Here is a 72,089-nt window from a genome sequence, read left to right as displayed (position 1 = left end):
CGATTCTCCCACCTCAGCCTCCTGAGTAGCTGGGACTACAGTCATATGTTACCACGTCTGGCTAATTTTTGTATTTTTAGTAGAGACAGAATTTTGCCTTGTTGCCCAGGCTGGTCTCGAACTCCTAGCCTCAAGTGATCTGCCTGCCTCGGCCTCCCAAAGTGCTGGGACTATAGGCGTGAGCCACTGTGTCGAGCCCCCAAGTACCACTTCTACCACCAGAGTGGAAGCTCTCTGAAAACAGACCACAGATGATAATTTCAAATTTTCTTCAGTGTCCTTTGTATTTTGCATAGGTGATTTAAACATTTTATTTATTTTGTGTCTCCCTGCAGTTTGCAAGTTGTTTTCCTCTTTAATCAGACAAAGGATATTAAAAACTATAAGCTTTCTATAAAGTTTTGTTCACAGTTCATATCTCTAGCGCATATTAGGTATTCAATGAATATTTGTTGAATGAATGACTAGAATAAATAATGTTATGCTTCTTTTTTTTTTGAGGCAGGGTCTCACTCTGTTGCCCAGGCTGGAGTACAGTGGTGCAATCACAGCTTACTGCAAGCTTGAACTCCTGGGCTCAAGTGATCCTCCCTCCTCAGCCTCCTGAGGAGCTGGGGCTACAGGTGCATTCCAGCATGCTGGTGTTATGCTTCCTTTATTCTCCATGTTTAATTCATCTTTTATTCCTCAACAGTATTCAGCAACTTCTTTTTAGAAACTATTGATTTTTGGCCAGGTGCAGTGGCTCACATCTGTAATCCCAGCACTTTGGGAGGCTGAGGCAGGAGGATCACTTAAGCCCAGGAGTTCAAGAGTTCAAGACCAGCCTGGGCAACATAGTGAGGCCTTATCTCTATAAATTTTGTTTTAAAAAAGAAATTATTGCCAGTCTCAGCCACACTGAAGAAAACCTAGGAAAAGGATTTGACCCTACTTGAGCCACAATTTAGAAGGGCATGTCCACACCACAATTCTCTGAGGTTCCCAATGGCTGGATTCTAATACTTCCCTAGGCTTTTGGTGTAATACTAAGTTTGCTCTACTCTACTAGATATTTTCTTGTCATACGCTCAACTTCAGGTCTCCTTTGGAGGGAGGCTTTAGGGAACATTGGCAGATTCCAATGTATTTAAATAATTAACATGACATTCCTAGCTATTGTTTTATTCATTGATGAATTTTGGAATGTCATTAAAAATTGTAAATTTGGACCTAGATGCTGATTGCTTATTTTCAGAAAACCTACAGAATAACCTCAGTAATAAAAACAAAGTGGGCCGGGCATGGTGGCTCACGCCTGTTATCTCAGCACTTTGGGAGGCTGAGGCGGGTGGATCACGAGGTCAGGAGATCGAGACCATCCTGGCTAACACATTGATACCCCGCCTCTAGTAAAAAAATACAAAAAATTAGCCAGGCGTGGTGGCACATGCCTGTAGTCCCAGCTACTCGGGAGGCTGAGACAGGAGAATCGTTTGAACCTGGGAGGCAGAGGTTGCAGTGAGCCAAGATTGCACCACTGCACTCTAGCTCTGGGTGACAGAGCAAGACTCCATCTCAAAAACAAACAAAAAAACAACAAAGAAATGGGCCCTGCATAGTGGCTCGCGCCTGTATCCCAGCACTTTGAGAGGTCAAGGTAGGTGGGTCACCTGAGGTCAGGAGTTCAAAACCAGCCTGACCAACGTGGTGAAACCCCAACTCAACTAAAAATACAAAAATTAGCTGGACATAGTGGCAGGCGCCTGTAATCCCAGCTACTCAGGAGGCTGAGGCAGGAGAATCACTTGAACCCAGGAGATGAAGGCTGCAGTGAGCTGAGATTGCGCCACTGCACTCCAGCCTGGGCAACAGAGCGAGACTGTCTCAAACAAACAAACAAACAAGCAAAAAAAAAAAAAAAAAAAAAACAAAGAAACCTAAAACTCAGGGTAAGTGTAGAGCTTGGGACTCTGCTAAGACTCAACGGTGCCCTAGAGGATAGCCATTCAGTATTATCATAAATCCTGAAGTCTTCCATTTTGCCATCCTTAAAAAAACTGTTTCTGAGCACAAGGACACTGGCACATGAATGAACAAACGACTTCAGTTTGTCCTCAACTGGACAGACTGTCTTGCCAATCAGGCCAACCCTAAAGCTACAGAAGGAGCTTGTCCTGAATTTCCCTGAGAGCCAACAGCACTAACAACTGTTAAACCAGAAGAATAAACCCCAAGTATTGGCACACACTCCACAAACACATTGCCCAGCAGTTGAAAGCCAAGGACAGGAACAGGCAATGCCTGCCAGCTGTTCCAGGGGAAAGGGTCCAAACTGATCTTAGACTCAGCTTTGCTTGAGTTCAGCCCGTATTGCTGGAGAAGATCCACCAACCTTCCAGTGGCCTAAGATGGATCCAAAACTGGCAGTCACTGTTCCACAAAGGTGATACTATTATTTCAGCTCTCAAAAGACAGTCAAGAAAATCCATGTAACTGGAAGATGAAGGACAAAGATCAGGATAACACAAAATTCTGATTGTCTTGTCTAATGTACAGGATTTGAAATCAGGCTTCTATATGTGGAAACCATGTGTGTTTAGAGCCTTAAGTTTCATGCAAATTCCTGTAAAATGATCACTGATCAGATCATCTGTAAAAATGTGGAATCTGGGTTAGATGGTCTCTCAGGCCACTTCCAGCTCGAAACTCTGACTTGCTGTCTCTGTATTCTCATAGGGTTTTCTTGCTCACTAAGTTTTTAGGAAAATAATAACTGAGAAAATAAAAATTGAATACAGTCATACAGTCATCTCAGGATACATTCTGAGAAAATCATTGAGTGTACTTACACGAATCTATATAGTATAGCCTACTATACACCTAGGCTATCAGGTAAGGCCTTGATATGGTTTGGCTGTGTCCCCACCCAACACTCATCTTGAACTGTAGCTCCCATAATCCCCACGTGTCATGGGAGGGACCTGGGGGAGGTAATTGAATGATAGGGGCGAGTTTTCCCATACTTTTCTCATGACAGTGAATAAGTCTGCACATGCTTTCTTGCCTGCCACCATGCAGATGTGCCTTTGCTCTTCCTTCACCTTCCACCACAATTGTGAGGCCTCCCCAGCCATGAGAAACTGTGGATCCATTAAACCTCTTTTTCTTTATAAATTACCCAGTCTTGGGTATTTCTTCATAGCAGTATGAAAATAGACCAATACAGGCCTATTGCTGCTAGGCTACAAACCTGTACAGCATGTTACTGTACTGAATACTGTACTGAATAACACAATGGTAAGTATTTGTGATAGAAATTTTTCAGCTCCATTATAATCTTAGGGGATCACTGTCATATATTAGGTCCATCATTGACTGAAACGCTGTTATGTGGTGCTTAACTGTATTATGTGACAAAATGTGTATAAGTAATTTCATTTAATTAAGAGTAGAAGCTCTCCTGCAGTGTTCTGATATACTCTAAACTCTAAAATTATCATTCTACTCAGTATTGCTGATCTCTTCATTGAGCTTGTAAACAAGCATCTACACGGAACCAATTAATTTTAATCTAAATCCATTTTCTTTTGTATGAAAGAGGTTTTTTCCCCAAGATTTGTTTCAATCCTTTAGCCTAAAATGATAACCCCCTATATTTACTTAGCGATGTTAACTTTTCAAAGTATGTTCTTTTCTACCATCTCCCTAGAATGTAGGCTCCTAAGAGAACTACTGTCTTCTGGACAGTGTCCAGCACACAGAAGGTGCTCAGTAAGTCCCAGCTGAAGAAAGTGAATATGATGCTCACAAGAACTCCATGGGTAGACAAGGGTCTCACCACTAACCCCTTATTTGACAGATTTAGGTACTGAGGCACAGGAGCCAGATGAGGAAATTAACCAAAGATATCCACATGCCAGATATTAACTTTGATTGGATCTTTTTTCTTAGACAGAGTCTTGCTCTGTAACCCAGGCTAGAGTGTAGTGGTGTGATCTCAGCTCACTGCAACCTCCACCTCCTGGGTTCAAGCAATTCTCTGCCTCAGCCTCCCAAGTAGCTGAGATTACAGGCTCCGGCTACCAGTCTCAGCTAATTTTTTTTGTATTTTTAGTGGAGATGGGGTTTCACCAAGTTGGCCAGGCTGGTCTTGAAATCCTGACCTCGTGATCCACCAGCCTCGGCCTCCCAAAGTGCTGGGATTACAGGCATGAGCGACTGCGCCCGGCCGATTGGATCATTATTTTAAAAAAAAATCTATAAAAGATGGTCATGGGGGCCGGGCGCGGTGGCTCACGCCTGTAATCGCCGCATTTTGGGAGGCTGAGGCAGGCAGATCACTTGAGGTCAGGAGTTTGAGACCAGCCTGGCCAACACGGTAAAACCCCGTCTCTACAAAAAATACAAAAATTAGCCAGGCCTGGTGGCAGTCGTCTATAATCCCAGCTACTTGGGAGGCTGAGGCAGGAGAATCACTTGAACCTGGGAGGCAGAGGTTGCAGTGAGCCGAGATTGTGCCACTGCACTCCAGCCTGGGGGATAGAGTCAGACTCTGCCTCCAAAAATAAAAAAAAGGTCATGGGACAATTGGGGATATTTTAATATTGAATTGCCCATTCTATATTATTAGATATCATGAAACTATTATTGTTATTATTTATTTTTATTTTTGTAGAGATGTGGTCTTGCTGTGTTGCCCAAGCTAGTTTTGAACTCCTGACCTCAAGTGATCCTCCCACCTTGGCCTCCTAAAGTGCTGGGATTACAAGCATGAGCCACTGCGCTGGGCCTATTTCTTTAGATGATAATGTTGTTGTGATTACTCAGTATAATGTCCTTATTCTTAGGAGATGCATGTTGTGATTACGATATTTACAGTTGGTATCATGATATGTGAAATGAACTTTCTATTGGTTCAGTAAGAAAAAAAGAGATAAAGCAAATATTGAATTAATAAAATGTTAATATTATCTGCATCTATATGGAGAATAAATGGTATTCTTTGTACTACTCTTTCAAGTTTTTCATTAAGAATTGGGGAATAGGCCGGGCGCGGTGGTTCACACCTGTAATCCCAGCACTTTGGGAGGCCAAGGCAGGCGGATCAAGAGGTCAGGAGATTGAGACCATCCTGGTTAACATGGTGAAACCCCGTCTCTACTAAAAATACAAAAAAATTAGCCAGGCGTGGTGGCAGGTGCCTGTAGTCCCAGCTACTCGGGAGGCTGAGGCAGGAGAATGGCGTGAACCCGAGAGGCGGAGCTTGCAGTGAGCCGAGATCGCACCACTGCACTCCAGCCTGGGCGACAGAGCGAGACTCTGTCTCAAAAAAAAAAAAAAAAAAAAAAAAAAATTGGGGAACAGGCCAAGCGTGGTGACTCACGCCTGTAATCCCAGCACTTTGGGAGACCGAGGCCAGCGGATCATGAGGTCAAGAGATGGAGACCATCCTGGACAACATGGTGAAACCCCATCTCTACTAAAAAATACAAAAAATTAGCTGGGCATGGTGGCGCGCACCTGTAGTCCCAGCTACTCGGGAAGCTGAGGCAGGAGAATCACTTGAACTCGGGAGGTGGAGGTTGCAGTGAGCTCAGATCAGGCTACTGCACTCCAGTCTGGGCAACACAGCGAGACTCCGTCTAAAAAAAACAAAAAAAAATTGGGGGAACACAGGCAACGAAGAAACTACAGCAGAAAATAGTATATATGACTATAAGAAAACTTTAATCTTCTCTAATTATGGTTAATTTGGGTGATAGGACTATATTGGACTATTCTTTTCATCTTTTTCTAAATTTTCCATGTGAGTAGATATTATATTTATAATAAAATATTTTAAAATTCAAATTATGTAGCAATATGAGATGAACCTTCAACACCTTTCTAGAAACACATTGTGGCAGATTGGTGTTTGTTTTGTTTTGTTTTTTGTTTTTTTTTGAGACAGGGTGTCACTCAGCTTGCCCAGGCTGGAGTGCAGTGGCATGATCTTACCTCACTGCAGCCTCGAGCTCCTGGGCTCAGGTGACTCCCACATTAGCCTCCCCAGTAGCTGGGACTACAGGTGCACACCACCATGCCTGGCTAATTTTTTGTATTTTTAGTGGAGACAGGTTTTGCCATGTTGCCCAGGCTGGTCCCAAACTCCTGGTCCTACAGACACGAGCCACCACACCCAGCCTTGTATTTTCTAAAGATGGTTGCACCTGTATATTTATCGCTATATGCATCCTACATGCCTTTCGTATGATGAGACTGACACTTCTCCCACAGAGACATTGGATCTATGTTTCTTCTCTTTGAATCTAGGCAGGGACTTGTCTTTTTATTATTATTATTTATTATTATTTTTTTTTGAGATGGAGTCTCGCTCTGTCGCCCAGGCTGGAGTGTGGTGGCGTGATCTTGGCTCACTGCAAGCTCCACCTCGCGGGTTCACGCCATTCTCCTGCCTCAGCCTCCCGAGTAGCTGGGACTACAGGTGCTCACCACCACACCCGGCTAATTTTTTGTATTTTTAGTAGAGAGGGGTTTCACCATGTTAGCCAGGATGGTCTTGATCTCCTGACCTCGTGATCCGCCTGTCTCGGCCTCCCAAAGTGCTGGGATTACAGGTGTGAGCCACCGCGCCCAGCCGGGACTTGTCTTATGATTGCCCCAAGTATTGAAGTTTGACAAAAAGTCACAAAATATGTGACTTTGAAGGCTAGGTCATAAAAATGAAGCAACCTCCATTTCTTTTTCCTTCTCTCTTGGGATCCTTACCCTTAGAACTCAGCCATGACATAGTAAGGAGACCCAGGCCACAGATAGGTCTAGCGAGGAATTCTGACTGACATCCTCAGCTAGTCCCCAGCCATGAGCAAGCATCAGCTGCTGTCATGATCCTGAGTGAATGATCCCTCAGAGTCCAGGCGCCAGCCTTTGAGTCTTCCAGCTGATATCCCTGACAATGTGGGTCAGAAACCAGCCATCCATTCTATGCCTGGTCTGAATTTCTAACCATGGAAACAGTGAGAGATAATGCACGATGTAACGCATGATTGTTGTACTTTAAGCCACCCCATTTTCGGGTGATTTGTTATGCAGCCACAGTAACACGTTGGGACAGTGAAATCCTCTAAGGTGAAAAGTATGTTTGCTATTGATTTAAGAAAGCAAGTGCCACTCACGGGGAAGAAGTGTCTTGTAAATTATCACTAATCTCCTCAGATGTCAGTGCATCAGATACTGTGTCTTGGCCAGGTGCGTTGGCTCACACCCGTAATCCCAGCACTTTGGGAGGCCGAGGTGGGATTGCTTGAGGCCAGGAGTTTGAGACAAGCCTGGGCAACATAGCAAGACCCTGTCTCTACAAAAAATTTTAAAAATTAGCCGGGCATGTACCTGTAGTCCCAGCTACTTGGGAGACTGAGACAGGAGGATTGCTTGAGCCCAGGAGTTTGAAACTGCAGTGAGTTATGATCTCACCACAGCACTCACTCCAGCCTGGATGACACAGTGAGACCCTATCTAAAAAAAAATATATATATATATACGTGTATATATATGTATATACGTGTATACATATATACACATATATACGTATATATGTATATATATAAAATCTCTTTTCTGAAAGAAGCATTTAAATGTTGAAAACACATTATCTGCTTATTCTAGAGAAGCCCAAAATGGGCATTTTGTTTGTTTGTTTGTTTTGAGACAGAGTCTCACTCTGTTGCCCAGGCTGGAGTGCAGTGGCACAATCTCGGTTCACTGCAACCTCCACCTCCCGGGTTCACGCAATTCTCCTGCCTCAGCCTCCCGAGTAGCTGGGACTACAGGCGTGCGCCACCATGCCCAGCTAATTTTTGTATTTTTAGTAGAGATGGGGGTTTCACTATGTTGGCCAGGCTGGTCTCGAACTCCTGACCTCATGATCCGCCTGCCTTGGCCTCCCAAAGTGCTGGGATTACAGGTGTGAGCCACCGTGCCCGGCCCAAAATGGGCATATTTTTAGAACCTAGACCATTGAGCTTGTCACTGTTTCTCACAATGTGCCACATCCTGCGCCAATGACGCAGGAAGTTAGCAGCTAGATGTTCTTAGTTCTTCCTCTGCGTGGTGGTGCTGAAGACAGGCGGTGAAAGCGGAGTGTTCCTCAGAAGCAAAAACTCTAGTGTTTCTGATCCATTAGTTCCGTAGCAATGCATGAGTTTTCATAACTATGGTTATATATTTTGGTAGGTTGCTATCTTCATGCAATAGTCAATTTCACTGAACCTCAATTCCTCTAAGTATGTTAGATTACACGTTTCACAATGTATTATTTGAAACAAACCAATCTCATTGAAAAACCCAGTTGAGAAGCTTCATGAATAATTTAATTGCTTGCTTTTCCTGTCAGATTTCACATATTTTGCCATGTCATTATTTAAGGAAACTTTCTCATATTGTAATACTTCCTCTTTTCTATTCAAAGAAATTGTAAACATATCAGCAAAAAGGGAACCATAGTTTTATCTGGAACACTAATATATTGAGAGAGTGAACAACACTGCCACCCTAAGATTTCCCAGTAATCTAGATGCATTTTGCTGTACTCAAGCAGGCTGATATGATTGCAGTTTGGGGAAAAATGTATATTATATATAGTGGGGTTTCTTTTGGAGTAGCTTGCTAATTTCTCCAATGCTGTTTGTCATATATGTAAAAGTAAAAACAGTTGGTATTGTGTAGCAGTATAGAATACTACCCATGTTCTCTCTATATACATACGCCCCAGAGAACCATCTGTTTCCATTCAGAGTGATAAGGTTATACAAGACCTACTCGGCCATGCAAGACAAGTTCTTTTCTTCATTTATGTCTACAAATTCAGATCATTTCTCAATAGTTCAAGATAGCTATCTATCCTTCAAAGAATGGTACAGGCCAGGCATGGTGGCTCACACCTGTAATCCCAGCACTTTGGGAGGCTGAGGCAGGTGGATGCCTTGAGCCCAGGAGTTCGCAACCAGCCTGGGCAACATGGCAAAACTCTACAAAAATATAAAAATTAGCTGGGCATGGTGGTGCTCACCTGTAGTCCCAGCTATTTGGGAGTCTGAGGTGGGAGGATCACCTGAGCCTGGACTGGTTGAGATCACGCCACTGCACTCCAGCCTGGGTGGAGACCCTGTCTCAAACAAACAAACAAAAAACAAAAAACAACACAAAGAATGGTAGAGAGAGCTGTAAAAGTAAAGAATCCATGAAGGTCTTTTGAGCTCAAAAATGTTTTTATTTCAATTATCATTTAAAAGATGTTCATTATGAAGGCGGGCCTCCTGACTTGATTCACTCATTGAAATTCATAGTAGGGTCAGTTGATGACCAAGAAACTTAGCTATTTCAAAATCATGGGGTATAAGTCTTAACATCAAATAATGCATAGGTAATTCAAACTTCTCATCTTTAGCATCATCATTTCAAAAAATATATACGTTACTCCTCCAATTAGGCATAACACTTCATTAGAAGTTATATACACATCAAAGCCACCTGCAGCTGCACCAGCCTATAATGAGCTGTTTATTTGTTCATGTGACAATCTTATATTGCTACCTATTATTTCATGTGCACGTAGATACTCGATAAAGGCTTTTAAAATGAATGAATGCAAATCTTCTGCCTCCCACAGTGCATGTTCTTAAATCCTAAGCCCCATTATTGCTATTACCTGCCACCTCCATTCCATAAACTGCAGGGCCATTGTTCTATAAGCTGCTTGAGTTTAAGTGTGTTGCTTTCACAGCTCTCTTCATACTTACAGGAAGGCTCTGCCTCTTCCCCAGACACTCAAGGAATCTTTCCAGGATGCTTCCCATCCACTCTACTGAATTCACCTACTCCCTCTTGCTACCTCTGCTTATAGTATTTTGCTTCAGACCCAATTGTCACCCACCGGTCCCTCAGATAGGCGAAAGATGCTTTAGACTATTTTCTTGGGTGCTGCCCTCGGGCTCCACATCCTACAGCCTGCCTCACTCCCATCCTGGAAGGGAATTCAGATAGCTTGAACTTAGTAGTAAGGGTGATCTGACTACTGTGATCATTGACTTCAGTGTTCACCAGGCTGGTTAGCAAAGGGCCCTCTTCATCACTCCCTTCATCATTCAATTAAGGGAAAAGATCTCAAGAAAGCAGAGGCATAGAGAGGCACCTCAAGGGCACTGTGCTTTGCAGACATATGAGTTGTCATGGCAGACGATGGTGGTGACGATCACTGCTGCCTGTGTCTTTATAACCTTAGAGAAATCTGAACTCTCTTTAAGGAAATCCATGTGTAATTTCCTTCTCTGGTTGCTTCATAGGGCAGTCAAGGTGGCAGGAAGCCACAAAGCCCTGGCTAACAAATTAAAGCAATGTTCATATGATAGGCTTGGTCTTTCCTAATGGAGGAGAGGCTGCTGACTAATGGGGCTCAGGTCAGACTTCCTGTCACCAGCTGGGCTTGCACACGTGGTGAACACTGACGAATGGCTTGGGCTTTGTGCCCCATCAGCACTGGGCCCTCATGGCCCAGTAACAGGAATATGGCTGGCAAGGCAGCATGACTGCTTTACACCTGAGTTCAGAGAAAGACATCACATCCCTCAAGCCACCCAAGCAAGAAGTCTGGTTGTCATCCTAGCCTCTTGCTCTGCCTCATACCTCACAGCCGATTTGTTTACCAAGTCATAAAGATTTTACTTCTTAAATACCAAACATCCCCTTTCCTCTCAATGGCTCTGGCCACTGACTTAATTCAGGTCCTCATCATTGATCATCAGAGTTACTAAAATTAGAAGCAAATGGCTTCCTTGGGACTTGCCTCTTCACCTCTAAACTGATGTTTTCTGCAAGAGTGATCTTTCTAAATTACTAACATCAGATTTCACCACCTCTCTGACCCACTTCTGCCAGCTTGAAACCTTTCGTTTTTTTTTGAGACGGAGTCTCGCTCTGTCGCCCAGGCTGGAGTGCAGTGGCACGATCTCAACTCACTGCAAGCTCCGCCTCCCAGGTTCACGCCATTCTCCTGCCTCAGCCTCCCAAGTAGTTGGGACTACAGGCACCTGCCACCACGCCCGGCTAATTTTTTTTTGTATTTTTAGTAGAGACGGGGTTTCACCATGTTAACCAGGATGGTCTTCATCTCCTGACCTCGTGATCTGCCCATCTGGGCCTCCCAAAGTGCTGGGATTACAGGCGTGAGCCACCATGCCCGGCCTTGAAACCTTTCAATGATTCCTCATTGCCTTTAGGCTGAAGTCCAAACACCTTAGCAGGCAAACCAGCTCCTGTCTCTTGCCACCTTTCTCCATGCCCCTCATTCCAGCTATATTCATCTAATGTCCATTTCCGATCATGTCACACTCCTTCTGCCTTTGGTGCTTTTCCATGCTATTCCCTCATCTGGAAGTGGCCATCCTTCACTAACTAGCTAACCCCTGCCACTGCTTCTGCATTCATTTATTCATGATACGTTTACTAAAGGTGACAGTGTGACAGCCACTAATCTAGGTGCTGGGCATCAGTGAATCAAACAGACAAAACTGGCCATGTGCAGCGGCTCATGCCTGTAATCCTAGTACTTTGGGAGGCTGAGGCAGGAGGATCGTTTGAGGCTAGGAACTGGAGACCAGCCTAGGTAACAGAGTGAAACTCTGATTTTACAAAACATAATAAAAAGAAAAAATAAAAAACAGGCAAACTTCCTGACTTGTAGAGCTTCCCTTCTAGTGGTGGTGATGGTGGCGGGAGGGGAGGAACAATGAAGCGAACAAACAAGTAAATTCTATGCTAGATGACAAGAGAAGTGCTATGGAGAATAACCCAGCAGGGAAGAAGGCTGGCAGTGCCAGAGCAGGCGCGGGAGTTATTGCAATTTTAAATGGAGTGGTGTATAATAGGAAAAGCCAACTGCTTTGTCTTCTACAGTCATACTTGTCATAGAATACTTCCTCTCCAGTTGCTAAAATGTGTGTGGAGTTTTCCCCACACCGACCAATTCTCCAACACCAGCTGGGTGATCTACAATTTAACTCAATTCTGACACTATGTACCTGGAGTTAGAGTCAGATCGCACAGCTTAAGGACTTAGTCCCACAAGACTGCCCCTACTTTAGATGCCAGTCACAAGCCCCAGGGTGTGACCCGTGTTCCTGACTGACAGGCTGTACACTGGAGTTCCCATGGTGCCCTCCTTGGATTTGATAATTTGCTAGGATGGATCACAGAACTCAGAAAACCACTTTACTTATGTTCACCCGTTTATTAGAAAGGATATTACAAAGGATACAGATGGACAGCCAGATGGGAGAGATGCATCGGGCCAGGTATGGGGGAGGTGGCAGGTGGCTTCCACACCCCCTCCGGGGTGCAAGGCCCTTCCAGCACCTCCATGTGTTCAGCAGCCTGGAAGCTCTCCAAACCCCACAGTTCAGGGATTTTCATGGAGGCCTCAGCACATAGGCATGACCAATTACTAACTCAGGTTTCCGCCTCTCTCCCCTTCGTGGAGGGTGGGGAGCAGAGCTGAAAGTTCCAAGCTTCTAATCATGGCTTGGTCTTTCTGGTGACCAGCCCTATCCAGGAGCCCACCAAGAGGTGCCCCATGAGAACAAAAGACGCTACTATTACCCAGGAAATTCCAAGTGATCAGGATCTCTGTATCAGTAACCAAGATCAAAGACCAAATATCAGAACAAAAGATTCTCCTAATGCTCCTATTACTCAGGAAATTAAAGGGTTTTAGGAACTCTGTGCCAAAGGACTGGAGACAAATATTGCTATGGTGCGAATGTTTGTCCCTTCAGAAACTCATGTTGAAACTTAATCCCTGGCTGGGCCCAGTGGCCCATGCCTATAATCCCAGCGATTTGGGAGGCCAAGGCAGGTGGATCATTTGAGGTCAGGAGCTCTAGACCAGCCTGGCCAGCATGGTGAAACCTTGTCTCTACTGAAAATACAAAAATTATCTGGGCATGGTGGCACATGCCTGTAATCCCAGCTACTCAGGAGGCTGAGGCATGAGAATCACTTGAACCCAGGAGGTGGAGGTTGCAGTGAGCCGAGATCGCGGCACTGTACTCCAGCCTGTGCAACAGAGTGAGTGAGACTCTGTCTCAAAAAAAAATTTAATACAAAATAAATTAGAAAATAAAAACTTAATCCCCAATGTGGCAGTACTGCAAGATAGGGGAGCTTTAAGGGGGAATTGGGTTGTGGGACTCTGCCCTCATGAATGGATTAGTCTACTCATGGATTAATGGGTCAATAGATTAATGATTTATTATGGGAATCAGACTGATGACTCTATAAGAAGAGCAAGACAGGCCAGGCGTGGTGGCTCACGCCTGTAATCCCAGCACTTTGGGAGGCTGAGGCGGGTGGATCACGAGGTTAGGAGGTTGAGACCATCCTGGCTAACACGGTGAAATCTCATCTCTACCAAAAATATAAAAAATTAGCTGGGCATGGTGGCGGGCGCCTGTAGTCACAGCTACTCGGGAGGCTGAGGCAGGAGAATGGCGTGAACCTGGGAGGCGGAGCTTGCAGTGAGCTGAGATTGCCCTGCTGCACTCCAGCCTGGGCGACACAGCGAGACCCCGTCTCAAACAAAAACAAAAAGAAAAAGAAAAACAAAAACAACAACAAAAAAAACAAGAAAAGTGAGACAGACCTGAGCTAGTGCGCTCCGCCCATTTGCCATGTGATTACTGATGACTGTATAAGAAGAGTGAGACAGACCTGAGCCAGCGCGCTCGGCCCATTTGCATGTGATTTCCTGCACTGCTCAAGATTCTGCAGAGTCAGCAGGGCGTGGTGGCTCACGCCTGTAATCCCAGTACTTTGGGAGGCTGAGGCAGGCGGATCACCTGAGGTCAGGAGTTCAAGACCAGCCTGGCCAACATGGCAAAATCCTGTCTCTACTAAAAATACAAAAATTAGCCAGGTGTGGTCGTGCGTGCTTGTAGCCCCAGCTACTCAGGAGGCTGATGCAGGAGAATCGCTTGAACCCAGGAGGTGGAGGTTGCAATGAGCTGAGATCGCTCCACCGTATTCCAGCCTGGGTGACAGTGCAAAAAACGAAGAAAGAAAAAGAAAAAAAAGTTCTGCAGAGTCCCCACAGCAAGAAGGCCCTCACCGGGAGCAGCCTCTCAACCTTGGACTTCTCAGCCTCCATAACTGTAAAAAATAAATTCCTTTTTTTTTTTTACATACCTTGTTTCAGGTATTCTGTTATAAGCAAGAGAAAACTAACCCAGAAAATTAAAAAAATATATATATTTTTATATATATATCTTTTTATAAATCACAATATCACAGGTAGTCAGGGAGGCCTCAGTGAGAGGGGACATTTGAGCAAAGACTTGAAGAAAGTGAAGGAGCAAGTCATGTGAGTATTTGGAGGAAAATATTAAGAGAAAAGTTAAGAATAAGGGCAAAGACCCTGGGGCAGAGGCATACTTCAAATGTGCAAGGAAGTAGAAAAAGGCCAGATGGCCTCAGGACAGTGAACAAGTGAGAGAATAAAACTCAAAGTGAGGTTGGGCGCGGTGGCTCACACCTATAATCTCAGCACTTTGGGAGATCGAGGCAGGCGCATCACTTGAGGTCAGGAGTTTGAGACCAACAAGGCCAACATGTTGAAACCCCATCTCTACTAAATATTAGCTGGACATGGTGGCAGGTACCTGTAATCCCAGCTACTTGGGAGGCTGAGGCAGGAGAATTACCTGAACCTCAGAGGTGGAGGTTGCAGTAGGCCAAGATTGCGCCATTGCACTCTAGGCTGAGCGACAGAGCAAGACTCCATCCCCCCACCAAAAAAAATTAAAAGTGAGACTGGGCACAGTGAGTCACACCTGTAATCCCAGTACTTTGGGAGACTGAGGCAGGAGGATCACTTGTATCCAGGAGTTCAAGACCAGCCTGGGTAACATAGCATGAACCTGTCTCTACAATTCTTTTTTCTAATCAGCTGGGTACGGTGGCACACTCTTGTAGTACTAGCTACCCAAGAGGCTAAGGTGAGAGATCGCTTGACCCTGGGAGTTCAAGTTTACAGTGAGCTATGATCACATCACTGCACTCTAGCCTGGGCAAAGAGCAAGACCCTGTCTTTAAAGGAAAAAAAAAGTCAAAATGAGAAAGTTGGGGGGAGTTCCTGTGAGCCACTGCAAGGTTTTACTCTAAGTGAGATAGTGAGATGAGGAGTTATTGGAGGGTTTGAACAGAGGAGTTACGTATTAAATAAATCATATTAAATGTTACTTTTTTGTTGTTGGTTTTTTTTTTGAGACAGAGTTTCACTCTTGTCACCCAGGCTGGAGTGCAATGGAGCAATCTTGGCTCACCACAACCTCCGCCTCCCAGGTTCAAGGAATTCTCCTGCCTCAGCCTTCCCAGCAGCTGGGATTACAGGCATGCGCCACCATGCCTGGCTAATTTTGTATTTTTAGTAGGGATGGGTTTTCTCCATGTTGGTCAGGCTGGTCTCGAACTCCCGACCTCAGGTGATCTGCCTGCCTTGGCCTCCCAAAGTGCTGGGATTACAGGCATGAGCCACCACACCCAGCCTAAACGTTACATATTAAAAGTATTATATATTAAAAAGCCACTGGATTGAGAATAGATTGTAAGAAGACAAGGGTAGAGGCAAGGACACCTCTTAGAAGACTGTTGCAAAACCCCAAGCTAGAAATGCTGGTGGCCTGGACAAGGGTGGGAGCAGTAGAGGTGGCAAGACATAGTTGAATTCTGGATATAGCTTAAAGGTCAGATAGGATCTCCTAATGGTATGAATGGGGGATAAAAGAGAAAAAGAGGTGACAAGGATGATGTCAAGGTTTTGGGTCTGAGAAACTCTAAGGATGAAGTTGCCATTAGCTGAGATGGGGGAAGACTTGCAGGGGCAGGCTTCAGGGGAAGCTCAGCAGTTCTAACCTGGCCTTGTGTATTAATCCGTTCTTGCATTGCTATAAAGAACCACCTGAGACTGGGTAATTTATAAAGAAAAGAGATTTCATCAACTCACGGTTCTGTGGGCTTTACAGGCTTCTGCTTCTGGGGAGGCCTCAGGAAACTTACAATCATGGCAGAAGGCAAAGGGGAAGCAAGCACATCTTCACATGGCTGGCAGGAGAGAGAGAGCAAAGGGGGAAGTGCTATATACTTTTAAACAATCAAGTATCATGAGAACTCACTCATCATGAGAACAACAAAGGAGAAGTCTGCCCCCATGACCCAATTACCTTCCCACCAGGACCCTCCTCCAACATTGAGGATTACAATTTGACATGAAATTTGGGTGGGGACACAGAGCCAAACCATATCATTCCACTCCTGGCCCATCCCAAAAATCATGTCCTCACATTTCAAAACACAATTATGCTTTCCTAACAGTCTCCCAAAGTCTTAACTCATTTTAGCATTAACTCAAAAGTCCAAGTCCAAAGTTCATCTGAGATAAGGCAGTCCCTTCTGCCTATGAGCCTGTAAAATCAAAAGTAAGTTAGTTACATCTGGGATACAATAAAGATACAGGCATTGGGTAAATGCTCCTGTTCCAAAAGGGAGAAATTGGCCAAAACAAAGGGGTTACAGGCCCCATGCAAGTCCGAAACCCAGCAGGGCAGTCATTAAATCTTAGAGCTCCCAAATAATCTCCTTTGATTCCATGTCTAACATCCAGGCCACACTGATGCAAGGGGTAGGCTCCCAAGGTCTTCGACAGCTCTGCTTCTGGGGGCTCTGCAGGGCTTAGCGCCCCATGGCTGCTCTCACAGGCTGTTGTTGAGTGCCTGTGACTTTTCCAGGCACACAGTGCAAACTGTTGATGGAGCTACCATTCTGGGGTATGGAGGACAGTGGCCCTCTTCTCACAGCTCCACTTGGCAGTGCCCCAGTGGAGACTCTGTGTGGGGACTTCAACCCCATATTTCCCCTCCACAGTACCCTAGTAGAGGTTCTCCACAAGGGCTCCACCCCTGAAGCAAATTTCTGCCTGGATATCCAGTTGTTTCCATACATCCTCAGAAATCTGAAAGAGTGGAGGCTCCCAAGCCTCAACTCTTGCCCTCTGAGCACCTGCAGGCTTAACACCATCTAGAAGCCTCCAAGGCTTGTGTCTTACACCCTCTGGAGCAGCAACCTGAAACATATCTGGAGTCCTTTTAGCCATGGCTGGAGCTGGAGCAGCTAAAGCACAGGGAGCAGGGTCCCAAGGCTGCACAGAATAGCAGGGCCCTAAGCCTGACCCACAAAACTGTTTTTCCCTCCTAGGCCTCCAGGCCTGTGATGAGAGGGCCTGACACGAAAGTCTCTGAAATGCCTTGGGGGCATTTTTCCCATTGTCTTGGCTATTAACATATGGCTCCTCTTTACTTAACACAAATTTTTGCAGCTAGGTTGAATTCCTCCCCAGAAAATGGGTTTTTCTTTTCTAACACATGGCCAGGCTGCACATTTCCAAACTTTAATACTCTGTTTTCCTTTTAAATGTAAGTTCCAGTTTCAGATAATCTCTTTCCTCATAAATATAAGCATACACTGTTAGAAGGAGCCAGGCCATGTCTTGAATGCTTTGCTACTTAGAAATATTTTCTGCCAGATACCCTAAATCATCTCTCTCAAGTTCAAAGTTCAACAGATCCCTACAGCAGGGGCACAATGCCACCAGTCTCTTTGCTAAAGCATAGCAAGTGTGACCTTTACTCTAGTTCCCAATAAGGTCCTCATCTCTATCTGAGAACTCCTCAGCCTAGACTTCATTGTCCATATCACTATCAGCATTTTGGTTACAACCATTCAACAAGTCTTTAGGAAGTTCCAAACTTTTCCTTATCTTCCTGTCTTCTTCTGAGCCCTCCAAACTCTTCCAACTTCTGCCTGCTACCCAGTTCCAAAGTCACTTCCACCTTTTCAGGTATCTTTATAGCAATGTCCCAACTCTCTGGTACCACTTTTCTGTATTAGTTCATTCTCACATTGTTATAAAGAACTACCTGAGTCTGGATAATCTGTAAGGAAAAAAGATTTAAACAGCTCATGGTTCTGTGGGCTGTACAGGCTTCTGCTTCTGGGGAGGCCTCAGGAAACTTACAATCATGGTGGAAAGCAAAGGGGAAGTAAGCACATCTTCACATAGCTGGCAGAAGAGAGAGCAAAGGGGGAAGTGCTACACACTTTTAAACAACCAGATCTTGTGAGAACTTACTATCACGAGAACAGCAAGGGAGAAGTCCACCCCCACGATCCAATCACCTCCCACTAGGCCCCTCCTCCAACACTGGGGATTACAATTCAACATGAGATTTGGGTGGGGACACAGAGCCAAACCACAGGCCTTGTAAAGTTAGAGATACTTAAAGACTCAACTTGCGTATCTTCTCCTAAAAGCCTTTGCAGTATTGCTATCATAGCACTGATTAGAGAGAGCAGCTCTTTTAACACAGGTGTTTTTGAGTTTTAAAGCACACATTAATTCAAAATAAACTAGTGTTAAGAACAAATCAGTAACTTCTGTTCCGACAGTGAAAGAGTGATTGAGACAGATGTTCCCCTTCTGGCATAGACAACCAGAAAACTGACAAAATATATGAAACAACTGTATTCAGATATTAGGACCATAGGTAGTGTAAAGTGTGATCTCAGAGAGGAGGAAAACAGAGAAGGTGAGCCCTACAATCACCCCAGTTCTTTGCCTGAAGGCAATTTTTGAGTTGTTATGTAAGGAATCCAAACAGAGCCCAAGAGATCTCGCTGAGTTGAGGAAAGACTAGAGGTGGGGATGGCTAAGGCAGTTTGCAATTTGTGAGGCAGAGTATTGAAGAGGAAGAAGCTATGTAAAGAGAGCTCCAGAAATCTGCATACGAGTCCCCTTGAGACTTGGCATGAATACTAATCTGGCATGTATAAGGTGAAACTCACCAAGCCTGGCAAGGAACAATTAATTGATGGGAATCTATAAGCTAAACAATTCCCAACGCTGACACAGGGCTGGTAAATGTGAGTTCCTACCATGCAGAGTGGAGAGCCCTTGTTGAAGACTTAGGGTGAGGAGTAAAGACCCTTAGTAGAACAGCTAAAAACAAAGTGTTTTGTTTGTTTGTTTTTGTGTTTTGAGACGAAGTCTCGCTCTGTCACCCAGGCTGGAGTGCAATGGCGCAATCTTGGCTCACTGCAACCTCCGCCTCGCGGATTCAAGCGATTCTCCTGCCTCAGCCTCCCGAGTACCTGGGATTACAGGCGTGCGCTGTAGGGTCCAGCCCTACTGGGTCTTTTCTCCTCATGTGCAGAGATGAGAGACTGTAGAAATAAAGACACAAGACAAAGAGATAGAAGAAAAGACAGCTGGGCCCGGGGGACCACTACCACCTAAACACGGAGACCAGTAGAGGCCCTGAATGCCTGGCTGCGCTGTTATTTATTGGATACAAGACAAACGGGTGGGGTTAGGAGGGTAAGCCATCTCTAATGATAGTAAAGGTCACGCAAGTCACGTGTCCACCGGACAGGGGGCCCTTCCCTGTTTGGTAGCCGAGGCGGAGAGAGACAGAAGGCAGCTTACATCATTATTTCTCTGTGCATTTCAAAGACTTTAGTACTTTCACTAATTCTGCTACTGTTATCTAGAAGGCGGAGCCAGGTGTACAGGGTGGAACATGAAAGCGGACCAGGAGCATGACCGCTGAAGCACAGCATCACAGGGAGATGGTCAGGCCTCCGGATAGCTACGGGCGGGCCTGACTAATGTCAGGCCTTCCACAAGAGGTGGTGGAGCAGAGTCTTCTCTATATTCCCCAGGGAAAGGGAGACTCCCTTTCCCAGTCTGCTACGTAAGGGGTGCCTTCCCCAGGCATTGACGCTACCGCTAGACCAGGGAGCCCTCTAGTGGCCCTGTCCGGGCATGAGAGAGGGCTCACACTCTTGCCTTCTGGTCACTTCTCACCGTGTCCTTTCAGCTCCTATCTCTGTATGGCCTGGTTTTTCCTAGGTTATACTTGTAGAACAAGGATTATTATAATATTGGAATAAAGAGTAATGCTAGAAACTAATGATTAATGATATTCATATATAATCATATCCATAATCATTTCTAGTATAACTATTTCTAGAAAGAGTGATTAATATATACTTTCTTTATTATACTGGAACAGCTTCTGCCCTCGGTCTCTTGCCTTGGCACCTGGGTGGCTTGCCGCCCACAGTGTGCCACCACACCCGGCTAATTTTTTTTTTTTTTTTTTTTTAGACAGAGTCTTGCTCTGTCGCCAGGCGGGAGTGCAGTGGCGCGATCTTGGCTCACTGCAACCTCCACCTCCTGGGTTCAAGCGATTCCCCTGCCTCAGCCTCCCAAGTAGCTGGGACTACAGGCGTGCACCACCACACCCAGCTAGTTTTTTGTATTTTAGTAGAGACGGGGTTTCACTATGTTAGCCAGGATGGTCTCAATCTCCCCACCTCGTGATCCGCCCACCTTGGCCTCCCAAAGTGCTGGGATTACAGGCGTGAGCCACCGTGCCTGGCCCAACACCCGGCTAATTTTTTGTATTTTTAGTAGAGATGGGGTTTCACCACCTTGAACTTCATCAGGAGTTCAAGGCCAGGCTGGTCTTGAACTCCTGATCTCAGGTGATCTGTCCACCCGGGCCTCCCAAAGTGCTGGGATTGCCTCAGCTCCTTCCCTTCCCCTGCTCAGATAACTTGCCCCTGAGGGCAGGGGCCTGCTGGCTTATTGAAAATGGATGGAGCCCAACAAGCGCAGAGAAGCGCAACCACGCAGGGAGAAAGCACTGTACAAGGTCGGTGCTCTGCCTCCTCTTGCCACTGACTGCCGACTGAGGGCCACTGGCCTGTGCCTACTAACCAGGCCTCCTAGGTCACCTGGTTACCAGGAACCAATCACTCCTAGAGTTCCTGTCCCAGGCACTTGGCTCACAATGCCCGGTGGCTGCCCAAACCAGTGGCTGTCCCCTCCCACAGAGACCCCCCAAGTGGTTGCCCTGTCCCACCATAATTCCGGTTTTCCTTCCTTTCTGGCTGCTGGGAGCTTTTAAGTTTCTGCATTGTTATGAAGTCTCTCTGGATCATCACCTTACAATGGATTATGCTTAAATTACTACTGTAATCAAATCTAAGTCTTAGGCACTACCTCCTCTCCCCAGTGGCCTCTGAGTTGTTTTTTTGTTTGTTTGTTTTTTTGAGATGAAGTCTCATTCTGTCGCCCAGGCTGGAGTGCAATGGTGTCATCTCGGCTCACTGCAACCTCCGCCTCCCGGGTTCAAGCAATTCTCTGCCTCAGCCTCCTGAGTAGCTGGGATTACAGACACCCGCCACCACGCCCAGCTGATTTTTGTATTTTCAGTAGAGACAGGGTTTCATCATGTTGGCCAGGCTGTTCTTGAACTCCTGACCTTGTGAGATCCACCCGCCTTGGCCTCTCAAAGTGCTGGGATTACAGGTGTGAGCCACTGAGCCACTGAGCCCGGCAGCCTCTGAGTTTTTTAGAAACAAGAAAGAACATCGATTTCTGTAGGTGCTTTCAGAAAAAAATTTGTCATGAGTTAAGTCTACTCTGTGATGTCAACTTACATTTTTAATGTGTATATATATACTATATAAATTCTTAGGCTTTTCTGAAAATATCACACACATTAAATCAAACAGAAGAGTAATAGGAAATTTCCTAAAATGTGTACACTAAGAACATACATATATATATAAATAAAATTTTTTTTTTTGAGATGGAGTTTCACTCTTGTTGCCCAGGCTGGAGTACAATGAGGCAATCTCGGCTCACCGCAACCTCCACCTCCCGGGTTCACGAGATTCTCCTGCCTCAGCCTCCCGAGTAGCTGGGATTACAGGCATGTGCCACCACACCAGGCTAATTTTGTATTTTTAGTAGAGACAGGGTTTCTCTATGTTAGTCAGGCTGGTCTCAAACTCCTGACCTCAGGTGATCTGCCCGCCTCAGCCTCCCAAAGTACTGGGATTACAGGCATGAGCCACCGTGCCTGGCCGAATGTCACGTATTTCTAATGATTGCTTTGATAGAGCAACTTAGAATCTATGGTTCCAACAAATAAAACCACTATATAATGTGAGATTATACATGTGATTATCATTGCTACTTGCGACTAGCAATTATCATGTGAATGTGTACTGTGAGTTGCTATGTGGCTACAGTGATTTAATCTTTCTGATCCTTGATTTAACTATAAAAAAAAGATTACCACAGACTTTGTTTGCTCTAAAAATTAAATGAGAGAAGGATGATACTCTTCTTTGTATTAAACACAAAATTACAGGCATTTTGCCCAGATTTGTAAACAATTATCTTATTTAAGCCTCATAACAACTTGAAAAAGGCATCTTTTATAGATGAGAAAACTGAAGATCAGAGGGGTTAAAAACACATCCACAATCACATAATGATGAATGACGGAATTGGGATTCAAATCCAGTTCTGACGGACTCTAGAGCTGGTGCATCTTAAGAACCAAATTATACCCGGCCCATGTAGGCACTCAATATATGTGAATTCCCTTTTATTACCCTATTATGTGTGAATGTCAGTGCCTTTCATGGCCTCAGTATAACCGTTCACTCCCTCCCAGGTTGCCTGTCAGTGGTTTCCTTCTTCCTGGAGATAATCAAGAATTTGCATATTTAGACCACTCTTTTAAGTATTTTTTAATAAGCAGATGTGTTGACAACGTAAGGCTTGAATAATGAAATTTTCCAGGCCATCCATTGCTAACTGTGAATTAATTGCCTAGCTTATTTGGAATAAAAAAAAAAACAAACCAACAAACCAACAAAAAACAACAACAAAAAAACCTATTACATGTTAAAAAGAACCCACAGAGCTTGTGAGGAAGGAGTCTGAGCTATGCTGCAGGAGCACCTTACTATCAGTTTTTTGGGAAGACCAGCCCAAAGACACAAAGCAAGAGTACCTCTAACATGCATTGGAATATCACAACTCTGGTCTAGGATTCAAAATACTGGGTTAGGAGTCCCTCCAGAGCTAAGATACAGTAGACCAACACCTGTTTTTGGCTCTGGAGAGAAGAAACAGAGGCAAAGATCAAAGGTACTAAAAGAGTTCTAGAGATTTGTGGACTACTATGTACATATCGTTAGCTATATTGTATCATACATCTAAAATTTTCTTAAGGGAGTAAATTTCATATTATGTGGCTTTTTTAACCACAATTAAAGTAAAAAATATAGATATTATACTATAAAAGAGAATGGGGATAACAGAAGAGTAATACTCAGGTGAGAGGGAGAGAAGGAGAAGCCTTGCTTCCCAGGATAAGGGGAAAGGGAAAATCAACGCAGATATGGAATAACAGGTACATGAGGACTCTGAGGTAGAAACAAGCTTGGTAAGTTGACATTGTCTAGCCTAAATCTTTCCAGAAAAGCAGCACATCTAGTCCCAGGCATTTCATTCCTCTCACCACCTCTCTCGCTGACCCACGGCCACAGTGCCCTTATTGACTTTTCTGGAACATGGCCAGCTTTCCCTTGCTTTTGGTTCCTTTCAGCCTTGTAACTTCCTGTGATTGGAAGGTCTTTGTATGGCTGACTCCTTTCATCTTTCTTCTCCATTATTACTTCCTCAGAGAGTCCTTCCCTTCCGAGCCTCATGGAGACCCACGCACTGTGCCATTATTCATTTTTATTTCCTTCATTCCACTTATTATTTGAAAATATCTTAATTAGTTGTTTTTGCATTTATGATTAGTCTCCTTTAACCACATTGTGAGTTCCATAGGCTAAGGAACCTTACATATATTGTCATTCACCATATATACCAATTCTTAGGACAGATTTTATGACAGTGTAGGCATTCCATGAATATGTACTGCATTCATACATAAATAAATGAGTGACATGCTGTTGGCAAAATGAATATAAGCAGAAATTGTAACTTTGGAACACTGATATCCACCAATATTTGTTAATTTATTGGATAATGTATTTTCCATATATTTATGTGTCATGACCTACATTTAACTCCAAAGGGAATATGCAATCTATATAAATCCGTTTTTCTGCCTTCTAGAAGCTTAGTCTATGGAGGAAACATATGAACGCAGACCATTAAAATACAATGTGATGAAGATTTTAACAATTACAATGCACTGAAGTTTTGGACTGAGGGCTATGGGAGCAATAATAAAGTGCTTCGAACTTAAGTAAAATGAAATAAGAACACAGTTTTACTAACATGCTGAGAACATGAAAGTTCAGAGTTTGGCATGCGAATGCTGAGGGCTGAGGAGTAATCATGAGGCAGAGGAGCTAGGAAGCATATACAACCCTCCCGAGATTTTCATTGACAGTAAGGAGTAAACTAAGGTGTAAACTGAGGAGACAGTATCAAGAAAATGATTTAAATTATGTCTCTGAGGGAATTAAGCCAAGTGAAAGAAAAATCGAAGATAACTAAAACAAAAGGGAATCTTTAAAGAGGCTAAGTCTCAAAAGAGGTAAAAGAAAAGAGAATAACTTATTCTATTAGGCGAAGAGAATAACGTATTCTATTAGGCAGGAGAGAAGGAGGAAACAATGAGCATCTCTGAAGGGAAATCTTAAGGTTGAGGGAGAGAGGCTTACCAAGCATAAGCTGAACAATTTCTATTTTCCCATGAAGAATGAGATAGACCATCTGCTGATACTGGCTGGTGAGGGAGAGGCTGAGGGAGAGGGAGGGAGGAGAACTTTATTGGTTTATAATTGGTGTGCAATGTTGCTGCCCTAAGCTGCATCTTCACTGATGTGTGAAGTGAAAAACTTGTCCTTATGTCTCTCTTGAACTCTATGCAGAAACTAGATGTGGCACACTGTCCACATGGGGGACAGAACACAAGGTTACAGAAACACCAGAACAAGAATGAAATAAACATTTCTACATTTGCAAAACAATTTTTTAATTAGCTAATTATTTAGCTCAATGATTGCTATATCCCTGTAGGTGTATGTGCTCAAGGATCAGTTATTATTTCTTTAAATCCTTTTGAGGCATTCAAAGACATAAGACATTCTATTTCAGTGGGAATGTTGTAATAGGCAACATTTGCTGTAAATAAACAACATTTGACAAAAGGAGTAAATTACACTGGCCGGGCGTGGTGGCTCATGCCTCTAATCCCAGCACTTTGGGAGGCCGAGGCAGGCGGATCACGAGGTCAGGAGCTCGAGACCATCCTGGTGAACATAGTGAAACCCCGTCTCTATTAAAAATACAAAAAAATTAGCCAGGTGTGGTGGCGGGCACCTGTAGTCCCAGCTACTTGGGAGGCTGAGGCAGGAGAATGGAGTGAACCCGGGAGGCAGAGCTTGCAGTGAGCCGAGATCGCGCCACTGCACTCCAGCCTGGGCGACAGAGCGAGACTCCGTCTCAAAAAAATAAAAATAAAAATAAAAATAAAAATAAATAAATAAATAAATTACACTGAATTTATCCTGAAGAGAAAATGCCAAGCCAAATAAGAGACCCCCAAATCAGACTGAAAATTTATTTGCCTCTATAAAGTTCAGAAAAGCAGAATGAGAAGCAGCTACTTTTTAGACTTTAGACATCATAAATTTACAATTCAATTCAACAGGAGATTTGGGCAGGGACACATATCTAAACTACATCAATACTTACGAAGTCAACCTCAGATCAGTTACGCACATATTTTCTCTCATTCCCAGTTCCCTGCCATTCGCAAAGTTTATGAGCATTTTTTTATCTTCCCTCAAGCCCCAGATATAAATGTAACAGCTTTGTGCCACCTAACAAAAACTTTCATATGTGCCAAAATAAATCTACTCATCAGTGCCCACTGGTATTTTAATGGCTCAATAGAAATGTTTTGTACAAGGTTGTGAAGGCCTTTATGAAAGGATAAGTTTTTTGTTGTTGTTTTTGAGACAGAGTCTTGGTCTGTTGCCCAGGCTGGAGTGCAGTGGCGTGATCTTGGCTCACTGCAACCTCTGCCTCCCAGGTTCAAGCGATTCTCCTGCCTCAGCCTCCTGAGTAGCTGAGACTACGGGTGCCCGCCACCACACCTGGCTAATTTTTGTTATTTTTAGTAGAGACGGGGTTTTGCCATGTTGGCCAGGCTGGTTTCGAAAGCCTGACTTCGTGATCTGCCCGCCTCAGCCTCCAAAAGTGCTGGAATTACAGGCGTGAGCCACCGCACCCAGCAAAAGAATAAAGTTTTTAAAAGTCTTTTAGGATAGTTTTGTTATCAGGCGTATAAGCTTAAGAACAGTCTCTTCCAGCATCTCTATTTGTCAGAGTTTTTATGACATTGGTGATTTCATTTTTATTCTAAAAACTTTCATACATCTCATTCTGTAGCAATTAGTTTGCATTCAGCTACAAAGAAAAGATTTTTGTATACTATCAGAATATATGAGGTGTACTCTTATGTACTTGGGCAGCAGAACTGATAAAATAGTGCAGTGACCTTACAGTGTGCCAGTTTCTTTCCATTTCCTCTCTCTGAAATGGTCTACACCTGGTTATTGTGCTCAAGCTCACTCCTTCAGAGCCCAAGTTGGCTGATCCACCTCCAGGCAATCGAACCACATTCCAAACAGCAACAAGGAGAAAAATGTGAAGCTGATAGGACATAGGGAATTTTATTAAAAACCAGTGTTTTTTTAATTCAGAGAAGGCCAACCTGTTCAAGCACTTCTCTCTAAATCTCACGGAGCAGAACGCTATCGCTTGGCCACCAATGTAAGCAGGAACATTTCTCTATAGCAGAACACAGGAGACATGATTGAGAGTGGCTGCTGCTACCTGTACTATCATGAGTTCTGACAAAAACGCTATTTGTCTTGTGCACTGGAACAGGGTGTTATGAAAAAACCCCCTCAAATTCAGAATACATTCATCCCAGATTCACAATAATTATGTATGCAAATGGAATGCTTATTCTTTAGAGGTATAATTAAAGAGCTGTCTAATCATTTGATTACTTATTACTTTGTAATGAAAATTATCAAACACAACAGTGAGAATGTAATATTCAATCTCACAATCAAACATAACCTGTTAATCTTTTGTAAGGTTTTACATTTTGATAAAATGTTCAATAAATTGTGGTGCTTTAATTTGCATCATGACGATGCGAAACATAAAAGCAAGTGATTTACTTGAAAGGTGATCTCAGGAACAGAAGGAAGCAGTGAAGGAAGATGGGAAAGAGCAAGAAACCAATAAAGGCTGTGGGGTCGGTCAGACCTATTTTTGTTCACACATTTTTGGAGTTTTGAGTCCAGCTCTAACGTTACCACATGTGTATGGTGTATTCCTATTATGATTATGTTAACTCAGGATAAACTATGGCTTAGGTACTGCAGAGGCTGCTGCACATAGAATGGACCGGAACCATCTGAGGGCTGTAGGATAACGGGTTGCTGGGCCTCTCCTTCATGTTACTCACTCAGCAGTCTGGTCTGCTTTTGTTGCAAATTTTCAGGTGTTTCCAAAGCCGTTTGTCAGGGGAAATGACGAAGAACTGTCTGGCTGCACAGTATGATGATGTTCTTCAGTAAAGGGAGTGGCCCGCATGAAATGCAGTAAGAAACACATTGATCGTGAATGCTTTTAAGTGGACTCTGGTCTTGTTTATCCAAGTGTGAGAAATGAGGTCATGTGTGTTGGACTTCTGTGGTTTCACCTTGCAAGCCTGACTACTGTTCAAAGTCTACAATAGTCAGGTACATATCCATTCCGGGTATACACGTGTAACCTGGGCTAGGATCTAAAGTCTTTACATGGCCTGGGCTGGAATCTGTCTCAGATCCTAGAGACCTGCTCTGTGTGAACACACCTGGAGGAAACACTGAGATCCAAGTGGGGAGATAATTCAAAAATAGAGTCCTTTGGGGGGTTGTTTTTAGAACTGTTCCTGTTGCTTTGGGGGTGACATGGGGGAAGGTATGGAGAAGATGGTGGTGGTGACAACGGAGGTTTGAGGGGTACGGGACCACACCCAGACTTAGAACACAGCCCTCGTTTCTCCTGATTCTGTTTGTCACAGCCAGGACAGCACACTGGGTAATTTACCTAATCTCACCCAGGGGACTGGGCTTTTGATTTTGCCATTTCAAGGAAAGATGTGCATCATACCACGGGCACTACAGATCCTTGAGACCTCCTTCAGCTCTCCTCTTCTTTCACCTCCTTGAAAATTACCTTTTAGTTGATAGCCTCAGAAACGTTCTTGAAATCTTTACTACCCATTCGCTAGGTAAAATTATCTAAATGAATTTCTCATTCCAAATCTAACCATATTTCTTAAATTATGAATATGGTTGAGAAATTTATTTTTAGGCAATCTTTCTGTTTCATATAATTTACTCATAATTGTTAGTTTTGAGTATTCTTTAAAATGAATTATCCCCATTACTAAATTATAATTTGATTGTTTAATCTTTCTAAAAAAAATTAAAATATGTCATTCTAAATAACTCGTTAAGTTTTACCTTATATTTATAGAAGCCTTCCCAATTACTCATATAAAAATCTTATGCTGGCTGGATGCGGTGGCTCACGCCTGTAATTCCAGCACTTTGGGAGGCCGAGGCGGGTGGATCACGAGGTCAGGAGATCGAGATCATCCTGACTCACACGGTGAAACCCCGTCTCCACTAAAAAAAAAAAATACAAAAAATTAGCCGGGCACGATGGCGGGCGCCTGTAGTCCCAGCTACTCAGGAGGCTGAGGCAGGAGAATGGCGTGAACCTGGGAGGCGGAGCTTGCAGTGAGCCAAGATCGCGCCACTGCACTCCAGCCTGGATGACAGAGCAAGACTCCATATAAAAAAAAAAAATCTTATGCTGTGTTTGAATACATAATTTATCAATCAGTTATATATTTTTAAACAGCCTTGAAAGACTGATTTTATTCTTATAAAATGATATATTTAATCACTTTCTAGTTATAGAACTGTAGTATTTGGCTGTTATATTATACCTAAAGCTGTTAATTTCCCTTTTTAAAGCAGTAATGAAATATGCAAACTATAAGATTTGCCCCCCGCCGCTTTTTTTTTTTTTTTGAGACAGAGTCTCACTCTGTCGCTCAGGCTGGAGTGCGGTGGCGCGATCTCAGTGCACTGCAATTTCCATCTCCCAGGTTCTGGTGATTCTCATGCTTCATCCTCCCAAGCAGCTGAGATTACAGGCGTGCACCACCACACACTGCTGATTGTTGTATTTTTTGGTAGAGACGGGGTTTCACCATGTTGGCCAGGCTGGTCTCGAACTCCTGACCACAATTGATCTGCCCGCCTCAGCCTCCCAAAGTGCTGGGATTACAGGAGTGAACCACCGCACCCGGCCGAGTTTACCCATTTTTGAGTGTACATTTTAGAGGGATTAAGTGCATTCACATCATGGTATACTCATCACAACCATCTTGAAACTCTGAAACTATTATGAGAAAACATAAGGTAAAAGTACCATGACATTAGTCTGGGCAATAATTTTTTAGATTTAATGTAAAAATCCCAGGCAACACAAGTAAAAATAAATGAAACTTCTTTCAACTAAAAATCTTCTATACAGCACCAGGTACAATCAATGAAATGATGAGACAACCGAAGAATGAAAAAATATTCAAATTATATGTCAGATGGGTTAATATTGAAAATACATAAGAACTTAAACTATATGACAGAAAGATATTAAAAATGGGTAAAATATCTAAATATGTTTTTCAAAAGACCTACAAATGACCAACACATATATTTTTAAATGTTCATCAATAATCATCAAGGAAAGGCAAATCAGAACTGCTATGAGGTATCACCTCACTCTTGTTACAATGACTATAATCAAAAAGACAGAAGATAAGTGTTGGCAAAAGTGTGGGAAAAGAAAAATGCTAGCACAACTGTTGGTGTGAATGTGAACCAATACAGCCACTGTCAAAAACAGTATGATGATTTCTGCAAAATTTCAAAATAGAACTACCATATGACACAGCAATTTTACTATTGGATATATATCCACAAAAATAAAATCAGTAGGTTGAGGAGACATCTTTATTTCCCAAATATTGAAAGAAATATTTCCCAAATTTTGAAATATATAATATTTGGGAATATATGGGTAATAAATGTTTCTGTCTTTCTCATAAACTTAGTGGAAAAGACTCAAAAATAAAGTTTTTGTGATGTTTTTGTTCTATTAGTCCGTCATCAGTACAGGAACTCAGGTATTTACCAGTGTGCTCAGGGCCTAGCACAGAACATGGGAAGGACTGAAGTATTTTAGAACTTTTACTTTAAGCTTGGGGTACCTGGAGCTGCTGTTCCTGATAGTGATGGTATAGAAAACAGTAAAGAAGCAGACAGTGCTAATGGTCCCAATTTGGCTATTGTAGAAACACAGAAAACAATTTAGCACCCAAAATCACTGAGGAAATGTTTTAATCCAAAAGCTACCATGATCTCTGAGATGTCTTTAGAGCGAATGACCAAGCGGTTGGCTAGTTAGGTGATTACGAATGAAGACTACAGACTGCCAACTGCACCCGATGATATATAGGAAGAAATTTAAAAAGTTCCCAAGATTGCAAAAATAAATCTAAAAGAAAGATTATTTCAGGCCGGGCACAGTGGCTAACGCCTGCAATCTCAGCACTTTGAGAGGACGAAGTGGGCGGATCAAGTGAGGTGGGAGCTTGGGACCAGCCTGACCAATATGGAGAAACCCGGACTCTACTAAAAATACAAAATTAGCCTGGCGTGGTGGCACATGACTGTAGTCCCAGCTACTTGGGAGGCTGAGGCAGAAAAATCACTTGAACCTGGGAGGCAGAGGTTGTGGTGAGCCGAGATCGCGCCATTGCACTCCAGCCTAGGCAATAAGAGTGAAATTTAGTCTCAAGAAAAAAAAAGATTATTTCAAATTTTAAATCCACAGAGGTCATTCTATTATTGTTCAACACACACATTCAAAAATAGGTTCTGCATGGAAACATAAGGTGTGCTATAAGTGTTTCATAGAAAATTAAATTCAAAATTATGCACTTATCATTAACTCTCCTTAAGAATTTCTAAGATACATTTGTTCTTCAGAGATTTCCAAATTCTGACATGTTTACTTACACAGTGCTTACAATACATAGTCCAATATTATTAAAGCTTTACGTATTCTAATTAATTATACATTCACCACACTTTGTGTCAGGATTTTAAAATATTTTAACAAACAATGCTAACTGCCCGATTTAATTCTCCAGCCCATGGACAGTGCATCCCTCTCCTCCATTAAGAGTGTTGCTCCCCCCGGTGGTGGGATCACGCCTGTAATCCCAGCGCTTTGGGAGGCCGAGGAGGGCGGATCACGAAGTCAGGAGATCTCTATATCCTTTTAAACATCTCTCAAATAAGTTTTAAAATTTTCTCCATACAACTCTTACATATTTTATGTCAGCTATAGGCCTAAGTATTCCATATATTTGATGCAATTATCAATGGTGTCTTTTATTTTAAAAACAATTTTCTGGCCGGGCGCGGTGGCTCACGCCTGTAATCCCAGCGCTTTGGGAGGCCGAGGCGGATGGATCACGAGGTCAGGAGATCGAGACCATCCTGGCGAACATGGTGAAACCCTGTCTTTACTAAAAATACGAAAAAATTAGCCGGATGTGGTGGCGGGCCCCTGTAGTCCCAGCTACTTGGGAGGCTGAGGCAGGAGAATGGCGTGAACCCAGGAGGTGGAGCTTACAGTAAGCCGAGATCCTGCCACTGCACTCCAGCCTGGGCGACCGAGCGAGACTCTGTCTAAAAAAAAAAAAAAAAAAAAAAAAAAAAGAATGTGTTGCTTGTAGCCAGGCATGGTGGCACATGCCTGTAATGCCAGCACTTTAGGAGGCTGAGGTAGGTGGGGTGCTTGAGCGCAGGAGCTTGAGATCAGCCTGGAAAATACAGTGAGACTTCATTTCTACAAAACAATAAAAAAAATTAGCTGGGCATGGTGGCATGTGGCTGTACTCCTAGCTACCCAGGGAACTAAGATGAGAGGATAACTTGAGCCTGGGAGGTTGAGACTGCAATAAGCTATGAACACAATGTCAGTTTTGTAACACATAAATGACCTCAAACTCTCCAGTTAAAAGTCAATCTATTGGCTGGGCACAGTGGCTCATACCTGTAATCCCAGCACTTTGAGAGGCCGAGGCAGGTGGATCACCTGAGATCAGGAGTTCAAGACCAGCGTGTACAACATGATGAACCCCGTCTTTACTAAAAATACAAAAATTAGCCAGGCATGGTGGCACGTGCCTGTAATCCCAGCTACTTGGCAGACCAAGGCAGGAGACTTGCTTGAACCCAGGAGGTGGAAGTTGCAGTGAGCCAACATTGCATCACTGCACTCCACCCTGGGCAACAGGGTGAGACTCAGTCTCAAAACAAACAAACAAAAATCATCACATTAAAAAATTTCAAACTTCCAGGCCAGGTGTGGCTCATACCTATAATCCCAGCACTTTAGGAGGCCAAGCAGGTCAGTCATTAGAGCTTAGGGGCTCAAGACAAGCCTGGGCAACATGGTAAAACCTCATCTCTACTAAAAAAAAGAATTAGCCAGGTGTGGGGGTGCACACTTCTAGTCCCAGCTACTCAGGGGGCTGAGGTGGGATGATTGCTTGAGTCTGGGAGGCAGAGGTTGCAGTAATCCGAGATTTCACCACTGCACACCAGCCTGGGTGACACAGTGAGACCATATCTACCAAAAAAAAAAAAAAAGAAAAGAAAAAAACAGAAAAAGAGAAAGTCCAAACTTCCTGTTAGAATGTACAAAGTACTATATAAAATGACATATTGTGTGGAGAACAGTGAGAAAGTGTAGCCATAACACAGATTTAAAAAAAAAAAAAAAAGGAGGAGAGCTGGAATGCATAAGTAGTTGAGAAGAAAGAGAAAGAGACCATAAAAAAAAGAGAGATAATTTGGAAATAAAAGCAGAATTCCTCTTCAGAGAGTCAGTTGTGCAGCCTGGGTACAGAAGTCCTTTCTCTACATGCAGAATCAATGCCAGGTGTTCATCCCAGGTATTTCCAATCTCTTACCTGGAGCCACAAATTCACTCCAACAGGAATACTTATTGCTAATTATGGAACATCTATTACACATCTGGCACTGTGTTATGTTTCTTCAATTCATTTATATGTCAAATAACCCTATGACTTATAAAGCCTCCAAAGTGTTTACCTGAACAAATTGCCCAATAGAGTCAATAAACTCAATTACTCAATTAAGAAAAGTGAAACAAACAATAACAAAAAAAAAAGTTGGCTTGAATAGTGTTCTCTAATAATGGAAAAATGGAAATGTACTAATTAAGTACAATGAAAATTAAAACACTCACTGTGGAATTATTCACATCTTCAGATTATTTTTTAAGCACCAATAAGTTTCATAAAATCATTATTATAATACCTGAGAAGATCACACAAGAAATTCTTCATGAATTTTGGAACAAGAAAATTATATGTTAGCTCTAGCATGAGCAACATAAAAGTAAAAACAGGATTTTCATGGGGAAATTCTGAAAAAGGTGCAATAAGATTTTAGAGAAATGCATTCAATACAAAGCAGAGAAAACAGATTTGCAGATTTGCCTTCAACATTTTTGAGGTTTCTAGTTTGCTAATAAATTATCCATACTTTTGAAATTATGTTTGGTTCCAACATTTTTCTCTTATTCTGAAAACGGGTATGCACTTACTTCAAACATATTACTTGCTTCATAACTGTCTTACACCTAACATTTATCTTTAGAGTAATATATTTATATATTTATCTCCATGTAAACCAAAACTAAAAGTATGTATATGTTTTGCAGGCCAGAAAGACCACATGTTAAAAGAAAAATGTAAATAAAATTTTGTGAATAGTCCTTCAAGATTCAGAAATATATGGTCTTTGATTATAATCCTACATAGGCTTTATTATAGCCATAATAATGACACTGTCATTACAAAAAGAGCAAACAGAATGAAGGTGTAATGTGTGGGAACAATATTTTTCAAATTATTTGAAGTTTAATGCCACTGGGAGAAGGGATCATTAGAGATACTATTCCACCATGTTACCACTATTGTATTGTTACCATTTTTTTTTACCTACAATGATAACTAAGGTGAGATAGGTTAACGTTGGTGGCAGGATAAACATCGCTTAATATACAACGGTCCAAAGACATTAAAACAATTTTGTCTTACTAAAACAAATTAAGTTCAAACAGTCTAAAAAGAGCATTTCAAAATCCACTGAATTTTATTACCTTAATGTGCAATAGGAAAAACCACTGACTTGTAAAACTCAAATGTTTCTTTCTTAAATATAATGCAGAATATTACTCTGAAGACCTATCTCATGAATCACTTACAACCCTGTTATAAGACAACTACAAAGAGCCTCTCCGGTTAAATTTCTTCAGGAAGCTTAAAATGCAATGTCCATAATCTTCCAAAGAAAAGGATATGAATGACGCCCACCCGAATATAGAAGAAACTCGCACAGCTTTCATGTAGCAACAGTAGGCCACATGCCTTCACATAGACAATAGAAATGAAGGCATGGTATCAAGTGATTTAAGACTTGAAAATTACATAAATATGTGATTTTCAAAAAAGCTAAAACTCTTTCAGTGCACAGAGTATACTTTATTATTATGTTGTTATTATTATTATTGAGACAGGGTCTTGCTCTGTTGCCCAGGCGGGAGTGAAGTTGCAAGATATCAGCTCACTGCATCCTCAACCTCCAGGCTCAAGCAATCCTCCCACCTGAGCCTTCCAAGTAGCTGGGACAACATGCATGTGCCACCAAGCCTGGCTTTTACTTTATTTTTTGTAGAGATGAGGTTTTGCCATCTGGTCCCAAACTAGTCCCAAACTCCTGGGTTTGGTTGCCCAGACTGGTCCCAAACTCCTGGGCTCAAACAATCCCCCCACCTCGGCATCCAAAAGTGCAGCAATTATAGGAAAGAGCCACCATGCCTGGCACCAAAAGGTATACTTGAAATGTAATTATAACTTCCCCAAAAGGTGAATCTCCTACTTATTTTAACTGAACTCTGGATTATTCTCTATAACCAACACTCAGATTTATAGTAATGTCTGAAAGTGTCAGTGACTTAGTGCTTTTTACTATGAATTCTTGGATATGTTTTGATGTAATTTTTGATTAGATAGTTTTTCACATTTACTGCATCTGTAAAATAGTTTTTAGTGTGAACACTCTGGTGTTTTCTAAGGTATATTTTTTGAACAAATGTTGTTTCTGCATTTATTACATTTGTAGGGTTTCTCTCCAATACAAAGTCTTTGAAGTTGAATACAGTTTGAGCTACTGGAGGGTTTCCCTCCAGTATAAATTCTTCTGTGTACAGTAAGAGCTGTGATATAAGTGGAGGCGTTGAACTGGTCTTTCTATTTATACTGTTCTTAGCCTAAACACTTTAGTGCACTCAAAGGCTTATAGTCTGTAAATGGCCTTTTGACAATCATTACATTTGTAACACTCTTATTCAATGAAAATATTCTGCTGTGAAGTTGTGAATAGGTATTAAAGACTATGCCATATTGTTTAGATTTGTAGGGTTTTTCTCAGGTATGAGTTTTCTCATGTACAGCAAGTTGTGCACAGTGGTTAAAGTCTTTGCCACATTCCTCACACTTGTATGGTTTCTCTCTGGTATGAACTGTCTTATGTTTAGAAAGGTGTGAGCTCTGGCCGAAGGCTTTGCCACATTCTTCACATTTGTAGGGTTTCTCTCCAGTATGAATTCTCTTATGATTAGTAAGATATGAAAACCAGTTAAAAGCTTTGCCACATTCATCACATTTGTAGGGTTTCTCTCCAGTATGAATTCTCTTATGTTGAGTAAGGTATGAGAACCAGGTAAAAGCTTTTCCACATTCCTCACATTTGTAGGGTTTCTGCCCAGTATGAATTCTCTTATGCTGAATAAGGTATGAGAACCAGGTAAAAGCTTTGCCACATTCCTCACATTTGTATGGTTTCTCACCAGTATGAATTCTCCTATGTTCAGTCAGATGTGAGCTCTGGTTAAAGGCTTTTCCACATTCTTCACATTGGAAGGTTTTCTCTCCAGTATGAATTCTTCTATGTTGAGTAAGGTATGACAACAATTTAAAGACTTTGCCACATTCTTCACACTTGTAGGGTTTCTCTCCACTATGAATTCTCTTGTGTTGAGTAAGGTATGGGGACAACTTAAAGGATTTGCCACATTCTTCACATTTGTATGGTTTCTCTCCAGTATGAATTTTCTTATGTTTAGTAAGAATTGAGCACAGGTTAAAAGCTTTGCCACATTCTTCACATCTGTAGGTTTTCTTTTCAGTATGATTTTTCTCAACAATAGCAAGACTTGAGCAAGACTTAAAGACGTTATTACATTCTTCACATTTGCAATGTTTCTCTCCAACATGAATTATCTTACAGTCAGTAAAGCATGGGCACTCATTAAAGGCTTTGCCACATTTTTTACATTGGTAAGGGTTCTCTCCAATATGGATTCTCTGCTGTTGAGTTGTTGTTAAAGACATGCAAGAGACATTGCTACATTCTTTGCATCTGAATGGTTTTTCTCCAGTATGGCTTATCTTACGTTTATTTAGATTTGCAAATTTACTAAAACCTTTCACACATTTATTGCACTGAAAGTTTTTACTATGAGTAGTTGCTGAGCATACGTCAAGTCCATTATAACTTGCCTTCTGCCCTTTCCACTCACCCACAATTTCCCAGTCATTCCTTAAGTGTAATTTCTCAAGACAACATCTTTCATATCTTCTCAGCATCACTTTTTGGAATGAAACTTGCAGGCCCTGCTCTGGCAAAATGTCTTCAGTAAGATAAGAAGACAAAGCTGGAAAAAATAAAAACAACAAATTATTCTACCTACTAGATAACATCCTTTACAAATCTAAGGCATAAAATTATACAAGCATGTTAGCAAGATAGCATAATGAAATACCACAGGCCCTTATTCCTTCATAGTCATAATCCTAACAAAAATACACTAAACAAAATGCCATTATGAGAATCCTAAAAGCAGCCAAAGGGGGAAAAAAAAGAAATGACATACAATGAAGCTCCAGTATGCCTCACCGCAGACTTTTCACTGGAAACCTTACAGGCCAGGAGAGCGTGGTATGACATACTTAAAGTGCTGAAAGAAAAAAACCTTTACCTTAGAATATTATATCCAGCAAAAGTATCCTTCAAACATAAAGAGAAATAAGGATGGCCAAACAAAAGCTGAGGTATTTCATCAACACCAGACCTGTCCTACGAGAAATGATAAAAGGAGTACCTCAATCAGAAAAGAACATTAATTAGGCAGATCACCTGAGGCCGGGAGTTCAAGATCAGCCTGACCAACATAGAGAAATCCCGCCTCTACTAAAAATACGACATTAATCGGGCATGGTGGCGCATGCCTGTAATCCTAACTACTTGGGAGGCTGAGGCAGGAGAATCGCTTGAACCCAGGAGGTGGAGGTTGTGGTGAGCCAAGATTGTGCCACTGCACTCCAGCCTGGGCAACAAGGGTGAAACTTTGTCGGAAAAAAAAAAAATTAAATGATGAACAAATCAAAAATGACAACTACAACAAGTTTTCAAAACATAGTACAATAAGAAACAGCAAAAAGTTAAAAATCAGGAGTACTAAGCTAAGGCGTAGAGTTTTTATTAGTTTTCTTTTCACTTTCTTTTTTATGCAAAGAGTGTTAGGTTCTTATCACGTTAAAATACATCAAATCAAAAAACATACAATGGATACACAAAAAAATGAAAACCAGGAAACTAAATCATATCACCAGAGAAAATCACCTTCACTAAAGGAACACAGACAGGAAAGAAAGAAGAAGACCACTAAACAACCAGTAAACAAATAACAAAATGGCAGGATTAAGCCTTACTTACCAATAACAACATTGAATGTAAATGGAGTAAATTATCTGTTCAAAAGAAATAGACTGGCTGAATGGATGAAAACACAAGACCCACTGACCTGCTGCCTTTAAGAAACACACTTGAGGCCAGGTGCAATGGCTCACACCTGTAATCCAAGCTCTTTGGGAGGCCAAGATGAGCAGACCGCTTGAGCTTAGGAGTTTAAGACCAGCTTAGGCAACATGGTGAAACCCATCTCTACCAGAAATACAAAATTAGCTGGGCTGTGGTCCCAGCTACCTGAGAGGCTGAGGTGGGAGGATTGCTGGAGCCTGGGAGGCAGAGGTTGCAGTGAGCCAAGATTGCGCCACTGCACTTCAGCCTGGGAGACAGAGTGAGACCCCATCTTGAAAGGGAGAAAGGGAGAAAGGGAGAAAGAGGAAAGGGCAAGGGGAAAGGGGAAAGGGGAAAGGAAAGGAAAGGAAGAGAGAGATGAACGAGGGGAAAGGGAAGGGAAGGGAGAAAGAGAGAGAGAAGAAAGAGTGAAGGAGGGAAGGAGGGAAGGAAGGAAGGAAGGAAAAGGGGAAGGCGAAGGAGGGAGGGAGGAAGAGAGGAAAAGGAAAGAAAGAAAAAGGAAAGAAAGGAAAGGAAAGGAAGGAAAAAGAAAAGAAAGAAAGAGAAAGACAGAGAGAAAGAAAGACACTTTAGCTATAAAAATACACAAAGTCTGAAAATAAAAGAATGGAAAAAGATATTCCATGAAAAAGAAATAAACAAAAGAGCAGGAGTCACTATACTTGTATCAGTCGAAACAGATTTCAAGACCAAAAGTATAAGAAGAGACAAAGGTCATTAAATAATGATAGAAGAGTAAAATCAGCAAGAGAATATAACAATTGTAAATATATATTTATCTAACACCAGAGCACCCAGATATATAAGGCAAATATTACTAGAACTTTTAAAGAGAGGCCCCAATACAGTAACAGCTATATACTTCAGGACCTCACTTGCAGCACTGGACAAATCTACTAGAAACAAAATCAATAAAGAAACATCGCACTTATCTGCACTATATGCCAAATGGATCTAATAGATATTTGCAGAACGTTTCATACAACAGCTGCAGAATACATATTATTTTCCTCAGCACATGGATCATTCTCAAGGACAGACCAAATGTTAGGTCACAAAACAAGTCTTAAAACATTCAAAAAATGGAAATAATACCAAGCATTTTCTCTGACCGCAATGGAATAAAACTAGAATGAAAAGAGGAATTTTGAAAACTATACAAATAAATGGAAATTAAACAATATGCTCCTGAATGACTAGTGAATTAAAAGAAATTCAGGAGGAAATTTAAAATTTCTTGAGATGAATGATAACAGAAACAAAATATACCAAAACCTATAGGATACAACAAAAGCAGTACGAACAGGGAAGTTTATAGTTATAAGTGCCTACATCAAAAAAGAGGGAAAACTTCAACTAAACAATCCAACAATGCATCTTACAGAACTAGAAAAGCAAGCACAAACAAAACCCAAAATTAGCAAAAGAAAAATAATGAAGATCGGAGCAGAAATAAATGAAATTAAAACTTTAAAACAATTCAAAAGATCAATGAAACAAAAAATTAGTTTTTTGAAAAGTTAAACAAAATTGAGAAAAACCTCTAAGACATTAGTCTAAGCAAAAATTTCTGGAGCAATACCCCACAAACACAGACAACCAAAAATAATGGACAAATGGGAACATATCAAGTTAAAAAGCTTCTGCACAGCAAAGAATACAATCAACAAAGTGATCAGACAACCCAGAGAATGGGAGAAAATACTTGAAAACTACTCATTTGACAAGAGATTAACAACCAGAAGTGATAAGGAGCTCAAACAACTCTACAGGAAAAAAATCTAATAATCCCAGCCAGAAAATGGTCAGGAGATGTGAACAAACATTTCTCAAAACAAGACACAAATAGCAAACAGGCATATGAAAAGGTTCTCAACATCACTGATCATCAGGGAAATGCAAATCAAAACTACAATGAGATATCACCTCACCCCAGTTAAAATCACTTATATCCAAAAGCCAGGCAACAACAAATGCTGGTGAGGATGGAAAGAAAAAGAAACCCTGTACACTGTGGGGATTTAAATTAGTACTACCACTATGAAGAACAGTTTGGAGGTTTCTCAAAACACTAAAAATAGAGGTACCATATGATCCAGCAATCCCACTGCAGATGTATAGGCCAAAGAAAGGAAATCGGTATATCAAAGATATCTGCACCCCTATGTTTGTTCCAGCACTACTCACAATAGCCAGACTTTGGAAGCAACCTAAGTATCCATCAATGGGCAAATGGATAAAGATAATGTACTACGTATAGGCCGGGCGCAGTGGCTCACAACTGTAATCCCAGCACTTTGGGAGGCCGAGGTGGGCAGATCACGAGGTCAAAAGATTGAGACCATCCTGGCTAACAACGTGTAGCTGGGCGTGGTGGCGGCGCCTGCAGTCACAGCTACTCGGGAGGCTGAGGCAGGAGAACAGCGTCAACCCGGGAGGCGGAGCTTGCAGTGAGCCGAGATCGCGCCACTGCACTCCAGCCTGGGCCACAGAGCGAGACTCTGTCTCAGAAAAAAAAAAGAAAATGTACTACTTCTAGACAATGGAGTACTATTCAGCCTTAAGAAAGGATGAGATCCTGTCATTTGCAACAACATAGATGGAACTGAAGGTCACCACGTTAAGTAAAATAAGCCAGGCACAGAAAGACAAACATTACATGCTCTCACTTATTTGTGGAATCTAAAAGTCCAAACAATTAACTCATGGAGATAGAGAGTAGAAGAATGGTTACGAGAGGCTGGAAAGGGTAGTGGGTGAGTGGGTGGGGGAGGTGGGGATGGTTAATGTGTGCAAGAAATTACTTAAAAAGAATGAAAAAGACCTACTATTTAATAGCACAACACGGTGACTATAGTCAAAAATAATTTCAGTTGTACATTTTAAAATAAAGAGTATAATTTGTCTGTAAGTTAAAAAAAAATGCTTGAGGGAATGGATACCCCATTTTCCCTGATATGCTTATTTTGCATTGCATGCCTGTATCAAAATATCTTATGTACCTCATAAATATATACACTATGTACCCACAAATGTTTTTAAATTTTTTTAAAAGCCTTTCTGAAAACTCTGAAAATCAATGAAGATTTGCAGGTGAGCACAATGCCATGAGTCCCACAGAATGCAAGTAAAGTTTGTTCCATTTACCCACCACAGCCCTTCCTTTTTTCCAATAAGGTAGGTGCCCTTAGGAGTAAACTTCTGACTTCTCCCTCAGAAAATAAAGAAAATAGTGGCACATGTGTCCATACTTTTGGGGGCTTGAAGAAGACTGGTTTCTGTCTCCTATGACACGGAGTACTGAATGGAATGATGGTATACTTTGACCGACAGGTTGGTTCTGTTGAGACCAATAATAAATGGTTGTTATAGCAGATGAGAAACTGCAGTACCAGAGATGGGCAACAGATATAACAAGTGATTACAGCCTCTTAAGAGGAAACATGTGAAAACCTCTGTAATTAAGAAAATAGCCGGGCGCAGTAGCTCACGCCAGTAATCCTAGCCCTTTGGGAGGCCAAGGTGGGCAGATCACGAGGTCAGATGTTCAAGACCAGCCTGGTCAACACAGTGAAACCGCGTCGCTACTAAAAATACAAAAATTAGCCAGGCATAGTGGCACGTGCCTATAATCCCAGCTACTTGGGAGGCTGAGGCAGGGGAATCGCTTGAACCCAGGAGGTGGGGCTTGCAGTGAGCCGAGATTGTGCCACTGCACTCCAGCCTGGGCGACAGAACAAGACTCCGTCTCAAGAAAACAAATATATATATATATATATATATATATATATATATATATATATATATTTTAGCATAGAGTTCCTCAAAAATACGCAGACAGTCCCATGTCCCAAAAGCAATGCAAGAGCAGTCAGATCATGCAGTCCCCTATAAACTATGAAGATGATTGTGACGCTCACTGTAAACTTGAAGGAAAATCACTGAAGGGAAGTACAGTCCTTAGACAATTTAACAGCATGAGATAGAAGATGCCCCTATGTGGGAGCAAGAGAAAGAAACCCAGGCTTCTCAGAAGCCAATTTCCATGGGAGTAGAGCTTCCCAAACCACATTTTAAAGTCTGGCTTCTTCCTTGATCCTCGGACCCCTTACCTATGACCTATGTTTGCTTCATTCACCCCCACCTACCTGAGTGTTTAGCTGTCTTCTCTGTGTTCACATTCCAGGGCTCTTTCCTTGCCTCCAGACAGATGATCAGTTCTGGCTTAGACATAGCAAGACCTGTTTTATTAGAAAAAAGGTGCATGATTCTTGTGGGGATTCTTTAATCACCTTTTACTGTGCTCAGTAGAGAAGAGAAAACATCACATTAGAGCCTAGAAAATTAACTCCAAAATACTGTTTTCTGACAGAACCTTTAATATATTTAGGAAGTATTTTAAATTTGTGAGTCCTTAGCTCTGCTACCAAGAACTATAATAACTGGATCAAAAATTGGTGGTGGAAACTGGATTTTGAAGTGTAGGCAACAATATTTTATACTACTGAATTTCTAGAATTACCACCAATCTAGAGCAAGGATACACATCAGCTGAATAGAAAGGGTGATGTCAAGGCAAAACATCTTGAAAGTTTTGTTTTCTACACCAAGAAATTCCCAAGGTTTTCTTGAAAGCAGTGATGTGAAACTCATTCATGCAAATCAGAAACTCCCAGAAAACATTCTACAAAGGAAGAAGATGAAATCCTTACTGTGAAATAGGAATTGCATATTGAAGTTATCCTCACCAAGGGAGAACAGGTTTCTGTAGTTCTCCAACATCACATCCCTATACAAACTCCGCTGAGCAAGGTCCAGGCATTCCCACTCCTCTGCAGAGAATTCTAGAGCCACATCCCTGAATGCCAATAGTCCCTGAAAAAGAAAAGGTATTTACCAAGTGGCCATGGCAGAGTTCTTAGTTTGACTCCAAGCAAGGAGAGAGAGTGAAGAGAACTGGCTCTGACTTATATGAGCGACTAGAATTATCAAATAAGATAATTTTTAACACAGAAATATACTCTAGGCCAGGCGCAGTGGCTCACACCTGTAATCCCAACACTTTGGGAGGCCGAGGTGGGCGGATCACCAGGTCAGGAGTTCAAGACCAGCCTGGCCAACACGGTGAAACCCCATCTCTGCTAAAAATACAAAAATTAGCCGGGCGTGGTGGCACATGCCAAGTAGTCCCAGCTACTTGGGAGGCTGAGGCAGGAGAGTTGCTTGAAGCCAGGTTGCAGTGAGCCGAGATCACACCACTGCACTACAGCCTGGGTGACAGAGCGAGACTCTGTCTCAAAATAAATAAATAAATAAATAAATAAAATATATATACTCTAATGTATTCTCTAACTCTGAGGAAAGAAGATGGCTTAAGATCCACAAAACCAGTGTAGAAACTCTACTTTTGTGCATAATATAGTATAAAATTAAGGGCATCAACTCAAGCATCGATATATTCACATCATACAGGATAAGTTGTGTATTGTTCTCATATGGAGAAGTCAGGGTGAGTTGGAAGGTACTTCTCAAATTTTAACAAGTATGTCAATGAAGTAGAAATCTTGTTAAAATGCAGGTGCGGGCCGGGCGCAGTGGCTCACACCTGTAATCCCAGCACTTTGGGAGGCTGAGGTGGGTGGATCACCTGAAAGTCAGGAGTTCAAGACCAGCCTGGCCAACATGGTGAAACCCCATCTCTACTAAAAATACAAAAGATTAGCTGGGCATGGTGGTGGGTGCCTGTAATCCCAGCTACTTGGGAGGCTGAGGCAGGAGAATCGCTGAGGTGGAGATTGCAGTGAGCCAAGATCGCGCCATTGTACTCCAGCTTGGGCAACAAGAGCAAAACTTCATTTCAAAAAATAAATACATAAATAAACAAATAAAATGCATGCATGGTGGCTCATGTCTCTATTCCCAGCACTTTGAGAGGCCGAGGTGGGTGGATCACTTGAGTTCCAGAGTTTGAGATCGGCCTGAGCAACATGGCAAAACCTCATCTCTACAAAAAATACAAAAATTAGACAGCCACGATGGCCCATGCCAGTGGTCCCTGCGATCTGGGAGGCTGAGACGGGAGGATTTCCTGAGCCTACGTGGCAGAGGCTGCAGTGAGCTCAGGTCACGCCACTGCACTCCAGCCTGGGTGACAGAGTGAAACCCATCACAAAAAAAAAATTTTTTTTTAAGTGTAGATTTGGATTCAGGAGATCTGGGATGAAGCCTAAATTTCTGACTTTCTAACAAGCTAGCCAGCGACGCCAATGCTTCTGGCTCAAGAAGAATATTTTGTCAAACATCCAGTAAATGGCAGAGCCTACGTTCATCCCAGCTGATTTGACCAGTAAACAAACATGAGAGCCTTCATTTTCTAAAGAAAGCTGTATGCAAAGAGAATCTAAAGAGAAAAAGGAGCTTCCCGATTGTGATTATTTTATGTACATCAGTCAGTAAATCTCCCCAAAGAACTTATTAATAACAAAAAGAAAAATAATTAACCCTATGGTGGAAAATTCTGGCCGACAGCATCTTATTCAAGTGAATATAATTAAGATAAATTACAATAGGAAAATTGGCATCGTGTGCTAATACACACAAAAGGCACAACATCACTGCTGCTTTCTTGGCCGATAAATTATTACTGAATATAAATAAATAAATTATTGCCCAGTAAATTACTGAAAAAATTACATAACAATTATGTGAAAAGTTACATTAGTTAAATTACAATCGGCCAGTGGCTCATGCCTGCAATCCCAGCACTTTGGGAGGCCGAGGCGGGCGGATCACGAGGTCAGGAGATGGAGACCATCAGGAGATCGACAGCATCCTGCCTAACACGGTGAAACCCCGTCTCTACCAAAAAAATACAAAAAAAATTAGCCGGGCTCGGTGGCAGGCGCCTGTAGTCCCAGCTACTCGGGAGGCTGAGGCAGGAGAATGGGGTGAACCCGGGAGGAGGAGCTTGCAGTGAGCCGAGATCGCGCCACCGCACTCCAGCCTGGGCGACAGAGCGAGACTCCGTCTCAAAAGAAAAAAAAGGAAAAAAATTTACAATCTGATTGTAGTCATTAAAAAAAAATCAGCTTTATGCAAAGTTCAAGCTCCAGATCTCTCCCAGGTTCAGGTCTTGTAATCTCTAATAATGTAAACAGTCTGTCTTTAGCAGCCTAGAAAGTAAGTCTTTTCCAATTATTCTTTTGTTCATAACTTTCTGAGCCATTCTTGGTCACTGATGCCATCCTCTTTGAACATGCATTTTCTTTTCTTTTCTTTTTTTTTTTTTTTTTTGAGACGGAGTCTCGCTCTATCGCCCAGGCTGGAGTGCAGTGGCGTGATCTTGGCTCACTGCAAGCTCCGCCTCCCAGGTTCATGCCATTCTCCTGCCTCCGCCTCTCCAGCAGCTGCGACTACAGGCACACGCTGCCACGCCCGGCTAGTTTTTGTATTTTTAGTAGAGACGGGGTTTCACTGTGTTAGCCAGGATGGTCTCGATCTCCTGACCTTGTGATCCACCCACCTCAGCCTCCCAAAGTGCTGGATTACAGGCATGAGCCACCGCGCCCGGCTGAACATGCATTTTCCTAGTCTTGCTCTGCCTAGAGCTGAGGGAGCATCCAGATGGACCCCACACAGCCCACGTTCCCCTTCCTTACCAATACCTGAGTTCCTGACCCTACCCCCAGTAGAAACTTTGGGTGTCCACAGCTTCCCATGTTGATCTGTCACTAAGGAAACATTTAGAATAGTGCAGCTCATACACTCATGGTGAGATGTGGTCAAGGCATGTGAGAAGCCTGGATGGACGGAATGGAAAGAAGGCTCTGGAATATAGGGGAGAAAGAGTTTACAGAGCTCGTTGACTATCACAAGAATAAAAGGTTTGGGGGAGTAACTGAAACAAACATATTAGGCAGGAACATCAGAAGTAGAGACATATGTGTGGGTTCTAAACACATGACATTCCAGAAAAAAGAAGTGGACACAGTCCCTGAACCAGGATACATTCTCCTGAGAACCAGCCATTTCTTCGGCTTCCTCCTCCATTTCTGGGACTCACTCTCAGGTGAGATTCTCTGGACAAATCACACCTGCATCCTGTAAGCATGCCTTCAAAAGGGTCGGCACAACCCTTTCACCTTCTACCACCACACATCCACAGAGAGAAAAATCCTAGAGGTTCATAAAAAGTACACCCTTCCCTATCCTTTTATCACAGGAAAGAGGAACAATGAGCTCCTACATAAAGATCAAAATGTGTGTTTCTTTGTTTTCAGGTGCCCTTGCCCGCCAAAGACTCCAGCAATTTCCACTGCAGCAACAGGAATATGGGCCACACTGACCCACCTCTACCAAAGCCAAGCAGACGGGCCCTGTGACCTTTCTTAGGAGCAAAGGCTGAACTCAACTCCCATGAATGTATCTAGGAGCCCTCATGCATGGCCCTGGCCTCACTTAGAATCATCTGGAACACTTAATTAAAACAATATAGATGCTCCCACCCAGACCAATAGACACAATCAGGGATGGAAGCACAGAGGTGACAGTATTTCTTTAAACTGGCCATGTCATCCTAATTGAAGCCTGGGGTGAGAGCCACTTAGCTAAGTATTGCCTCTCGAGTCTCAATGTACAGATAAATAATTTGGTATTCCAGGCCCTCCTCTAAGTAATGTGATTGCAGAGGTTTAGAAGAGGTCTACAAATTGGCTTCTTGCATGCTGATGCTGCCTCTCCTAGACCCGTTATGGTAGCACTCAGCTAGAGAAAGCAGGCACAGCACAGAGTCCCTTACACTCAGCGCTGTGATCACAACACAAATATTTGTGGTCCAAAGTGAAGGCCACAAATCAGCATCCTGAAACATGGCATTCTCTGCTGGCCCTTATCAAGCTGGACCCCTATGGACTCCAATAGGAATGGCATCTTGTCCAACAGGCCAAAGAAGAGACCTGGAGCCAAAAAATGAGACATAGGCTTTATTGAGGGGGACTGATATACAGGGATGGTCCAGTGGTGGTGGAATGGACAGAAGAACCATTACCACTCACAAAAACACGCAAGGAGAACCACAATTGCTTGCAAAAAGCAAGCAGTTTATATAGCATTTTCACTTAACACCCTCCACCTGGCAACCTCCACCCAGCAACCCCCCCATTGCTGTCAGCTACATCTGCCATACAGGCTCATTCTCAAGGGAGGCTTACGTTTAGCTATTGCTGTCAGGTGTGTCTGCCATACACAGGTGCATCTACCATACACTCCACTCTAGCATACCCTTGAATACCCTCACATTCTTTTCATGCCATTCTTTTGTGATTTCCCTGGGGGCAGGTATATGGAGGAACATTGTAGCCAGATGTCACAGCAGCAATAGAAACTACAACAACAAAAACAAAACAACAAAAAGGAGTAACAATCACACTGCATAGAAAGCCCTCCCAAGAGGCTGGAATTGGATCCTGAGTGCATCACAGCAAGCCTGTGGTGGAGGAGGAGGAGGGCAGCTCTCTGCAGACCCAATAGTTCATCCTGCTCTGGAGAGAGGCCACGATCTGCATGCACCCGGTTAGCAAAAAGGTTTACTGCACACCATCTACGGGTGGAATGTGCTGCGCTGACTGCCCAGCCTCTGTTTGCCAAGTGAGACAGCAAGGATTGCAAGCTGGAGAAAGGCTCAGAAGCCAACATGATACGCAATGAAACCCATGTCCCCAACCCCACCACCAGGGGCAGTCCATCAACCGGGGTCTGTTATCCCCAGTTCCTGACAGATAGTGGGGCTATGTGAACATCCCTGAGGCAAGACAGTAAAAGGCAGAACACACTGTAATGTTTGATAGCAGAACAGGATGACAATACCCAGGAACATCCCAGGCGTGTGCACTCCTCTCCCAGAGGAGACAGGTAGCCTATACTCAGCATCCTTAAAATTAATTAATTAATTAATTAAAAATTTTAAAAAATGTGCAGCTGTCTACCATCGCTCATTCAATTTTACATAAACACACTCTTTGAGGCTGAAGTAAGTCTGACTGATTTTCAATGTGAAAATATAAAAACTGTTCTTGGAGTTATTCCTAAACAGAACTTCTCTCTGAATTCTCTCAGAATTGTTGCATTCTGTCCTAATTCAACAGAAATGTATATGATGTTACATTAGGATTAGGGACGAGAGTATTCTCAAGGCAAATGAGAAATGGCTTAAAGAAAACAAATTTCAAACAAGAATTTCATATGTAGCCAATCAAAGCTTTGTAAGTGAAGGAGATGTTTCTCTCCAGACAAGCAAATGCTACGGGAATTCATAACCACCAGTCTTGCCTTATCAGAGGTTTTAAGAGAATGCTAAATAAATATGGAAACAAAAGACCATTTCTGGCCACCAAAAAAAAAACACACTTAAGTGCAAAGACCACTTACACTATAAAGCAACCACACAAACAAGTCTGCCTAGCAACTAGCTAACAACCCAACGACAGGATCAAATCCGCACATATCACGGCCAGGCATGGTGGCTCACACATATCAACTCCAGCACTTTGGGAGGATGAGGCATGAGAACTGCTTGAGCCCAGGAGTTCAAGGCCAGCCTAGGCAAAATAGTGAGACCCTGTTTCTACCAAAAACACCACATATCAGTATTAACTTGGTAAACAGGCTGAATGCCCCACTTAAAAAGCAGAGTGCAAGTTGCATAAAGAAAGAAGACCCAACTCTATGGTCTTCCAGAAACCCATGTCACATACAGTGATACCCATAGGCTAAAAGTAACCAGGAGAAAAATCTATCGAGCAATCAGAAAAGAAAAACGAACTATTCTTATTTCAGGCAAAACAGACTTTAAACCAACAACAATGAAAAAAGACAGGCCAGGAGCAGAGGCTAATGCCTGTAATCAGCACTTTAGGAGGCTGAAGTGGGAGACTCACTTGAACCTAGGATTTCAAGACCAGCCTGGGCAATATAGCAAGACCCTGTCTCTGTTTATAAAAAAAAAAAAAAAGAAAGAAAGAAAGAAAGAAAAGGAGCCAGGCGTGGTGGCTCACACCTATAATCCCAGCACTTTGGGAGGTCAAGGCAGGCAGATCACTTGAGGTCAGGAGTTTGAGACCAGCCTGGCCAACACTGTGAAACCCCGTCTCTACTAAAACTACAAAAAATTAGCTAGGCACGGTGGGCGCCTGTAATCCCAGCTACTCGGGAGGCTGAGGCATGAGAATCACTTGAACCCAGGAGGCTGAGGTTGCAGTGAGCCGAGATCGTGCCACTGCACTCCAGCCTGGGCAACAGAGCAAGACTTCATCTCAAAAAAAAAAAAAGGAAAGAAACAAAAAAGTCAAAGAAGGGCATTGCATAGTGATAAAAGGTTCAACAAAATCAGAAAACTTAACTATTCTAAATATATATGCAACTAACATTGAAGCACCCAGATTCATAAAACTATTTCTTAGAGACCTATGAACAGACACAGATAATCATACAATATTAGTACAAGACTTTAACATTCCACTGACAGTATTAGATCATCAAAGCAGAAAACTAACAAAGATAAGGACCTGAACTCAACACCTGAACAAATGGACGTAATACACATCTACAGAACACTCTATTCAACAACAGAATGCCCATTCTTCTCATCTGCACATGCCATATATTCTCGAATCAACCACATGCTTGGTCATAAAACAATTACCAATAAATTTAAAAAAAACTTATCACACCAACCACACTCTCAGACCACAGCTAAATAAAAACAGAACTCAATATCAAGACTATCTCTGAAAACCATACAGTTACAAGGAAATTAAATAAACTGCTTCTGAGTGACTGGGTAAATAATGAAATTAAGGCAGAAATGAAGAAATTATTTGAAATAAAAAGATACAGCATCCCAGAATCTCTTCGACAGAGCTAAAGCAATGTTAAGAGAAAAGTTTATAGTGCTAAACGCCCAGTTCAAAAAGTTAGAAAAATCTCATACTAACAACCTAAGGTCAGACCTAGATGAACTAGAAAACCAAGAGTATACCAACCTCAAAGCTAGCAGAAGAAAAGAAATAACCAAGGCCGGGCGTGGTGACTCCCGCCTGTAATCCCAGCACTTTGGGAGGCCGAGACAGGCAGATCACCTGAGGTCAGGAGTTCGAGACCAGCATGGCCAATATGGCGAAACCCCATCTCAACTAAAAATACAGAAATTAGCCAGGTGTGGTGGCGCATGCCTGTGATCCCAGCTCGGGAGGCTGAAGCAGGAAAATCCCTTGAACCCAGGGGGGCGGAGGTTGCGGTGAGCTGAGATCGCGTCACTGCACTCCAGCCTGGGTAAAAGAGTGAGACTCTGTCTCAAAAAAAAAAAAAGGAGAGGGCGGCAAAGGACATGAAGGGACATTTCTCAAAAGAAGATATGCACGTGGCCAACAAGCATATGGAAAAATGTTCGACATCACTAATCATCAGAGAAATGCAGCACAAAACCACAATGATGCTCTATTACACCATTCAAAATGGTTATAATTAGAAAGTCAAAAAATAACAGATGCTGGTGAGGTTGCACAAACAAAGGAATGCCTATACACTGCTGGTGAAAATTTAAATTAGCCACTGTTGAAAGCATTTTGGAGATTTCTGAAAGAACTTAAAACAGGGCTGCCATTCGACCCAGCAATCCCATTTACACGGTATATACCCAAAGGAGTATAAATCGTTCTCCAGTAAAGATACATGCATGTGTATGTTCACTGTAGCCTTTTCACAATAGCAAAGACATGGAATCAACCTACCTGCCCATCAACAATGGACTAAATAAATAAAATGACATACATGAACACCAGGGAATGCTATGCAGCCATAACAAACACAAAATCATGTTCTTTGCAGCAACATGAATGCTGCTGGATAATTTAATTAATACAGAACAGAGAACCAAATACTGTATGTTCTCTCTTATATGTGCAAGCTAAATATTGAGTAAACGTGGACACAAAGAGGGAACAAAAGACACTAGGGCCGACTTTAGAGTAGAAGGAAGGCAAGAGTAGAAACTACCTGTTGGATATTATGCTCATTATCTGCGTAATGAAATAAATAATTTGTGCACCAAACGACCATGAAACAAAATTTGCCAGTATAACAAACCTGCACACATACTCCCTAAATCTAAAATAAACGTTGGAAAAGAAAAAATAAATAAATTGTAAATAAATTATAGGGGAAAAAGTTTCTCTATCTTTATAGTTTTGGTAAACTAAATTCAGTGATGGATATTCATTAAATATCCAGATCATTTCCAAATAAGATGTAATGCTAAGACATTTAGTTACTAAATATGAGTTCATCATACATACTTTGGGCTTTTTATTTCAGAAAAACAAAATATATTTAGATGTTGGTAAATACGTTATGTTCCACACTGAAACACTGTTCCATTAGAACTATATTTCTAAAAATGTGTACTCATAAATTCTTAGTATTTGAATGAGAGTTAAAATTTTTTCTTAGGGCCGGGCAAGTGGCTCATGCCTGTAATCCCAGCACTTTAGGAGGCCAAGGCGGGCGGATCACCTGAGGTTAGGAGTTTGAGACCAGCCTGGCCAACATGGTGAAACCCTGTCTCTACTAAAATACAAAAATTAGCCAGGTGTGGTGGCAGGCACCTGTAATCCCAGCTACTCAGGAGGCTGAGGCAAGAGAATCACTGAACCCGGAGGGCGGAGGTTGCAGTGAGCTGAGATTGCACCACTGCACTCCAGCCTGGGCAACAGAGTGAGACTCTGTCTCAAAAAGAACAACAACAAAAAAGATCACTCATGATGACCAAGTGGGATTTATCCCAGGGATGCAAGGATGGTTCAACATGTGTAAATCAATCCATGTAACACATCATATTAACAGAATGAAGGAGAAAAACCATAGGATCATTTCAACTGACGCCGAAAAAGAATTTCATAAAATTCAACATCCCTCAATGATTTAAAAAAAAAACCCTCGAAAAACTGAGTATAAAAGGAGCATACAGAGTAAAATCATATATGACAGACCCACAGCTAGTATACTGAAGGAGGAAAAACTGACAGCTATACCTCTAAGATGTGAAACAAGAAAAGGATGCCAACTTTCACCAGTTACTCAACTTAGTACTGGAAGTCCTAACTAGAACAGACAAGAGAACAAAATAAAGCTCTCCAAATTCGAAAGGAAGAAGTCAAATTATCCTTGTTTGCAAATGTTATGATATTCCACTTGGAAAAACCTAAAGACTCTACCGAAAAACTATTCAAACTGAAAAGCAAATTTGGTAAAGTGGTAGGATACAATACTAACATACAATAATCAGTAGCATTTTTATATGCCAACAGCAAACAATCTGAAAAAGAAATGAAGAAAGTAATCCCACTTACAATAGCAACAAATAAAATACCTAGGAATAAACTTAACCAAAGAAGTGAAAGATTTCAACAATAGAAACTATAAACCATTGATCAAAGAAACCAAAGAGCACACAAAATAACAGAAATATATTCTGTGTTCATGGATTGGAAGACTCAGTACTGTTAAAATGTCCGTAACTCCCCAAAGCAATCTATAAACTCTGTGTAATACCTACCAAAATACCAATGACATTCTTCAAAGAAATAGAAAAACTAAGCCTAAAATTTTTTTGGAACCACAAAAGACTAAGAATAGCCAAAGCCATCCTCAGCAAAAAGGAAAAAACTGGAAGAATTACTCTACTTGACTTCAGAGTATATTACAGAGCTATAGCAACAAAAACAGCATGGTACTAGCATAAAACAAGACACATAGCTCAATGGAACAGAATAAAGAACCAAAAAAAAAATCCACACATCTACAGCAAATTAATTTGTGACAGACGCGCCAAGAACATACTTTGGGGGAAACAATAGTCTCTCAATAAATTGTGCTGGGAAAACTGGATATTCATATGCAGAAGAATAAAACTTGACCCCTTGGCCAGGTGTGGTGGCTCCCGCATGTAATCTCAGCACTGTGGGAGGCCAAGGCAGCAGGGTCACCTGAGGCCAGGAGTTCGAGACCAGCCTGGCCAACATAGTGAAACCCTGTCTCTATTAAAATACGAAAGTTAGCTAGCTGTGGTGGCCTGCGCCTGTGGTCCCAGTTTACTCAGGAGGCTGAGGCACGAGAATAGCCTGAGCCCAGGGGACGACAGAGTGAGACTGTCTCAAAAAAAAAAAAAAAAAAACGATAAAAAACAACCACAAAAAAATTTGGCCCCTGCCTCTAGGTATATACAAAAAATCAAATCAAAATGGATTAAAGACTTAAATCTAAGACCTCAAACTATGAACAGAAAACATCAAGGAAACTGTCCAGGACACTGGCTGAGCAAAGATTTTACAGCAGAGTGTCAAGTGATTATTCTCTGCTTTCTTCTCATGTGAAATGTTCAGAACAGAAAGAAAATATTTTTTAAAAAGCCACTCATGGCTGGGCACGGTGGCTCAAGCCTGTAATCTCAGCACTTTGGGAGGCTGAGGCGGGAGGATCACAAGGTCAGGAGATCGAGACCATCCTGGCTAACACGATGAAACCCCGTCTCTACAAAAAATACCAAAAATCAGCCAGGCGTGGTGGCACGCGCCTGTGGTCCCAGCTACTCAGGAGTTTGAGACAGGAGTATCGCTTGAACCTGGGAGGCAGAGGTTGCTGTGAGCCAAGATTGCACCATTGCACTTCAGCCTGGGTGACAGAGTAAGACTCCGTCTCAAAAAAAAAAAAAAAAAAGCCCATTCACTGCACTGTGAAAAAAACAAAAAAGAACCGTTAAAATCTTGCATCTGTTTGAAAAGCAAATAAAGGACAAATAGGCCAGGCGCGGTGGCTCATGCCTGTAATCCCAGCACTTTGGGAGGCCGAGGCTGGTGGATCACGAGGTCATGAGTTCGAGACCAGCCTGGCCAACATACTGAAACCCCATCTCTACTAAAAATACAAAAATTAGCCAGGCATGGTGGCGCCTGCCTGTATTCCCAGCTACTCAGGAGGCTGACGCAGGAGAATCGCTTGAACCTGGGAGGTGGAGGTTACAGTGAGCCGAGATTGTGCCACTGCACTTCAGCTTAGCATTGCGCAACAGAGTGAGACTTCGTCTCAAAAAAAAAAAAGAACAAATAGTTGATCATGTTGTGTTTGGAGAGACGAAGTTAGCATTTGGGAATGTAGAAAAGGAATTGGAAACAAGATTTCCTTCAGGCCCTAAAACAGTTAGGCTGGGGGAACAGAGTCCTGGATTTGAGGTCCTGCTTGCCATACATTTGAAAAATGCTGGGAAAACCAGTTCCCCTGTGGAGTGTTAGAATAATTAAATGGCAGGCAATTAGACTGAGTGGCTTTGATGTCCTGGGATTCTATCTAAGGAATCCTAGCTAACTTAGATGAATTTCTTGTAAATTGCAAACTTGGAGAAAAACAAAACGTAGGCTTAACCAACCACTAAATGCTAATAAATCTCTTATTACATAATCAGGAAATTTCAACCTCGACAGTCCAAATAAGGTGACTGCATAATCGCAACCGATCAATTATTAAACGTGGTTGCTTCCTCGTGCCCCTTATGAAGACCTTCCCTTCAAGTTTAGCCCCAAACCAGGGCTAGGGGCTTCCAGATTCATAAATCACTGTTTGCTGGAATAAACTCCTTAACATTTTAAAGGTGCTTCAATTTATTTTTTTAAGAGGAGAAAGGAGACCGGGCGCGGTGGCTCACGCCTGTAATCCCAGCACTTCGGAAGGCCGAGGTGGGCGGATCACGAGGCCAACAGATCGAGACCAACATAGTGAAATCCTCCCTCTCTAATAAAAATACAAAAATTAGCTGGGCTTGGTGGCGGGCGCCTGTAATTCCAGCTACTTGGGAGGCTGAGGCAGGAGAATCGCTTGAACCCGGTAGGCAGAGGTTGCGGTGAGCCGAGATCGAGCCACTGAACTCCAGCCTGGCGATACGGCGAGACTCCGTCTCAAAAAAAAAAAAAAAAAAAAAAAAAAAGGGGAGAAACGAACCCACAGACCACAGCTCCTCCCACTCAGGAACCTTTCACGGGAGTCGGGACTCTCCCGACAACCCCTCCGTCATCACAGCACAATCCAGGGGAGACGCGGCGCTGCAGGCGCTGGGCTGCCCCGGGAGGGCTCTGGGCCGTGCCGAAATCACCAGGCAGAGACCGGACAGTCACCCAGCGGCCGGGATCCCGCTGCCGGCTCGGCCCCCACCTGCGCGGGACCGCACTGAGGGCCGAGCTGCGCCAGCGGGACTCGGGCCGCACACTTCGGAGCCGACCGCCGGGAGGCCCGGGGCCGCCAGCGCTGATTCCAGCCAATTCCGACCGATTCCAACCACCCCCTCTCCCTTCTCGGGACACCCTGCTCCGCACACTCACCATTTCCCAGCTTTTGGGGGTCCCAGCGCCCTCCCTATAAATCTCGCAGTACCTGCAGGCCACCCGGGACTCTCCGAGAGGCAGCAGACGGGAACCCAGCACCCCGCCCGCCTCAAGGAGACAAAGGCCCCGCCAGATCCCCAAGGCCGCCCCTTCCTCTCTGGCTGCACGCCTGATTGGACAGTTCTCAGGCTAGCGCCGCTGATTGGATGGAGCTCCATACCCCACCCCCTCAGGTCTTGAGTGACAGGAGGTGCGATCAGACACTGGTCCGAATGAAACAACAGTGACAGGTTTTTGGGTGCAGCCCTTTTGAGGCGACAGTTCTCACCGCACTGCGACCTGGACCCACCTGCCTGGGGGATAATCGCATTTAACCTTGTATATAAGATTATATCCATTTATAAGTTTTATACACACACACACACACACACACACACATATTTCACAAATAGAAACAATAAATGATAAATATTTTAAAGTTTCCGGTTTCATAACCTTCCTGGCCTCTGGTCTTTTGACCAGGCAGCCTAAGCTGTGGAAAGTGAGGCAATCCTCTCAGGCAGCAATGTGCAATGTAAATAAAAGGTGAGCCACGTGTGTCATTTAAAATTTTCTAGGATCTGGCGGGTCGCGGTGGCTTACGCCTGTGATCCCAGCACTTGGGGAGGCTGAGGAGGGAGGATCACATGAGGCCAAGAGTTTGAGACCAGCCTGGCCAACATGGCGAAACCCCGTCTCTGCTAAAAAAAAAAAAAAAAAAAAAAAAAAATTTGCCCGGAGTGGTGGCGATCGCCTGTAATCCCAGCTACTCGGGAGGCTGAGGCAGGAGAATCGCGCGAGCCCGGGAAGCGGAGGTTACAGTGAGCCGAGATCGTGCCATTGCACTCCAGCTTGGATAATAAAAGCAAAATTCCGTCTCAAAAGAAAAAAAGATCGGTTGTGAAGACATTTCCTCCTGCAGAAACTTAGCCAAACAGCTGAGTATGTCTTGAAGGCATTCTTTGGTTTTTAACAAGGCAAAGCTTTTTTCTAAGACCTAAATCCTGGACTGGCCATGGGGCAAACCCTCACAACACATATGGAATTCATGCACAGTTAATGCATCTCTTACCTTGAACCAGAGGTTACTACTAATTTTGTTTCTGATTCAGCCCAGTTCTACATCTGCCCTGCTATGCACAGGGCACTGTACTAGCTGTCCTGGCCTTGGTGAACATCATTGTGGGGAGAGGACTTGGCCAGAAAAAAGTTGCACCCCCCCCCCTCCCCAACTGAAACCCTTTCACTTTCCAAATTGGAGTAAAACTGAAAAGACCTAGGGAGTTACCCAAGGGTTACAACATGAATAAATAGCTCAGAATATTCAAGCCATTTGATGGTGTCATGGGTGAGTGTGTCTCACTTCAAACAAAATAAAACACTACTGTTATTCTGAGATTCTAAGTTAGGATTTATGTAAAAATATATAATAATTTTTTTGATATACGACACACATACAAAAAACTACAAAGCATTCACGTAAATCTCTGTGAGTTATTACAAAGTGAATACAGTTGTGTAACCAAGAAATAGAACCAGCATCACTCATGTCCCAAGAACTACTATCTCCCTCCCTTATCTACCACCCCAGTGGTAACTAAGATCTTTTTTCTTTTCTTTTTTTCTTTTTTTTTTTTTTTTTTTTTTTTTTTGGGAAGAAGTCTCCCTCTTGTCCCCCAGGCTGGAGTGCAATGGTGCGATCTTGGCTCATTGCAACGTCCGCCTCCCGGGCTCAAGCGATTCTCCTGCCTCAGCCTCCCGAGTAACTGGGATTGTAGGCACGCACCACCACGCCCGGCTAATTTTTGTATTTTTAGTAGAGATGGGGTTTCACCATGTTGGCCAAGCTGGTCTTGAACTCCTGACCTCAGGTGATCCGCCCACCTCGGCCTCCCAAAGTGCTGGGATTACAGTCGTGAGCCAACGCGCCCGGCCGATTTTCTTTCTTTTTTTGAGACAGGGTCTAACCCTGTAACCCAGGCTGAAGGGCAATGGTGCCATCATAGCTCACTGCAGCTTCAAGTTCCTATGCTCTAGCTATCCTCACACCTCAGCCACCCGAGAGTAGTTGGGACTACAGGCACACAACCACCACACCCGGCTAATTTAAAGATCTTAAGAGCTAACATTGTACGTCACTTTTGTCTTTTTATACAGCGTTTTATTACAGAAAATTTTAGCCATACATAAAACAAACGAAATAGTATAATAGACCTGTCACCGTGATTCAAGAACTACTCATCTTGTGCCATTTTTGTTTCATCTATACTTCAACCCATTCTACGCCCCCTGCTGTATTTTTTTAATTCTGTTTTTCTTTTGCATGAGGTCAGACGTACACACATTGAAAGGCACAAATCTTAAATGTACAGTTTTTAAAAATAAAATATACCCATATAGGCTTCACCTCTTTTTTTTTAAATTCTTTTTTCTTTTTTCTTTTTTTTTTGAGACGGAGTCTCGCTCTGTCGCCCAGGCTGGAGTGCAGTGGCACGATCTCGGCTCACTGCAAGCTCCGCCTCCCGGGTTCACGCCATTCTCCTGCCTCAGTCTTCCTAGTAGCTGGGACTACAGGCGCCCGCCACAACGCCCGGCTAATTTTTTGGATATTTAGTAGAGACGGGGGTTTCACCGTGTTAGCCAGGATGGTCTCGATCTCTTGACCTCGTGATCCACCCGCCTCGGCCTCCCAAAGCGCTGGAATTACAGGGCGTGAGCCACCACGCCTGACTCACCTCTTTTAAGAATAATATTTTCATCATTCTAAGAAAATTTCCTCATATTTCTTCCCAGGCAGTTTTTTTCTACTTTCAGAGGCTATGTTGATTTATTTTCACTCTAGGTTCATTTTTGCCTGCAACCATACAATATGCATTTTATTCCACTTTGTCTCATATATCCAGCTTGTGAGATGCAGTCAGGGTGTGTGCTTCAGTGGCTTGTGTCTTTGTATTGCTGGGTGGTATTCTGTTGTACGAATATCCGCTCTACAATTTGCTGAACCATTTTTCTGTTGATGGACATTTGGGTTGTTTCCTATTTTGGGTTTTTATGAACAAAAGATCTATAAATAATCTTGTACAAACACTTGTTATATTTAATGTAATTCCTTTTTAGCGTTTGAGTGACATGTGTATTTTTAGTGGGATGATTGGTGATGTTGAGTGCCTTTTTATATACCTGTTGGCCATTTGTATGTCTTCTTTGGGAAAAATAATCTTTTTCATATTTTTGAATGGGTTGTTACTATTTTCTTTTTTGAGATGGAATCTCACTCTGTCACCCAGGCTGGAGTGCAGTGGCGTGATCTCAGCTCACTGCAACCTCCACCTCCTGAGTTAAGGCGATTCTCCTGCTTCAGCCTCCCGAGTAGATGGGACTACAGGTGCCCGCCACCATGCCCAGATAATTTTTTGTATTTTTAGTAGAGACGGGGTTTCACCGTGTTAGCCAGGATGGTCTCGATCTCCTGACCTCGTGATTGGCCCGCCTCGGCCTCCCAAAGTGCTGGGATTACAGGCGTGAGCCACTGCGCCCGGCCAGGTTGTTGCTATTATCATCTTCTTCATTATTGGTTTGCTTTGAATTTCATGAGTTTCTGCCCCTAAGCCTCTCAAAGTGCTGGGATTACAGGCGAGAGCCACCGCACCTGGCCATATGCCACATTTTCTTTATGCATTTGTTCATCAAAGAACACTTGGGTTGCTTCCACCTTTCCGCTTTCATGAATACTCCTGCAATAAACATGGGTGTGCAGATATGTTTTTCAGGTCCTGCTTTGCATAATTTGCAAAATGATGTTTGACTTATAACTGTTTTTTTAAAAATTTGATTTAAAACACTCCTCAGCAAATGCAAAAGAATGGAAATCATAACAAACAGTCCCTCAGACCACAGTGCAATCAAATTAGAAATCAGGATTAAGAAACTCACTCAAAACCGCCCAACTACATGGAAATTTAACAACCTGCTCCTGAATCACTACTGGGTAAATAACAAAATTAAGGCAGAAATAAATAAGTTCTTTGAAACCAATGAGAACAAAGATACAATGCACCAGAATCTCTGGGACACAGCCAAAGTACTGTTTAGAGGAAAATTTATAGCACTAAATGCCCACAGAAGAAAGCACGAAAGATCTAAAATTGAGACACCCTAACATCACAATTAAAAGAACTAGAGAAGCAAGAGCAAACAAATTCAAAAGCTAGCAGAAGACAAGAAATAACTAAGATCAGAGCAGAACTGAAGGAGATAGAGACACAAAAAAACCCTTCAAAAAATCAATGAATCAAGGAGCTGGTTTTTTGAAAAGATTAACAAACAGATAGACCTAACTAGCCAGACTAATAAAGAAGTAAAGAGAGAAGAATCAATAGACACAATAAAAAATGATAAAGGGGATATCACCACTGATCCCATAGAAATACACAGTACCATCAGAGAATACTATAAACACCTCTTCGCAAATAAACTAGAAAATCTAGAAGAAATGGATAAATTCCTGGACACATACACTCTCCCAAGACTAAACTAGGAAGAAGTCGAATCCCTGAACAGACCAATAACAAGTTCTGAAATTGTGGCAGTAATTAATAGCCTACCAACCATAAAAAGCCCAGGACCAGACAAATTCACAGCCGAATTCCACCAGAGGTACAAAGAGGAGCTGGTACCATTCCTTCTAAAACTATTCCAAACAATAGAAAAAGAGGGACTCCTCCCTAACTCATTTTATGAGGCCAGCATCATCCTGATACCAAAACCTGGCAGAGACACAACAAAAAAAGAAAATTTCAGGCCAATATCCCTGATGAACATCGATGTGAATATCCTCAATAAAATACTGGCAAACTGAATCCAGCAGCACATCAAAAAGCTTATCCACCACGATCAAGTTGGCTTCATCCCTGGGATGCAAGGCTGGTTCAACATACTCAAATCAATAAACGTAATCCATCACATAAACAGAACCAATGACAAAAACCACATGATTATCTCAATAGATGGAGAAACGGCCTTCGATAAAATTCAACAGCCCTTCATGCTAAAAACTCTCAATAAACTAGGTATCAATGGAACATATCTCAAAATAATAAGAGCTACTTATGACAAACCCACAGCCAATATCATACAGAATGGGCAAAAGCTGGAAGCATTCCCTTTGAAAACTGGTACAAGATGACGATGCGCTCTCTGGCCACTCCTATTCAACATAGTGTTGGAAGTTCTGACCAGGGCAATCAGGCAAGAGAAAGAAATAAAGGTATTTAAATAGGAAGAGAGGAAGTCAAATTGTCTCTGTTTGCAGATGACATGATTCTATATTTAGAAAACCCCAGGCCAGGTGCCGTGGCTCAGGCCTGTAATCTCAGCACTTTGGGAGGCTGAGGCGGGTGGATCACGAGGTCAGGAGATCGAGACCATCCTGGCTAACACAGTGAAACCCCCGTCTCTACTAAAAATACAAAAAATTAGCCAGGCATGGTGGCGGGCGCCTGTAGTCCCAGCTACTCAGGAGGCTGAGGCAGGAGAATGGCGTGAACCCAGGAAGCGGAGCTTGCAGTAAGCTGAGATCGTGCCACTGCACTCCAGCCTGGGCGACAGAGCAAGACTCCGTCTCAAAAAAAAAAAAAAAAAAAAAAAAAACCATCGTCTCAGCCCCAAAACTCCTTAGGCTGATTAAGCAACTTCAGCAAAGTCTCAGGATACAAAATCAATGTGCAAAAATCACAAGCATTCATATACACCAATAATAGACAAGCAGATAGCCAAATCATGAGTGAACTCCCATTCACAATTGCTACAAAGAGAATGAAATAACTAGGAATACAATTTACAATGGACATGAAGGACCTCTTCAAGGAGAACTACAAACCACTGCTCAAGGACATTAGAGAGGACAAAATCAAATGGAAAAACATTTCATGCTCATAGATAAGAAGAATCCATATCGTGAAAATGGCCATGCTGCCCAATGTAATTTATAGATTCAATGCTATCCCCATCAAGCTACCATTGACTTTCTTCACAGAACTAGAAAAAACTACTTTAAATTTCTTATGGAACCAAAAAAAAGCCCGCATTGCCAAGACAACCCTAAGCAAAAATAACAAAGCTGGAGGCATCACGCTACCTGACTTCAAACTAAAATTTAATTTAATTCAATTTAAGCTCTGGATACATACGCAGGTCGTGTAGGTTTGTTCCATAGGTAAATGTGTGCCATGGTGGTTTGCTGCACCTATCACCCCATCACCTAGGTATGAAGCCCCGCATGCATTAGCTATTTATCCTGATGTTCTCCCTCTCCCCACCCCCTGACAGGCCCCAGTGCATGTTTGTCCCCTCCCTGTGTCCATGTGTTCTCATTGTATGACAGTGTATTAAGTCACATGTTAGTGGTATTCCTTCTTCTGTATTAAAGTATGAGACAGGGACACTCTGAGTTTCAGAAGTGAATAGTTTTACCAATTACTCATTAAAGAGAAAAGTCTGGGCCGGGCGCGGTGGCTCACGCCTGTAATCCCAGCACTTTGGGAGGCCGAGGCGGGCAGATCACCTGAAGTCGGGAGTTCAAGACCAGCCTGACCAACATGGAGAAACCCTGTCTCTACTAAAAATACAAAATTAGCTGGGCATGGTGGCGCATGCCTGTAATCACAGCTACTCAGGAGGCTGAGGTAGGAGAATTGCTTGAGCCCAGTAGGCAGAGGTTGCAGTGAGCCAAGATCACGCCATTGCACTCCAGCCTGGGCAACAAGAATGAAATTCCGTCCCCGCTCCCAAAAAGACAAAAAAAAAAAAAAAAAAAAAAAAAAAGAGAGAGAGAGAAAAGTCTGCTTAGTCCATTAATATTCTGATATGTCTTCATAGTAGCAATAGTTAGAACTCCTGAATATTGATTGGTATGGTAGCAAGAAAGAAATCTTCACAGATAAGAAGAGATAAAAGTGCAGATGGGTCAGGCATGGTGGCCTCACACCTGTAATCTCGACACTTTGGGAGGCCTAAGCAGGAGGAATGTTTGAGCCTAGGAGTTCAAGACCAGCCTGGGCAACATAGTGAGATCTCATCTCTACAAAAAATTTAAAAATCAGCCAGGCATGCTGGCATGTGCCTGTGGTCCCTGCTACTCAGGAGGCTGAGGTGAAAAGATTTCTTGAGCCCAGGAGGTCAAGGCTGCAGTGAGCCGTGAACACACCACTGCACTCCAGCCTCGGTGATGGGGCAAGAACCTTTCTCAAAAAGTGCAGATAACTCCTCTCTGGTGGGAAATAAGTTTATTTTAAATTTAATTTTCTAAACACTTAGCCTCAGTTTAAAAAATAAAGGAAGCATTTTGTTTTGTTTTGTTTTTTGTTTTTTGACATGGAGTTTTGTTCCTGTTGCCCAAGCTAGAATGCAATGGCATGCTCTCGGCTCACTGCAACCTCCGCCTCCTGGGTTCAAGCGATTCTCCTACTTCAGCCTCCGGAGTCGCTGGGATTACAGGCCCCTGCCACCATGCCTGGCTAATTTTTTTCTATTTTTAGTAGAGACAGGCTGGTCTTGAACTCCTGACCTCAGGTGATCCACCTGCCTCAGCCTCCCAAAGTGCTGGGATTACAGGTGTGAGACACTGCGCCCTGCCAGAGGCATGTTTTTTACATAGATCACGGTATCCAAAGAACATGAATGCTTCTTGAGTGTAATCTGTATTTTGGCCATTGGGAAAACAGTGGATTTTGAAATGCTTTTTTTCAGTCTGTTCGTAAACTTAATTTGTTTTAATAAAGGAAACAGAATGGTTTTTATCGTGTTAACACTGTTGTATATTGACTGACGTGTTATCTTACGAAAAATGTTAGCATATTCCACCTTGCTGAAGGTCCTAGGTAGCAGATGGTAATACTGTACTACTGGGTAATACATGCCAATCATCTCTAGCAATCCTTATTCCCAGTGGCATTACACTCCAGATAGTGTGGAGAATATTGATCCCGTATGTTATATTTTTATTATTTACTTGTGTGACTACTGAGATATTACGATGGTTATAATAAACATTTTAGGGCCAAGAGCAGTGACTCATGCCTGTAATTCCAGCACTTTGGGAGGCCAAGGCAGGTGGATCATGAGGTCAGGAGTTTGAGAACAGCCTGGCCAACATGGTGAAACCCTGTCTCTAAAATACGAAAATTAGCTGGGGGCAGTGGTGCGCACCTGTAGTCCCAGCTACTCGGGAGGCTGAGGCAGGAGAATTGCTTGAACCTGGGAAGCAGGTTGCAGTGAGCCGATATCGAGCCACTGCACTCCAGTGTGGGTGACAGAGTGAGACTCTGTCTCAAAAAAAAAAAAAATTTATAGGAGTTTATAAATAATAAACTGTACCTTTATAGGAGTTTATAAATAATAAACTGTACCTTTATAGCAGTTTATAAATAATAAACTGTACCTTTATAGGAGTTTATAAATAATAAACTGTACCTTTATAGGAGTTTATAAATAATAAACTGTACCTTTATAGGAGTTTATAAATAATAAACTGTACCTTTCTTAATCTTGAATTTTACCATCATGTTTTTTCACAAGCCACACTTCTAGGCCCACAAAACACATGCATATTTTGGGTTTTGATTTACATTGACAAATATACAATTATATCAATCCAAAGATAAATTTTAGGAGTATGAGAACTATGGAGTGTGTGTGTGAGAGAGGCGGGAGAGAGAGGGAAAGATAGAGTGCCTGTGTTTATAAGAAAAGGAAAATATTAGAACCAAACAGATAATTTCAGAAAAAAAAAGAGTTGAAGGTATGCTAACAAACTAGAAACCTCACAGATTCTGTAAAGCACACCTTTTTTTCTTTTTTCTTTTTTTTTTTTGAGACAGTGTCTTGCTCTGTTGCCCAGGCTGGAGTGCAGTGACTCGATCTTGGCTAAGCGCAACCTCCGCCTCCCAGGTTCAAGCGATCCTCCTGCGTTAGCCGCCCGAGTAGCTGGGGTTATAGGCGCCCACCATCACGCCCAGCTAATTTTTGTATTTTTAATAGAGACGGGGTTTCCTTATGTTGGCCAGGTTGGTCTTGAACTGCTGACCTCAAGTGATCTGCCATCTCCGCCTCCCAAAGTTCTGGGATTAAAGGTGTGAGCTACTGAGCCCAGCTAGCAAACCTATTTTCTCCACACTGAATTCATTTCTCAGAATATCATGGCTCCCGGTCCAGAATCTCTTCCTTCAAATACTATTTTTTTTTCTGCTTTTTACTCATGCAAGAAGTATGACATGATTTACTTATTCCTGCACTTATGAAATATCGTGTATATGATACGCGTATGAATTTTAAGAATGTTTTTTCATGAAATTTAATGGTGTTGAGAAATTTATCCAAAGATGCGAATAATTCCACAGTGAGTGTTACATTTTATTTAATACATTCCATTTTTTTCTTCTCAATTGAAGAACTCTATTTAAGCCAATTCTAAAAAGTTATTGTTCCTTTCCTTTTCCTTTCAAAATAGCTTTATTGAGGTATAACTGACACACAGTAAACTACACAGTTAAAGTATGTAATTTGATAAGATTTGACATGTGTGTACACCCAGGAAACCATCGCCACAGTCACGCTGATAAATATCATCCCCTGAAAGTTTCCTGTGATCCCTTCTTCCCAGAAACCCCCCCTAAACTCTTCCCCCTACCCCCTGTTGTCCCTGATCTGCTTTCTGTATTTATGGATATTTTGCATTTTCTTTTTTTTTTTTTTTTTTGAGACGGAGTCTCACTCTGTCGCCCAGGCTGGAGTGCAGTGGCGCGATCTCGGCTCACTGCAACCTCCGCCTCCCGGGTTCACGCCATTCTCCTGCCTCAGCCTCCTGAGTAGCTGGGACTACAGGCAACTGCCAGCACGCCCGACTGATTTTTTGTATTTTTAGTAGCGACGGGGTTTCACCGTGTTAGCCAGGATGGTCTCGATCTCATGACCTCGTGATCCACTCGCCTCAGTCTCCCAAAGTGCTGGCATGACAGGCGTGAGCCACCACAACCGGCAGCTTATCACGTTTTTTCACAGTGAGAGCCTCCCAGCGCCACTGCTTCTAGTCAGCCGTCTTGGCCCCGCCCCCCAGAATTTTTCAGGCAGAAGTGGGAACAATGGCGTCTACGTTCTTTACATGGTGGACCAGAAACTGAAGGTCTCTGATTTTATGTTCGGAGGTTTCACTGCTGACACGTTTGGTGCCTAATATCTTATTTTCGCCCTTATGACTCACTTCTAGAAAAGGCAGTAAGAAAGCCCAGGTGCTCCCTTATTTGGTGCCAGCATGAAAATCGAACTGCAGGATCTCCTGCCGGGGCTCATGTAAACACAAACTTTCACCAAGGCCCCAAACAATAAACCTCTAAAAATTAAAATATAGGCCTTTTTTTTTTAACTCTCTGAAGCCATTTTGCACCTACTTGAGGGGTCTGACCTGGTCTCTAAAGACGTCAGTTATGAAGGTAATAAACACTTTATACCCTCTGGGTGCATAATTAGCATCATCAATTAGATGATATGTACATTGCAAATACATTTGGCAAATTTGTTCTATTAATCCCATAGATCTTTACATATCAATGAATGCTGCTGTGTTGGGAGCAAGCCCCCCAAAACCTGGCCATAAACTGGCCCCCAAACTGGCCATAAACAGAATCTCTGCAGCACTGTGACATGTTCATAATGGCCCTAACGCCCAATCTGGAAGGTTGTGGGTTTACAGGAATGAGGACAAGGAACACCTGGCCCACCCAGGGCGGAAAACTGCTTAAAGGCATTCTTAAGCCACAAACGATAGCATGACTGATCTGTGCCTTAAGGACATGTTCCTGCTGCAGTTATATAGCCCAACCTAGTCCTTTAATTCAGCCCATCCCTTCATTTCTCATAAGGGATACTTTTAGTTAATTTAATATCTATAGAAACAATGCTAATGACTGGTTTGCTGTTAATAAATACGTGGGTAAATCTCTGTTTGGGGCTCTCAGCTCTGAAGGCTGTGAGACCCCTGATTTCCCACTTCACACTTCTATATTTCTGTGTGTGTGTCTTTAATTCATCTAGCGCTGCTGGGTTAGGATCTCCCCGACTGAGATGGTCTCGGCAAGTGGTGTCCATTGTGGGGGCTCAAATCCAGGTTGAAGGGTCACTGGAGCGACGGTTGGAGAACGTGGAACTAGCTGGAGGACACCAGAGTACTCTTAAAGCAATCCCCGTGGTGAGTAAGAAGGGGAGCTCGGAAGCGTCAGGTAACGATGGGACAAATGTGGGGTCTGGTTCGTTCCACCTTGGAACTTTTTCACACTGATGATGAGGAAGGAGAGTATAACGAAGTAACAGAAGAGGTTACAGAGCAGGTTTATTTACCAGCTAAAGTGGAAAAGGAAGAAGAGGTTCATCCCTACCCTTCTGCACCCCCTCCTTATTATCTTGAAGAAAATGACCCTCCAGATCTTTCTTTTCAGGAGAACACTGGGCGAAAAGTAGTTGCCCCAGTGACTGTTCGAGCAGCACCTTGAGCGACCGCTCTTAGTTCTATTCAGGCAGGAATTCAGCAACCTAGAGGAGAGGGTGATTTAGAGGCTTGGCAGTTCCCTGTTAGAATACACCCCCCAGATCAACAGGGAAATATTATAGCTACACTTGAGCCTTTTCCTTTTAAATTCAGGAAAGCACATTTAGTTGATTATATCAAGGCCTGTGATGATATCGGAGATAATCTGCATAAAGCTACTTTGTTGGCACAGGCAATGGCAGGACGGAGTGGATAAAGGAAATACTCCATTTCCTGGAGCTTGTTTTAACTGTGGGAAGCATGCTCATACTAAAAAAGAATGTAGAAAAAATCAGCGAGTCAGGCTGCCAGATAGGGGAAAAAAGAAAAGTGTTGAGCCTGAAATATGTCCAAAATGTAAAAAAGGAAAACATTGGGCTAATCAGTGTCACTCTAAGTTTGATAAAGATGGGAACTCGATTTTGGGAAACACCATGAGGGGCCCGTCCCGAGACCCATCCTTAACAAGGGCATTTCCAGCTCAGGCCATTCCCTCACCCCCGTACAATGTCTGTCCCCTGCCACAGCCGGTAGTGCCGCAGTAGATTTATGCTGCACAAAAGCTGAGAGCCTTCTGCCTGGGGAACCCCTGCAAAAGGTCCCAACAGGAGTCTGTGGACCCTTGCCAGCGGGGACAATAGGATTTCTTTTAGGAAGGTCTAGTTTAAGTTTAAAAGGGGTACAAATACATACAGGAGTCACTCATTCAGATCACAATGGGGAAATTCAAGTTGTTATATCGACTTCTGTTCCCTGGAAAGCAGAGCCAGGAGAGGGCACAGCACAGCTCCGGATTGTGCCGTATGTGGGAATGGGGAAAAGAGAAACCAAACGAACAGGAGGATTTGGAAGCACAAATAAATAAGGCAAAGCACTTTATTGGGTAAATCAAATTACTGATTAATGTCCTACCTGTGAAATAAGTATTCAGGGAGAGAAATTTAAAGGTTTGGTAGATACAGGACATTTCAATCATTTCTCTACAGCACTGGCCGTCCGCGTGGCCAATTTCACCCACTCAATTTAACATAGTTGGAGTTGGTAAAGCCCCTGAAGTATATCAAAGTACTTAGATTTTGCATTGTGAAGGGCCTGATGGACAACCTGGGACTATTCAACCAGTTATAACTTCTGTACCTATAAATTTATGGGGAAGAGATTTATTACAACAATGGGGAGCAAAAGTTCTAATTCCACAACAATTACATAGCCCTCAAAGTCAACATATGATGCATGAAATGGGGTATGTCCCTGGTACAGGACTAGAAAAAAATTTGCACGGTTTAAAAAGTTCCCGCCAAAGATTAGGATATCATTTTTGATGGCGGCCATTGTTAAGCCTCCAGAACCTATACCTTTAAAATGGTTCACAGATAAGCCAATTTGGACAGAACAATGGCCGCTAAGTAAAGAGAAACTGGAGGCTTTAGAGAAATTAGTTACTGAACAATTCAAAAATGGGCACATAGCTCCAACATTTTCCCCTTGGAATTCTCCAGTTTTCATAATTAAGAAAAAATCAGGTAAATGGAGAATGTTAACTGACTTAAGAGCCATCAATTCAATTATACAACCTATGGGAGCATTACAGCCAGGATTGCCTTCTCCTGCTATAATTCCAAAAAATTGGCCTTAAATAGTCACAGATTTAAAAGACTGTTTCTTTGCTATCCCTTTAGCTGAGCCAGACTGTGAACGGTTAGAATTTACAATTCCTGCAGTAAACAACCTGCAGCCTGCTAAGTGTTTTCATTGTTTTACAGATGGGTCTAGTAATGGCAAAGCTTCTTATTCTGGCTTGAAAAGTAAAGTTTTTCAGACGCCGTATACTTTGGCTCAAAAAGCAGAGCTTGTAGCTGTAACTGAGGTATTGGCTGCTTTTGATATGCCTATTAATGTGATTTCTGATTCTTCACATGTGGTTCATTCCACACAGTTAATTGAAAATGCTCAGTTACGATTTCATACAGATGAACAACTGATGACTTTATTTACCCAATTGCAAACAACAGTTAGAAGTAGAATGCACCCTTTTTACATCACTCACATTAGGGCTCATACACCTCTTCCAGGACCTTTGACTGAAGGGAATCAAATGGCTGATCGCCTAGTTGCTACTGCAATATCTAATGCTAGACACTTTCACAATTTAACCCATGTTAATGCCCCTGGTCTCAAATGCAGATACAGCATTACCTGGAAAGAAGCTAAAGCTATTATCCAGCAATGCCCAACTTGCCAAATGGTACATTCCTCATCTTTTACAGGAGGAGTTAATCCTCAAGGATTGGAACCTAATTCTCTTTGGCAAATGGATGTCACACATGTTCCCTCGTTTGGGAGACTAGCTTATGTACATGTATGTGTGGACACCTTTTCTCACTTTGTCTGGGCTACATGCCAATCAGGAGAGTCTTCTGCCTGTGTTAAATGTCACCTTTTGCAGTGTTTTGCGGTGATGGGCATTCCAGCTTCTATTAAAACAGATAATGCCCCAGGCTATACTAGCCAAGCTCTAGCTACATTTTTCTCTATGTGGAATATTAAACACATTAATGGTATCCCATACAATTCTCAAGGATAAGCCATAGTGGAAAGAATAAATCTCTCCCTAAAACAGCTGTTGCAAAAGCAGAAAGGTGGAGACAGAGAATATGGAACCCCACAGATGCAACTGAACCTAGCATTATTAACTTTAGATTTTTTGAGCCTGCCCAAAGGCCAGATGTTATCAGCAGCTGAACAGCATCTACAGAAACCACCTGCAAAGACAGAAACAGAACAACAGATTTGGTGGAGAGATCCAGTAACAAAAAGTTGGGAAATAGGTAAAATAATAACTTGGAGTAGAGGTTATGCTTGTGTTTCTCCAGGCCAAAATCAACAGTCTATTTGGATACCATCAAGACACCTGAAACCTTATCATGAGCCAGATGCAGAGGAAGAGATTCCGGGAGGATCCCGAGGACCCCCTGGTTGCAACCATGTCAAGACTGATGCTGAGGAGGACCCCACCTGTCACGAGAAACACCCATCGAACACAGCCACCCACCTGGGGACAGATCAAGAAGCTGTCACAGATGGTGGAAGAAAACCTGAGGAAAGCGGGACCACCAGTCACAATGAATAATTTAATGGTAGCTATGATAGTGGTTATCACCACTGCTGTGAGTATTCCTTCAACAAGGGCTGACACACAGAACAATTATACTTATTGGGCATATTTATCAATCTTGGCTGGTAATAATGCCTGGATGTAATCACTATGACACAGTTACACATGCTTTCTGATCTCAGTATTTACCATAATAAATCTGCTCCTATAATTGAGGCATACCACCCTCAAAACCCTATTTGTAAACAAAATTGAACCTGGCCAGAAAAAATGAACGTACTTGTTTGGAAGATTGCATTGCAGAACAGGCAGAGGTGCTGCACAGCGATACCTATGGAATCATTACTGATTGGTCCCCTAAGGGGATGTTTAGCTTGAACTGCACCTCTCAGTCTGCGTGCCATGGCCACACTATGTTCAGCCGGTCTGAACAAAACGGCCAGATGGTAGAAATGATAAGAAGTACAGCAAGAGTTCCTATTATCTGAAATCATGGTGGTATAATGGCATCTCAACCTCAAATGATATGGCCCATTGTAGGAGCTAAACATAAGGATTTGTGGAAACTATTAAATGCTCTTAATAAGATAAAAATTTGGGAAAGAATAAAGAAGCATCTAGAAGGACACTCAACAAACTTTTGGATATCGCAAAATTAAGAGAACAAATATTTAAAGAATCCCAGACACATCTGACCTTAATGCCAGGAATTGGAGTGCTTGAAGGAGCTGCAGACAAATTAGCAGCTAGTAACCCATTAAAATGGATTAAAAAAACTTGGAAGCTCTGTGATTTCATTGATGATTGTGCTTTTAATCTGTGTTGTTTGTCTTTGTACAGTCTGCAGATGTGGATCCTGACTCCTGCAAGAAGTAGCTCACTGTGACAAAGCTGCCTTTGCTTTTATCGATTTGCAAATCAAAGAAGGGGGACATGTTGGGAGCAAGCCCCCCCAAAATCTGGCCATAAACTGGCCCCAAAACTGGCCATAAACAGAACTCTGCAGCACTATGACATGTTCATAATGGCCCTAACGCGGACTCTGGAAGGTTGTGGGTTTACAGGAATGAGGGCAAGGAATACCTGGCCCGCCCAGGGTGGAAAACCGCTTAAAGGCATTCTTAAGCCACAAACGATAGCATGAGCGATCTGTGCCTTAAGGACATGCTCCTGCTGCAGTTAACTAGCCCAACCTATTCCTTTAATTCGGCCCATCTCTTCGTTTCCCATAAGGGATACCTTCAGTTAATTTAATATCTATAGAAACAATGCTAATGACTAGCTTGCTGTTAATAAATACATGGGTAAATCTCTGTTCAGAGCTCTCAGCTCTAAAGGCTCTGAGACCCCTGATTTCCCACTTCACACCTCTGTATTTCTGTGTGTGTGTCTTTAATTCCTCTAGCGCTGCTGAGTTAGGATCTCCCCGACTGAGCTTGTCTCGGCACTGCTGCTTATTTTTATATAGGTGTGTGTAATGACCAGGCTATGCAACTGATTATTTAGAAAGACACTTAAAAATGGTTTCTAATCTTTTGCTACCAAAGCTGAATTATAACTCATGTTAAGATGCAGCGGAACATAGTAAAAATATGTTCTTTTAAAATTTAATAAGTATTTTAAATGTATTGAAAGTGAAAATAGACCTTGTCAAAATTTCTGGGATGCAGTGAAAGCAGTGCTTTGAAATTTATAGCACTGAACGTAAATATTTAAAAAATAAAATCAATAATATTTCACTTTAAGACACTAAAGGAAGAGCAAAATAAACCTAAATTAGTCAAAAGAAAAATCAAAACAATTGCACTGCAAATAAACGAGACTGAAAATAGAA

General features: G+C 42.5%; 1 protein-coding gene and 1 pseudogene across 4 annotated transcripts; both read right to left on the bottom strand.

Moving 5' to 3' along the window:
• Positions 30,080 to 30,613, bottom strand: PONPYGV1R-PS1803 (vomeronasal 1 receptor ponPygV1R-ps1803 pseudogene; annotated as a pseudogene).
• On the bottom strand, positions 34,683 to 55,713 carry LOC100434826 (zinc finger protein 695). Of its 4 annotated transcripts, none has more exons than XM_009245402.4 (4): positions 55,524 to 55,713; positions 42,816 to 42,978; positions 42,252 to 42,344; positions 34,683 to 36,937 (listed from the first exon to the last, which is right to left on the bottom strand). In XM_009245402.4, exons 1-4 carry the CDS (start codon positions 55,524 to 55,526, stop codon positions 35,649 to 35,651), a joined length of 1,548 nt encoding a protein of 515 aa, XP_009243677.3. In that variant the 5' UTR covers positions 55,527 to 55,713; the 3' UTR covers positions 34,683 to 35,648. The 4 variants fall into 4 exon arrangements, with proteins under 4 accessions (XP_009243677.3, XP_024105312.2, XP_054405788.1 ...); XM_024249544.3 differs by having other exon boundaries at positions 42,852 to 42,978; positions 55,524 to 55,686; XM_054549813.2 differs by having other exon boundaries at positions 55,576 to 55,682.
• Between the last annotated feature and the right edge of the window lie 16,376 nt (positions 55,714 to 72,089).

Source organism: Pongo abelii, chromosome 1, assembly GCF_028885655.2.
Source record: "Pongo abelii isolate AG06213 chromosome 1, NHGRI_mPonAbe1-v2.0_pri, whole genome shotgun sequence".
Taxonomy (NCBI): Eukaryota; Metazoa; Chordata; class Mammalia; order Primates; family Hominidae; genus Pongo; species Pongo abelii.
The sequence above is the reverse complement of the archived record's forward strand: the minus strand, read 5'-3'. Positions and strand labels throughout refer to the sequence as shown.

What these genes read in the sequence shown, in the direction of transcription:
- LOC100434826 (XM_009245402.4), bottom strand. An exon ending in TATGCAATTCCTATTTCACA is followed by an intron (nt 42,345 to 42,815) that starts GTAAGGATTTCA and finishes CTAATAAAACAG; the next exon opens with GTCTTGCTATGTCTAAGCCA. An exon ending in GAAGACAGCTAAACACTCAG is followed by an intron (nt 36,938 to 42,251) that starts GTAGGTGGGGGT and finishes TATTTTTTCCAG; the next exon opens with CTTTGTCTTCTTATCTTACT.